We start from the raw sequence: 72,089 nt of genomic DNA on the forward strand, positions 1-72,089 counted from the left end.
ATCCATGCGAGGTTGACAGACCCAGAAGGAGACCAGGATGGCATGGAAGCAGGCATGGGGAAACAAAGGAGAGGGAGGCCAGGAGCTGCGGAGAGAACACTTCCAAGGAAGTCATCCTAGAGAGTGGCAACATGTCAGGAAAATCTTCCCAATATTATAAGACACAAGAACCACAACGTAGTATAGTTTTTAGCAACGACTCCCGGCGCCAAGAGGAGAGAGTGCCCTGAGAGGAATTCTCCCCTCTCCATTCTCTGAGCTCTCCAACGCAAAGAGGTTCTTTTATTAAGCAAAGCAGAGCACAAAGCAGAGCAAAACAAGTCAGCATGACCTTCGGTCGAAACCTCCCTAAATTCATCCTTTCGCTCATCCCCAGTTTCTTATCTTTGCAGGTGCATAGCTTTCCTGTGAGGCACCTCTATGTTTCTGTGAATAACAACTTTGAACACACATACAGTATATGAAACTGTGGATCATAACTTTGACGCACACAAGTGAAGTTAACCATGATATATAAACTTCTTTGTCACAACCTTAAGCCTTTCCTCCTTTGTACCATATATAATTACTTCAGTTTTTTTCTTTGTTCAGTTGAAGAAAATGTTGAGACATGTACTGTAGGTGTTGATTTGTTCTATACACTGACACAGAGAATCAAGGGGACCATAGTCGTTTGGCAACAGAGCTAAGTAGATTTGTGTGTCTTCTACATAGCTATGCTATGAAATCAAATTACTGTATTTTGGATGATTTGTCCAAGTGAAAGCATATAGAGGTTGAATAATAGTGGCCCCAAGATCGACCCCTGGGGAACACCACAGGTGAAGGACGTTGGTGTTGAGGTACCGATGGCAACAAAGAAGCTTCTTTCTTGTGGATATGATTTGAGCCAGTTGATAACTATGCCTGTAAATCCAACCCAGTGTTCTAGTCTGTGTAGTAAAATATTGTGATCAACAGTGTCAAATGCTGCACTAGGGTCCAGTAGCACTAGGACTGATGCTGACTGTGTCGAGACATTGAGACTTAATCAGGGCTGTTTCAGTGCTGTGATTTGCCCGAAAACCAGGCTGAAAGTCATCAAAAATACCCATTTGATGTTAGGAACTACTAAAGACTACTTTTTCAATCATTTTGCTAATAAAAGGTAGATTGGATATGGGCCTGTAATCGTTTAACATGGAGGCATCCAGGTTATTCTTCTTGAGCAGTGGCTTTACAACAGCTATTTTTAGTGACTTAAGAAAAGTGCCAGACAGCAGTGATGCATTTACAATGTGAAGGACATCTGCGGCTTTAAGGTGGAAAACAGTTTTGAATAAATTTGTTGAAAGAGTGTCTAAGCCACATGTGGAGGTGGTGAGATTCTGTACCGTTTTTTTCAAGTGTTTCGTAGTCTATGAACTCTGACATCAAGTTACAGTAAGTTTCTCTCTATTTGTAGATGGATGTTCCGGGTGTTGAATTAGTAATAGTAATAATTTAGCAGATATGTTGAGTCTGATTTTGTCGATTTTACCTTTAAGAAAAAGATGAAAACTCATTGCATTTATTAGTTGAGAGAAGTTCAGGCGCTAATTGTAAGGGAAGATTTGTTATCTTATCGACAGTGGAAAATAAAACACGAGTGTTATTTGATCTGCTACTGGTGATGATGTTAGAAAAGAAAGATTGTCTTGCTTTGCATATTTCAGAGTTATATGTGCGGAGAATCTCTTTATGTATTTCATAGGAGTTTGTATTTATGCAAGTTTGTATTGACGCCATTTTCTTTCAGTCTACCTACACTCTCTTTTTAGGAGTTTAACTGCTGGATTTTGCTTGCATGGTGCTTCCAAAGGGTTGTTGATATCACACAAAAGAAAACATACATACTGAAGGTTCTATTCTCCTCATGGCTGACAAGCAAAAACTGTGCCTGTCCCAATACCAGTCTATAGACCTCTGAGTTTTGCCTACAAATGGGACGGGGCGCCGCCAGGGGGGAAAGGTTAGGACGATTCTAAGGGCCCAGCACTGACAGGGGGCCCTTTGAGGGCTATCAATAATATATTAATAGTTTTGTCATGTGTAGGATTTTTGAATAAATGTTTCATTTGATCTTTAAATAAGCAAATTATATATGGTTTTACAAGTCAACTGCTATTTTCACTGTAGGAACATAATCTAAAGCGATTTCAAACACCCCTATTGTGGACCGTACCATTTTCAACCACCGTGGCGCTAGAACGGAGATAGAAAACGATTTCAGCAGTCAACATTGAGTGACAAAACGCTAGGTAAATTCCTCCAGTAGGCTAAATTCGTTTTGCTGCTGCTGGGTAAATATGTATCTTGCTAGCAGACGTCTAGCTCGTTGAAAATGTGTCATTACAACCGGCATTTATAAACGTGTTTACCCCCCACCCCCATGTATTTCGAACTATGAGCAGCAGGCTATCCTACCCCCAAATTCGCACTCTGCATAGGTGCGTGCATTTTAGAAGTTGCCAAGTAAACTATGAAGTCTGGATATCACAAACGCAAGCAGAAGCAGAGAGCTAAGAGGGAGAAAAAGGTCGACAATCCGTCACTGGGGTTTTCCAAAAGAAAGGTAATTCACTGACACTGGATGCCATGTGTTGACACAACACACTAGCTAGCTAGCTGATAAAAGAGATGATTTCGTTTAAACCTAATATCAAAACAACAATAGTCAGTTCAGTAGTTCAGTAGGCTAAGAAGTGCAGTGTTATTTTATTTAAACACTCCACGTTTATTGCCATGGGAGAACAGATGAATGTAATGTAAAAGGTCTGTAAGTGTAATTTACAGTAGTCTGTAACTGGTTGAACTTGAGCAATAAACTAGGCTATTGTACTAGGCTATGCAAGATAAAATATTAGCCTACACGACTGCTGGTGCTAAGAACTGGTTTCTTAACTAATGAGGTGCCCTCAACATACACACTACAGATTCATCCTCAGGAATAGAACCCCAGCCCTCATATCAACCCAAATCCCAATTGAAGGAGGAGGTGAGCAATACAATACAATAATTAACTATCCTAGTTATTCATCAAGGCAAACATTTGATCACATACAGTAAGTCAATAAAGACAACAATTGCAATGCATGATTGACACCCTGATGATGTTTGCTGGAGAGCTCTGAAGTATCCCCAATGTGCAAACAGAATGTTATAAATCCATATAAAGTGATGCATGCAAGTTCTCTCAACACATGAACATTTGGCTTGAAAGAACTGCATAGTGGCCTAACAATATTTGCTCATAAAAGAAAACCGATATATTCCATAATATGTAGCCTACCATGGCATTTTCATTTGAAGGCAACAGTCTATTCAGTGTGATTCAAACAGTTGTGCATTTATTTTATTAATAAAAATAATTATTATATATATAATATATACAATGGGGAGAACATGCATTTGATAGGCTACCATGCTAAAGTTGCCTAAAAAGAGGTATATAAAATCATCATTTGACAATTGATCTTAATGCATTAATTTAAAAAATGAGTACGGCATTAAGATCAATTGTCAAATGATGATTTTATATTCCTCTTTTTAGGCAACTTTAGCATGGTATCAAATACACGTAAAAAATAAAATAAATAAATACATAATAAATAAATAATTTTATTTTTTTGAGGGGGGGGGGGGGGGGGGGGGGCTGAATCAAAATCTTTCATGGGGCCCAGAATTTCTGGCGGCGCCCCTGCTGATGGGACCCAAAGTAGCCATTTGTTGCCCATATAAGGAGATAAGGTTCTAAGCAAAGTTCAGGGTGACGGGCTCTCTGCATGCCAGCTGAAGTGGGCTGCAGACGTTTTGCAGGGAGATGACTCTGCAAATCTATGACTGCACTAGACAGTAAAGTGGCAGTAAAGTGGGCGGACTGAAACAAACCTAACAGCCGTGCCCTCTGATGTTCCAAAGCACCATGCAGATTTGTGAGCAGAGCAATGTTGCAAACTGGTACATCTAATAAGATGAATTAGGTTTCAACTTCTTGAATCAGAATTGTTGATTGTCACCAACAAACTGCTGCGATTTATGTGACCTACATTTTCCAGAGCATCTTTTTTTAAAGTGTCAAGTCGCTTGACTTATTCACAAAGGAGACTTTCCTGGATTAGCAGGTTGCAGTATACATCTGCAACCAAGCATGGGAACATGTGTGGGAAATATAAGGGAGGAGAGTCACAGAGAACTAAGTTTTAGTTGCCACTACATTTTTGTTGTCCTGAGAAAAGATGCAAACGCAATCAATATTAATCATGCCAAAGGATTGTTGATATCAGACAAAAGCAAACATACCAAAGGTTCCATTCTCCTCATGGCTAACAAGTAAAAACTGTCCTTTATAGACTCCCAATACCTGTCTACTGACCTCTGAGTTTTGTTTGGGTCAACAAAGAGGACCCAAAGTAGCCATTTGTTGCCCATATAAGGAGATAAGGTTCTAAGCGAAGTTCAGGGTGACGGGCTCTCTGCATGCCAGCTGAAGTGGGCTGCAGAGGTTTGCAGGGAGATGACTCTGCAAATCTATGGCTGCACTAGACATCACTGGAGCAGTAAAGTGGGCGGACTGAAACAAGACTAACAGCCGTGCCCTCTGATGTTCCAAAGCACCATGCAGATTTGTGCATGAGCAGTTGAGCAGTGCAATGTTGCAAACTGGTACATCAACTAAGACAAGTTAGGTTTCAACTTCTTGAACCAGCATTGTTGATTGTCACCTACAAACTGCAAGTGGTTCATGTGACCTAAATTCTCCAGAGCATCTTTTTTTAAAATGTCAAGGCGCTTGGTTCAACAAAAGGGGACTTTCCTGGATTAGCAAGTTTAAATACATTACAGTATACATCTGTAACCAAGCATGGGGACGTGTGTCTGAAATATGAGGGAGGAGGAGAGTCACATTGAATAACATTTTAGTAGCCACAACATTTTTGTTGTCCTGAGAAAAAGATGCAAACTCAGTTTTGCGCTAGAAGTCACCGGACTCAATCAATGTTAATCATACCAAACGATTGTTGGTCTGCAAAACTCTCTTGAAGTTGGATGACAAAGTATGTAGGGCAAAATGTCTGCATTTCAGACTTCTTTCAAACGCGAGAGATTAGCAGGTGCAATTATAAAAAATAGTTGTGTGTGTGGTGGTGATACTGTATGTTTAGTCCATTCCACACAACCATGTAAAGTGGAATGTATAGTATAATCATATTATGTTTTGAGATTTGCAGAGTACGTGTAATTTTAGTGTCGTTGGTTGCTTGGCATGTGCTCACGTTGACATGTGTCAATGTCTGCAGAATGGAAAATTCCACACAACAGAAATGATGAGTGAGTGGAATGATGTTCGACTACTCTGATACAGATGACACTGATTCCAAGAACTTGGTAGGTTTTCAATCAATTCCGTATCTCACCACAGAGATCTCACCACATCAACATTTCTACAGTCTCATACGCATCATACACGTTATCATGCATCTCCCCTGCAGTAAAACCTGTTCCCATAACATAGCTATGCACCTGCTATTGCTTTCATCTCTGCTATGATCGTCAATCAAGAAGATGTCAACTGGTGGCAGGTGTGTGGTGGTGGGGGGAAACCATTTGTGATGTGATCTGGAAAAACCCATCACATGGTTCAATTTTACCAACTTTAAAGATTTGGGGAGGATGGTATCCCAATTTTGCTAGGGGACAGTGTCAAGAGGCCCATGTGATGGGTTTTCGTAGATCACATCACATATTGTTAGAAAAATAAGGGAGATATGGTGTTAAAGGGATAGTTAGGCTTTTAAGACACGAAGTTATATGGGTTCCCTGTCAGCAACGTTGTGCATCAGCACTGACTTACCCCCCGACAGCGTCCTGTGAGCCGAGATCCAGCCGGTTTTTGATCGTTTTTGATGCTGAAGAAAGTAGTCCGGCAAGTTTCTGGGGTCACGAAAGTAAAGTGTTTTTCTTCTCAAAACCATATGCGTTCAACAGAGTGATATATTTGCACCACAAAAACGTTGTCCAGCTGTCAGTAGCGCGCAGTGATAGGAATCGCGAAAAATAAGTAAGTGATAACGAGGTTTGAATTTTTCCTGGACAACGTTTTTGTGGTGCAAATATATCACTCTTTAATGTATTCCATCCTTGCAGGATTCATAAAGCCTGCAACCCTTTCCAGACTTCCAACCATGAGGAAGTCTACAGGTGTGTTACACTATTTGACTCCCCGTCCAAAACAATAGTAGGATCATTAATGGAATATAATATAACAGAGGGTTTTGGGCAAGTTTACAAAAAAACTGCATTCATACAAAATTATGATTTCTGCAGACTGCAGACTGGAACAGAATTGTGAGAGTGCAATGTGTTTGACTTTGTCTCTGTTTATAAAGATTACATATCTGTTTCAGGAGACGCACTGAAGGGATCTTGATTAGATCCTTACAATTGTTTCTCAGTTCTGTGTACCTGCAGCCAGTGGCAGATAGTAGATGTGACTGGTTCTCTCTGAAATGACTCTAGTGGACGAAACAGAATGGTGTCAGTGATGCTTGATTTCTTATGAGAACTCCTTGCAACAGTTTTTCTCTATATGGAAAGCTGTGGCTTGAGCTTGCCTGAGTGAGGACATTGTCCCCTCACTCCTTATGAACAGATTTCTGTTTCTGCTAAACCATGTGAGTCAATGTTCACCAACACTGGTACTTGATCATGCAAATCAGTTGTATTGCTGTGAAATTAACTATTCTGCACAGTTACAAACGTCTGTCTTGAATCTTTTCCACATGTAACAATAAAAAGCAGGATTGGTCAATATAGTTATTCTCTACTCTCTTCACTGCCTGCATGCCTAGGTCACGGTCAGTTCCTGACATCAGTCAAGGCATCAAGGAAGAGAAGTGAATATTCCAGACAAGATTCCGAGAAACCTATAATACACTAACAATGCTTTTCTCGAAAATCAGTCAGACTGGTTTGGTGATTATGCAGCACAACAGTAGCCTGTCAACACCAACCCATATATAAATGAGATGGACAAGAGCAGATTACATCGATCCAGGGGAAACTCAGGAGTGAAGAACAGGAGCATTGCAATTACATTATCCTGCACAGCACAACCTCAACCAGAATACTGGTAAGATGTACTGTACCATGTATTTGAGGAGGCCTATATATTGTTTTGATGATTTTTAATATATACAGTAATGTTACAGAGGTGAAATTGCTGAATCAATGCTAACACTATTTAGGGACAAATACCTTTGCAAGTAAGCTTTGAGTTCTTAAAACCAATTGTTTTAGGAAGCAATATATACAGAAAAGAGCAGAAATGCAGACAGGATAATCAATGCTCATTATTATAATAAATTCTTTAGTTGTCTGTGCCGTTTTATATTATGTCAGTATGTGCAATTATGTTATTATTTTACTTGAAGAGAGAATAATTTCATAGAATTGCATATCGGCTGCTGCATAAAATATTCAATAATTAATAAAAAAAATTGTGACAATGACATAAAAACAATTATAGCAATTATAGCGCCTCATGAGTAACCCATAGACTAATTAATGTGTATGTGGATATAACTGGTTAAACAGCTCCACGTGATAGCTTTCGGGCCTCCAAAAGAGTGGGTACTTATTAGTGCGCAAGGTGAACAGCTGCTCTAAGCATCATTTTGTGTTTGTTGGGTTGTTTAGATATCAGCGGCTGAGAAGAGCTGACCCTGTCCTGCTTGTGAGAGAGACCAGGTGTAGCAGTCAACATGGGCTTCACCGTCTGTGTGTGTGTGCTATCTGCAGTGATGCTGATGATGGGTAAGGCCTAAAGCTGGTTCAGACACATTTTCACATACCGGTACTTACACACACACGCAGGATGTAATATTTGATTTCACTGCTTTGTGGTGCTTATATCATATGCTCTTTTTCATAAACAGGTGAACTGTCAGCAGCACAAGGTAGGAATGAGTTCAGAATTATTCAGCACTGAATGGCATTAAGCCACATAAACCACATCTTTTCTATTGGACATCTGAATCCAGCTGTACATTTGTACATATATGAAGTACCGGTACAATACCTACATTCATTACATTGGATATTTCCACTTTTATTGCTTTTATAAATGCAATCACTTTTTTTTTTTTACAATATTTTACAAAAATCCCCTCTTCAATGACAGATTTCTACAAAGTGATGCCATTAATTATATATAATGTGAAATGAGTGACTGCATAAATATTCACCCTTTTCAAGTCAGCATTGAGTAGATGGTCTTTGGCCGCAACTGAAGCATAGATGGGCAAACAGTTGCAGTTTACTTTTGGCAATGTAACAAAAGTGGCGATTTGCAAATTTGCAGCAATGTCATATGTAAATTAGGTTCGTCACCCACCATAATTCTTCTTGAACCGCACCTGTGCATTTAGCATTTATTTAACTTTATTGCGTCAGAAAATATTACATTTCGGTTATAAAGTGTCAAGCTATCCATGCATGTATGAAACCACTCAGTTTTGGGTGCCCACAAGGGGCCCATAGCCCAGTGAAACAGAATCAGTTTGAGCTTTAATCCAAAACAAGAATGAAGAAAAGAATATGCATTCCCATGTATAGCCAGCCCCAGTGTATTCACCTCATAGCTGAAAATGTTTGTTAAATCAATGTGTAAACATAGATTTTGGTAATTCTACCAAGTTTTGTTGATTTGCAATTGTTGTCAGCCACCGTACTATAGCCCAGTGAAACGGAATCAATTTGAGCTTTAATCCAAAACTATGGGGAAGAAATTAATTTGCATTCCTATGCGCCTGCCCCAATGCCTTAACCTAATAGTTGAAAATGTGTGTTAAATCAATGTATAAATGTATATCAAAGTATATAAATCAATGTGTATCAAAGTCTAAAAGGGGAAGATAATCCTCACTTGTTTCATCTTAAACAGGACAGAGAACACAAACTGCTGGTCCTGTGCTCTGCTTTCACCATGAGTGCGCAAACTCTACTGGCATTCCACGGGTCATTTTCTTCGTAATAAAAAAAAAAACAAGAAAAGAGACCTAACCTAAACTATAATCCACTCACATAAGCAAAACATGAAAAATCCTTCCGGATTAACATGTATTGTGAAATTGACACTGTCCAAATAGTTACTGGCATAGAAAGGGTTAACTGGTGTTCATCTGATCCTTGATCTTGCCCTCCTTATCTTTTGTGTGCCTCCATTGTCCTCTGAGAACAAACACAAAGAGAAGGAATGCCAACCTGCTGGCGCAAATCCAGACTTCTCTCATTTCACCTCTCATCACCTTTTAGTAGTACTTTCGGTAATGTTGGCGACTCTAGAGCTCCTCCTAGAAATATTTGTATTATTTTATCTTGTCAAGTAAAATACTTCTCACAGCTTCAGTCCTTCTCCCTGTAAATGCTGTGTGTGCTTTTGTTATGGAGCCGAAGGAATAGGAACAGGCAAAGACTAGATATGGTAATGTTTCAAGATTCTCCAGACATGTATCCGGGTCTAGGAGATCTGAAGTTGCAAGGCTGGTTTTCCATCTGCGCCCCTAAGTTTCTTTAACCATCAAATTGGCTTTGAAGCTGTTATATCAAGGTAAACAACTTGTAGGCCTATATGGCTGCTTTAATTGAACACATTGCATCTTTGGACAAGTTCTGAAATTAAACAAAGAAATTGCCTGTGGCATTTAACTCAACAAGTAATAGTAAAAAAAGAATGGTCAACAAATAATAAAAAAAAAAAAACATTCAGGTTAATGGACCTCAGCAGGCTTACAGGGGTTCAAGGTTCTCTGAGCATGGTTGGATGACATCACTTTTGTTGACGTTCCAAACAAAACAGGGAACTAGCTCACGCCTCTCTCCCCCTTCCTCCCATGCAAATTAAACTGTCATGATCATGCATCTCAGTGATGATTGGCTGGAACAATTTGTTATATTTCATGGTCCAGGCTGGACCAGGCTATTTTCGGCGCCTGGGCTGTCCACAAGAAATGCATTTTTTAAAAGCATATTTAGAGGGTAGGTCGCGGATCATGAGGAGATGTTTGCTGTATGTGACATTAGCCATTAACCACAGCTCAGAAACCTTAGAGAACCTTTAAAGCTAAGAGTGAAGAGAAATAGAAAGTTTCGCTATCATTTAGGCCAACATTTTTTTGGTAGGGCACTAGTTTGAAGTTTAATATCATTGGAGTTACTGACTCATCCTGAAACTACATCCAAAGCCTCAGACCTTTCAAAAACAGTGTACACAATTGTTGTACACTTCTCTTTTTAAAACAACAGTATGCAACAATTTGCCATATGTACTTTTGTAGGTTTCTCAACAATTGCAACATCTCCATCGAGTACAACGGTAACTACGGCAGCATCTCCAGAGCCAACAACAACTGAAGAGGCTACAACTGCTTCTGTGTCAATTGCAGTAATGTCATCAACAACTACAACATCTCCATCAACAATTGCAACATCTCCATCAAGTAGCACGGCAACATTTCCATCAAGTAGCACGGCAACATCTCCAGAACCAACAACAACACCAACTGAAGAAACAACAGCTGCTTCTGTGTCAACTGCAGAAATATCATCAACGACTGCAACATCTCCATCAAGCAGCACAACAATATCTCCAGAACCAACAACAACAACAACAACAACAACTGAAGAAACAACAACTGCTTCTGTCTCAACTGTGGTAATGTCATCAACAACTTCATCTCCATCAACAACTGCGACATCTCCATCAAGCAGCACAACAACATCTCCAGAACCAACAACAACAACAACAACTGAAGAAACAACAACTGCTTCTGTATCAACTGCACTAATATCATCAACGACTGCAACATCTCCATCAACCACTGCAACATTTCCATCAACAACTGCAACATCTTCATCACGTACAACACTAACTTCGGCAGCTTCTCCAGAACAAACAACAACAGAGGCAATAACCACTTCAGCACCAACAGCAGTAAAATCAACAATGACTGCAACATCCCCACTGACTACCTCCACTGGCATGCCTGGTAACTATGATTCCAGAGCATATTTTCACATCTTGCTTATGATTTGTTTGCATATTATTTATTTGTACAATAAGTTATTTCAAGGGGAATTAATATTGCTAGTTATTTTTCATGCATAAAGTATGACACTAAGTGTATTGTCTTCAAGTTAAAGTCATTTCCGGGTACACATAACACATCTTTACTTTGCTACACAACTTATGTAATGATTATGTATGATTATTTCAAATACAGTTTCCCAGAGTGTGGCCCTGAGTCCTGCATTTGACCCTTGTCACGCCTACACTGTGCTGGATGATGAATGGAGAGCTGCTAACAACACAATCCATGATAACTACAACATCTTAAGGTGTGACACTCAAGTCAGCTGGCAAGGCTGGTATCGCATGTTTTACAGGGGAACTGATGCCCATATGCCAGAGTACTGTGTGAGAATGAACCGCTGTGGAGCCCATGCTCCTCTGTGGCTAAATGGAACACATCCTCGAGTGGGGGAAGGTGTTGTGACACGGCAGGTCTGTGGGCACTGGAAGTGGGGATCATCCAATCCTGATGACTGCTGCAATTTCGCAAACCCACCTGTTCGAATCAAAGCGTGCCCTGGAAATTACTATGTGTATGAATTCGTTAGACCATTCACCTGCTGGCTAGCCTACTGCACAGGTGAGTGAGAAACTAGTCTTTAACCCTTGAGAAAGCCTACAGTAAGTCTTTTTATTGCTTCTTCATACATGGTAAACTTTGTCCTTTCCCAGACGTTGGTGACATTGATTTAAACATGATAGCCCCAGATCCAACATTAGGACCAACCCCCCGACCCATCACTGGCACGACAGCAAGTCTCCCTGCAGGTAAGTCACATTAAGTAACCGACAGTAACAACAACCTGTCCATGAGCACAGTTTAATGCTCCATTCACAAAAGTTATTTAGATATGATACACAAATGCTACCATCTTATCTGACCCTGAGGTAAAGTGGGAAAATGTCCTGTGGTTAGACCAACTTGGACCCCTCTGCGCTAAAGAGGAGAGGGACTATTTAACTATCCAACGTATCCAACTTGTTATAGTGCTCAGTTCAAATCCTGGCATCCATGACAGTATGGACGTGCATTAGTGCTTATCCACGATATTCCTTAGCCAACAATGGGCTTCGTCATGACACCTCAGTATTTAGAAAACGGTTTTCTATTCAGGCGAAGCTGCGTTGTATCGATTTTAACGTGACGGAACCTTGACACCTTCCCGGAGGCACAAAACTTGCATGCGTGGTTTTTCCGCTCAGAGGCTCTAGGGGGAAGTGAGACATCAATCATTCAACCCGAAATAAGTCAAATAAACATTCCAATGACTCAGAAGCTGATTAGTTAATGCAAATTAAGCCAAAAAAAACCTTGCATAGGTCACCTTTAATTATACACAGGTTTTGAGCAACATATATGGTCATCATTCCAGACAATGTATTTTCATGGACGACCTTGAATATTTCAGGAAAATCAATGGCAAAATTAATTCTGTCCATATTCAAACAGTATTTCTCCATAGTCCAGGTGCTAAAGTGGCCTGTCTGCAGTTCAGACTTCGCAAATTGGGTGCATCATGGAATGAAAAACATGATTAAGAAGACCTCAGACTGTTGTCAGCTGAAATCCTATATCAGGCAGGAATGGGACCACATTTCATTTTCAAAACTCTAGCAACTGGTTTCTCCAGTTCCTGAATGTTGGCAAATGAAGAGGTAAAGCAACACAGTGGTGAAAATGCTTGTTGCAACTTTTTTGAGACATGTTGTCATTAAATTCAAAAGATTTTTTTCTTAAAACCAATCAAATTTCTCTGCTTCAACAATTGATATGTTGTTGTTGAACTATCCTCAACTAAATATAGGATTGACATGATTTGTAAATCATAGCATTTACAAATTTTCAGACTAGCGCCGTGATTTGTTTTATCTATTGTTTAATCTGTTCGCCTCATTCAGGTGAAGGCCATTGTGGAAAGCAAAACGAGGCTACAGGGTACACTGTATCTCATTAAAGAAATGTTGCCACCTACTGGCGAATTCATAGAACATACCAATCCGATGGTTTGTGTACCCTGTAGCCTTCTTTGGTTTACTACCACAACTGTCAGAAAAGGTGTTGCTCATATCTCCATACTGGCCCTGTTCACGTCTTCACATTAGCCTTATTCAACCCCTGTTGCCTATTTCCCTTGATACCTTGATACTTGATACCCTATAGACCTGAGGTTATTCTGACCGCCGCGCAGTGAAGTGGTCATAATAGGTTTAGTCGGATTTGGGGTTTTTTTTCTCTCTCTCTTCGCATGAGCAAATTACCGTCAAGGATTCCCGAAACACTGAAAGACTGAAAGTGCTAAACTGAAAGTGCACAAAACTTGGTGGGCATGTAAAAATGAGGTGTTGCTGTATAATTGCAGTTATTTCTGGCTGACATGGTCCAGAGCCATATAGATACAACCAGTGGCGTAACAAGGCAGGTGCGGGCCCCGGTGCTAAAATCATGCCCGGGCCCCTGCGTTGAAATGCCTAATAATAGAAGCCCAGGAAGTCTTCACTTTGATACATGCAATACACATTAAGGGTGACTATGCAAAGGACCTGAGGCACCGAAGTAGTTTAGTAGTTACAGATACAATTTCAAGTAAAAATCACACGACTACATGATCCATTCTGAAAACATAAAAAATGTATTTTATTAATAGTCTGCAGGCCAGTGTAATCTAATATTAGCCTACTGCATTAACATCAACTTGCATGGAATTATGGGAACACCCAATGCGCTGAAACTTTTTCAACCCTCTGATGAAACTATAAGCGTAGATTGATTGCTCGCACTGCGCAGAAACGAAACTTAATTTAGCCTTATTTAACCGTGCAGAAACCAAATAAAATCATTAATATGCATACAATCCCCAATATGCATGAATTAGGCCGTGAGACCTTTGGTTGTGCAAAATCGTCAACGATGTTCCCAATATTTAATGTATCTCTCGTATTTTCAATGGACAGGATAGCTAACCCACTGAGCCTCTAGTTCCCCATGCTGCTCCTCAGGTAAGTCTTAATAAGTTTGAGTTTGGAAAAAGATCGCTCAGCTGTTGTCACAGTCACACGCAATGTCAGAAACATGAGAGCAATTATACACACTTCCCCGAATGTGGATGTTACACTGTCGTAAATAATCTACCACCAGCATTTTGGCAAGTTGAAAAATAGATGTTAGTAGTAGTTTGGCCACCCTTCCCCTTGCTCTTTACGCTCCTGCCGCTTCTTGCAGCCGCTCGATGACTGAACGATGACTGAAATGTGCAGCCGCACTATCCATTCAAAAATCGCAACAAATCGCTAAGCCTATATGTAGCAACCAGATATCCTTGCTGTATCTCAGTAGAAAGAAAGATAAGCTGGCGAAACAGTATGACGACAAGGAAAGATGGTAAATTTGATTTAGCCGTTTCTATTTGATAGTTTGATTCTTAATGGTGAAGTTCTAAAAGAAAAAAAAAGGCAGGACGGGGGTAGCGACGGGCCCCGGGAGGTCACGGGCCCTGGTGCGACTGCACCGGCTGCACCTACTATAGTTACGCCACTGGATACAACTCTGTATCTATATGGCTCTAACATCAAAACTGCACAAAATTGGAAGTAGGATCATTATGACACCCTCTGAATGGAACATGGAACTCTGTTCATGGGGGGCCATACCATAGACATATAATATACTTTATCTCCCTCAACAATGGAATTCTCTTCTCTGATTGGCTGATGGGGTGGCCATTAACTTCGTATAACCTGCTACCTTTGAAGTAGTTCCCGTATCACACTTGAATATTAATTCGCCAAACTCGTTGCGAAGTTTAAATGAACTGTCACGTTGCATCCAAGCTGAAATACAGACGTGCAGAACCATAGTAACATTGTAGCATATGACGGAGGTGGATTGTAGCTAGTTTGATGCCATGTAGGCTATAAAAGTAGCGATCTTTCAAAGTTAAAGTTAATCAGAATCCTGGGATATGCCCGCTTGACAACGGGAGAGATAGAACTAACGACTGGCTTTTGGCCGTAGCAACCAGCCATTTAGAACTAACGACTGGCCTTTGGCCATAGCAACCATCCATTTTAGAACTAGTAACGGCAGTTTTGTCCTGCAAGTAGAAAGTTGATATATGGCGGAAAGTAGTCCCACAGTCAAGACAGTTTTAGCGATGTTAACGGACGCAACGGTGGAATAAAACTATGTTGTAAATATACAGGTTATGAATACAAACGGGAGATAAGCGGGATAACGGCCTTCGAGGTCGACCGGTTCGATGGAAATAATGGCACGGCGGAGGTAACTCCGTCTCCGTGCTTCGCACGTCGCCGGAGTTCTAGACCTCCACCTAGCCATTATTTCCATCGAACCGGTCACCTCGTCGGCCGTTATCCCTTACGTATATCTATGGGCCATACAATAAATGTGTACATTTAGTGACTACAACAACTGGCCAGTAGATTGCAAGACACAGTTTTCTGTGAATATCTCAAGAACCATAGGGCCTAGGGGCCATGTCAACCCATCCCATAACCACTCATTTAATGTATAACACCACCTATAGTCAATAATGAAAAAGTAAACATGAGGCATTGTAATCGCAGGTATCTTGGGTTGACAGGTTAAAAACTGCACAAAATGTTAAGTGTATGATCATTATGACACCCTCTGAATATATGCGACATTTTGAATAATTTGGATCATGGGGGACCATACAATAAATTAATATTTTTACATTTAGTGACTGTACAATACGCAAACGCATGTATCCCTAACTTTCCAACCCCTTCCAGGTGTATTTTACCCATTTGGACCAGGGGATTTCCACACCAGTCGTTCAGATGATGGCTCCACACATGTTAGCATAGCACAATCATTTCGCTATTTCAGACAGACATTAAACCGGATATTTGTAAGTAAATATATTCAGTGATTCATTATTTATCAAAACAGTTCTCAATTATCCATTTTCACTGTTATTTTTTTCCAAGGGATGTTATCATCAAGTAGCCTTATAGTTAAACTTAAAAATTGGTACTTTAAACTTAGCGAATTCTGGCAGAAGTAGAGCAAACATACTGTAATCTCATCAGCCATTTTTAAGTGAAAGATGTTGTTATTCTAAATGAAATGCATTTGTTTAATACTGATGCAAAAGTGCTTCAGTGTTGTTCCTCTGTCTGTCATTGGGCCTGTCCCATTTCTCATTTCTTCCCCTAGAATCTTTCCTTCTTTTTATACTGATGCAAAAGTGCTTCCTTCTGTCTGTCATTGTGTAAAGCCCATAACCCTAAATCACATATGACGGTTGTGATTGGTCTGGTCAAATTTCAGCTGGGTAGACATGGTTTTGAATGGGGGGGGGGGGGGGGGGCTGAAATGAACTGCCAGAGCAGACGAAATCAGTTCTCAGATCTGCCAGGTTGCCAGATTAGCTGGGAAACGTTAACCTATGATTCCGTAGGAGGATTTAGGTAGACCTATGAAAATCATTTGAAAGGAATCCAGAAAAGGCCAGCAGATATTACGATTTTGGTCTTGGACCTCATCAGAAATGTCCTGTACTGATGAATCAATTTTCACTTCAGGTTAATAACAACGGATTTCTCACTTTTGATTCTGGATGGAGAGGATGGAGTCCATACCAATTTCCTGCTTATGCACACCGCAACATCATTGCCCCGTTCTGGACAGACATAGACAACACCCGCAGAGGCTACATATACTACCGGCAGTATACCAGTGGTAGCGTTCTCCAGCAGGCCACTACAGACATCAACCAGTACTTCCCTGGGTTGAGTTTCTCGGCTTCCTGGGTCTTTGTTGCAACATGGGACAGAGTGGAATATTACGAGAAGTCAGGAACAGTTAGTATTTTTTTCTGCACTTTTTCAGCCTACATTCATTTTGGTCCTCAAGTGTCATCAGTTCATCATGGGATAAAATAGACATTAGGCCTACTTGTAAAAGAATTGGCTTTGAAATCATTTAAAAAATGAATTTAATTGATGATATCAATCACTACTTCATCATCTTACTGTTGTCTCATTATTCAAGGAAACCTCATTCCAAGTGGTCCTTATCTCAGGAGGCCAACGTTCATTTGCTGTCATGAATTATGGTGCCATTGCTTCAACACGCCATCATGTTCAGGTAAGCAGAGTAGACGACACAAACAAAGATGTCACAAAGATATAAAAACCTCTAGAAAGAATAAGACCTAGAACAAAACAGTTACAGGGTCCATGCTAACATCAAATTCCAGGACTTTTCCACTCCAGATCCAAATAAGTGCAACATGCCATACTTTGAAACATAGATTAAGGTTAATGCATGATCAATGAAACATACTGTATCGACCAAACTTAATGATTACTGTTAGATTTAATGGTATTTTTTTTTATAACTATCAGACAACCACTTAGAAAAGAGAGAAGCTTGAATATGTAAATGTGAGAACACTTCCTAGCATTTGTCAACTGTGCTGGGATGTGATTTTTTGCCTTTTCTAACACCAATATCTAAATTAAAGCACTGTTACATTCAAACATTTTCAAAACCTTTAAATGCCTCATTTACTATTGTCATTTTTACCCCTCAAATTCAAAAGGATCCGTGGGAATCCTGAGTGTCACACACGCTGGCTCAAGCATGGGTAACATAAAAGGGAGTTCCACGCAAAAGTAACAATAAATTATATTTATTAAGTAATAATAGAAAGTCAGTATGATGAAGCTATAAAAAGTAAGATGTAGTGCATAAGCGTCTAGGGGTATTATAAGTACAATGTATCACAGACTCATACTATAACATAATAGAATGACGGTCGAGAGGAGAGGGAGTCCGCCCGCATCATGGGAAGTGGCCATTTTATCCACTGGCCCACATCAGGCCCAAATCTCTCACACCTGTGTGCGCTGGCACGTCTACCGCCCCCTGCTGGAACAATGAAACAAATAGAGAAATAATAGAAGAATGGGCGGGGTGCAGGTCTGACCATGACAGGGTCGTGACACCCCCCCTCTTAAAACAGACGATCCACCTTGGTGGGAAGTCTGCACCAAGAGTAAACATTCAAACCATTTTAAGCTATAACATTTTTAAAAACCTTTGGGCATAGACAACAATAGTAATCCACCACCACCAACACCCATAACCCAACCAGACTTAAGACCCATTAACCACCAGTCTTTATCAGCCCACTGCCCTCTAGACTTCCCCCAGACCTCCCATCTCAGCACAACCAGCAATCTCCGGCGCCTAGAAAAAGCGAATCTAAGGATAGACTGGACAGGAGACAGGAGAAACACAAAGACAGATGGGACAGAACAAGACATGACAATCATTTAGGCCTAGTAGTCTTCAAGTCATGGGACAGGGCATCAGCCATGGCATTATCCGTACAGCCGATGTGACGAATACCTATATAACTCGAAAAACCCGTTGACAAATGGGCAGTGTACCACCAACCTCAATATCATGTTGAATTGAATCAGTAGAGGAAAACTTATCAGAAAGCAGGCCATTAAAAGACAGAATCAAAAGACCTATTCAGACGGGATTAGTTTTATGGGGGGACGTAGGTTTATCATATGACCTCTGTAATATAAATGTCCAATTCGGACGGGACTAGACATCTCTGTCATTTTACTTGACATGGGAGGAGTAACTACGTTTACGTTCTGCCGTCACATCTTCATCGCCGTGCACGTGATACTTTGCGTCAGGTACGTGCGGCATTTTCAGATTTGAAAGACTACACAAGTTGGTTAAACTAGCAAACGTTAGCTTTATGATATGCCATAAGTAGTTTGAAATGGCTAACAATATCAAGCTATTAGGCAAACTAGCTAACGTCATATTAGGAGCTGCACAGCATGTTATGTTTTCATTCAGACTATGGTGGAATTGTTTTCAAATCAGGATGTGACGAAATATTACAGACATCTTTACAGAGGGTCGCGTTCGCACGGGATTAATATTACCTAAGGTAATTTCTCCGGACCGTTTTACAGAAGGTGAAAGTGTCACGTAAATTTCACCGACATACTCCGTCATGTTTACTGACATGGCGCGTCCGGACGGGACTACATTACCTGGTAATTATTACTTTACCTGATGTCACCCCATAAAACTAATCCCGTCCGAATAGGCCTAAAGACTGCAACTCTTCATGTTGAAGGGACAAGAGGTTCAGAAGACAGTCCAAATTTTCAAGAGTCGCCGAACTTTTCAGCCGTGACTGTAACAATGTGTCGTCTGGACCAATCACATCGTCGTCTGCTGCCACCAGTTGAGACGTAACGGGCCCACACTCGACTACAGCCAAAGCAGCAGATCTTACTTTATCGCCACTGGAAACAGTTTCACTACTAGCTTGAGAACAGTCTGACTTAGGCAAATTTATGTGACGTAACTGCATTGCGCAGAAAGGCGACCCAGGCATCGGCAGCAAAGCCTGATTGGGTTCTCTCGCAATCTGACAAAGATGACATGTTTTCACAAACTTGGCCACATCACGTTTCACTTTCGGCCAATAAAAATGCTGTAACAACCGACAGTATGTTTTGCGGACACCAAAGTGCCCGGACTCACCACCATGTACAGTATGCATAGCTAAATCACGATGTTCCTTTGGCATAACCACCTGCAACACCGGTTTCTGGACATCAGAATCAGACGGCAGCCACTTGCGCACCAATAAACCATCCACAATAAAATAACCACTCCTCGCGCTTCTCACATCACCCGCAGACAATGCTGTATTGAGTAGCTCAGTTAACTCCTCATCCTTTCTTTGTGCTGCAATTAAATCAACACGAGACAGAGCGGTAACACAGATAACATTGGACAAGCACGAACATCAACAGACTGATCATCTTCTGCGCAACTCGTCGCCCCAGTCAGCGCACAATCTGTGAACTCATTCACACGTACATCAGATACAATTGGTAGAACAGGCTCGGTTTTCACGACAGGAGGTGGTGGCACACCAGGCCAAACACATCCACCAGCAATATTGTTCCCAATGATCACATCCACCTTTGGCACAGGCAGTGAGGGACGAACAGCCATGACAAACTCTACTTGCACCAAATCAGAATTTAACTCCACCCAATGGAGAGGAGCGGAGATCGTCTGCATCTCAAAGCCCCGAACCAGGGCGCAACTCCCAGTGTCAGATGTTTTATTAAATGGCAAGACCGACTGAACAATAAAGCTCTCGCTAGCTCCTGTGTCACGCAACACTCTTACGGGCACTTTTACAGAACTGCCGACTAAGGACACATAGCCTCTTGTAATGAACGGACCATAGCTCTCAGCACATTCATCAAAACCATTTCGTCCTTTCTGCGGCTCTTCCTTGGAAGGACAAGCGCTCTCACCACCCAACCCCTCCGTAGAGGTACCACAACTCTGAGTCCTCACCGTAGAGGAGACAGTCCGGCCAGACCAGGCCACCAAACTCACCCATACTTTTCCCGAAACAGACTTAGAAGAATCCCCATTTCGATGTCGATCATGCAATACGGGACACTCGTTTTTCCAATGACCCTCGCCCATGCAATAATGACAATTTCCCTCATCAGTTTTATTTCGTGCACCATAATCTGTTCTTGGGCCACTAATAAAACGTCTGGGCCGAAAATCATCACGGCTAAAACTGTGAGGTGCTTGATCTCTCAGTTTAGGTTTGTGAGTCAATACAAACTGATCTGCAAGCACTGCAGCTTGTGCAGCAGTTTTAACTTGATGTTCATTTATGTAAGTTGCGAGTCAATCTGGAATAATATTCCTAAACTGCTCTAACACTACCAAATCAACCAGACTCTCATATGTTTTAACCCCTTCGGCCGCGCACCAACGGAAAAACACCTGGTTTAATTCACGAGCAAGTTCAGTGTGTGTTTGCCTGTCCCCTTTCCTCCAATTCCTAAAACGCTGCCTGTATGCCTCCGGAATGAGCTCATAAGCCTTCAAAATTGCGTCTTTCACCGACTTATAACTTTTACGCTCCTCTGCGCTAAGGGCTACAAAAGCATCCTGGGCCCGACCCGTAATCACTGCCTGCAATAACAAAGTGCATTCCTCATCTCTCCAACCTCGATCATCCGCTATATTTTCGAACAATGAAAAGAAGACATCGGGGTCACGTTCATTAAATTTAGGCAAAAATCAGATCATATGCGACAGTTTTAACTCTGGATTTGGCTGAGGTGTAGGCCCAACTCTATCCGGAACACCACCCGGAATTATGCCCTGCTCAATGAGCCTAAGCTTCTCCCGCTCTAGCTCATTTTCTCTCTCAGTCTGTCGATCACGCACTTTCAGCCTTTCGTACTCAAGCAATCTCTCCTGCTCTCTCTCTGTCGCTGCCAATTTCAACTCTTTTTGTTTTGCTTCTGCTCTATTTGCTGCCAATGTATCACGTTGGATCTCTAACTCCAGTATAGCCTTTTGCTCCTCAAAAGTCATATGAACACCTCTAGGAGTAGATGCGTCTTTTGGAACCACCGGATCTGCTTCTACATTTAAAGAAAGAACCTCCAATTCTACTAATCGTGTTGAAACCACTTGTTTTATCTCTTCCTTGCCGATTTCGAAAGATTTAATTCAAATTGGTAATGCTGCGCGACTTGTCGCAGTTGATCCTTCTTAAGACTATTTAAACCCTCTTCCGATGGGGAAGCCAAAAAGTCACTGAGATTTTCCATTAAATAGGCCTACTAATCATTTAACAAAATTCCATGCTACAAAACAGGCACCAAATCAAAAACTACGTTGTCTATTTTAGAATGCCTCTCTCATTCCAAGCCCAATCATTCAAAACCAACTCATGCGCGTCTTTTATTCACAATGAAACCCAGCGTCAGAGAACATCGGAGAAATAAACTGGCCACTAACAGGAGCTGCCCCAGTATCTAACTATGAAAAAGACAACCCTGCATATTTCCATAGCCTATGTCTTCAGCGTGCCCTCCTGCGATTAGACTGCTAGCCAGTCTCCCCACGTTCGACACGCCAATTTAAACTAAACAATTTAACTCAAAACAGCAAACGTTTAGGCGGTCTCACCTAACACCAGGGGTTCATGTAGCTCAAACTTACCCTATTTGTCTTCTCCAGGTCTCAAACGCCAAGCACATGTGAAAACCGCCGCATGCAAAAAGGTAGACCTGCATCTAGGCACAGGACGCCGCGGAACTCCCTCTCACCGTCAAAGCCAACCGGAAACCGCAAATCAATTAACCAAACAATTACAATTAGGCAAACAATGAGTGGAACTCCCAGAAAAACACGTTCGTACCAAAATAGCTACCGAAACCGAATTTCTCCCGGACGAGCCCCCACATGTCACACACGCTGGCTCAAGCATGGGTGACATAAAAGGGAGTTCCACGCAAAAGTAACAATAAATTATATTTATTAAGTAATAATAGAAAGTCAGTATGATGAAGCTATAAAAAGTAAGATTTAGTGCATAAGTGTCTAGGGGTATTATAAGTACAATGTATCACAGACTCAAACTATAACATAATAGAACGACGGTCGAGAGGAGAGGGAGTCCGCCCGCATCATGGGAAGTGGCCATTTTATCCACTGGCCCACATCAGGCCCAAATCTCTCACACCTGTGTGCGCTGGCACGTCTACCGCCCCCTGCTGGAACAATGAAACAAATAGAGAAATAATAGAAGAATGGGCGGGGTGCAGGTCTGACCATGACAGGGTCGTGACATGAGTAATAAACTTTTACATTTAAATTGATGTACTGTTCTCCTCAATTCTTTTCTTCTTGATGAACAGGCTGGCTATGACACCAATAACTCAGAGCATCATTTCTCAATCCCTGGGTCCTTCATGAGCAACATCACCAATCTAAGGCACACTAGCAATGTCAACAGGCCAGGCCGCTGGGCCTTCCGGATTGATGATGGACCACAAGGCTGCCAATACAATGGTGATTCGAAAATCTATCATTGCAAAGTAGCGTTAATTTCACTGTGGATTTACCTATTCCAAACAGCAGCTTCACCTAACGTGTCATGTACAAATATTTTATTGTAGCTTCTGCAAGTTCAATATGATTATATGTAAAAAGTTGAATGAACTTAGTGAGTACTTATGTATTTTCGATTTCTTACAGGTTTACATTTACATTGTTGCCCATAACAGGCTAGCAATCTGCTAATGAATGACATCATTGACTCATTTGAAAAGCTTTTTAGAACAAATAAGTGACTTTATAAATAAGTGTATATTTTCTTTTTACATTTTTCAACATTCAAATGTCTGGGCAAAAAACGTGGAACCAGAACAGCGACTGCAACCGAGAGTAGAAGTTCTCCCCTTATTAGACATTCTCTGCCTCGGCACAAGTTAGGCTGATGTACACCGGCGTGTTCACAAGACTCTCCCGGTTAGATAAAGCCCACCCATGTGTCTGAGCGACCTATGGTTCTTGAGATGTACTGTTGCAACCAGGGGGTCAGGATTTGACTGATTAGCTTCGCTGATTAGCAAAGCACTTCCTCGTCGCCATTTTCCAGAAATACATCATGTCCGGTGCCGTTTTCCCTGCGTTTTCCTCATGCCGATTGGTGGCTGTTCCACTCTCAGCTCATGCACGAGCTTAGTGTGGGCACGAGCTCTCCTTCTGTACCTTACGTCAATCGGTAACCTGGCACTTAATTGGCTAAGTAAAACGGCACCGGAAACAAGCCCCTTGAAACGCCATATTGAAGCCTGAAAAAATCGTTCAATTTTGGCAATTTTCACTAGCCTAGCATTCCCATTGAAATGAATGGGGGCGGGACTTGTTCACTTTCTCCAGTTCTTATAATACCTCCATGGTTGCAACCACATGGAATTGGGCAAACAAGCTACCAATCAGGCACCCCAGGTTTGATTGACAATAACTTGAGCCTATAGCAAGCATTGAAGATGAGATCCGGATATTCTTGTGCCAAGGAGTAGGTTTCAGTGATATGCCATATATTTTACCATAGGAACCCTGCTAAACACCCCTCAAAAGTCATGCAAACAATGCAAGATTTTGATGGGAAATTCAATAGGACTTATTGATGCATACTGACAATAAATCTCTTACTACACAGGAGCCCCTTTTAATAGAAGCATAATCTTGGTGTCAAATGAAAGCCAACCCTTTGGAGCTTCTTGTTTGTATCAAGATTGCATCGCAGTGACTCATAGAAACAAAGACAAAGCATCACTTCACATGAATCTGCTACTGTGACTAAGTTTTCTAAAAAAAAAAAAGAAATCACACTGAGCTAAACGCATAGGTATTCTGATATGAATAAAATTAGTTAATCATATTGTACTCTAGAGTCATCTGTTTTGAGTTACAGCTTCACAAGTCCTGGTCCAGGCCTCAATTGTGCCACTTCAAGTGACCTAGAGGACCCAAATGGTGGCAGTTCCAGAGATGTATGAAAAAACATCATTCAAGCCTCGTTGCCAGTACATAACACAGATTATGACACAGTCTACGTCCGGTGATAATACTAATCCTGTGCGAATCTGCATCTCAGTGATTGTTATTGCAAGAATTGCCTATCTTTTCTACTTTCTGCGTTGTTTTCAGATGTTAGAATACGACATATCCGGGTGTAATGTCAGTGAAAATAGAGTAATTTACAGACTTTGCTTATCCCGTGGGGCGGAGGTGGGGCAGTAATTTGAAAATTACCAAAGGTCCCCAGGTAATACTAATCCCGTGCGAATAGGGCTTAAGCCATTGTGTACAGTATGTTCCTGATCCATAGAGCTTTGGAGCTGAGAACTGGAAAATCAAGCGGGCCAATCACAGTGTGTATAAAGTCGGTGGGCTGTGTTGCTTTCATCTACATTTGACGCCAAAGGATTTACATTGATGTCTATGACAGCCCTTCGCGTCGCAAATGAACGCGTGGGGGCACCTTCGGCTTCCGATATTGACGCCAGGGTGCTTGGCCATGCGTCCTCGTTCGACGAGTTGGGTGTGAGACCGTGTTGCAACACAACAGTGACTGACATACGACCAGAAGTTGCGACGATAACGCATCCTGCTATTTGAAAACAAGAAGATGATTCGTTTAGCGGTATCCTATTGCGTGGAGAGGGAAGGTTACGCATCCTGCTACTTGAAAACAAGAACATGATTCGTTTAGCGTTATCCTATTGCGGAGAGGGAATTTGAAAGACAACTGTTTATCCCACCCCTCCGATTGAGCCCTGACTACTGTGAGTTCCCAGACCCTACATCTTGATGTGGGACTGGCTCGTCAGGCTATGGTTAATGCATTCTTTAACAAAACTAATGCAGGGATGTCTCTTAGGTTTACCTGTGCAGGTGGGGGACTCTTTCTGGAGAGATGACACCTGTCAGCAGAGATGCACCTGCGTCAGTGGAGGCCTCCTCCAGTGCCAGCAGCAGCCCTGCAGCTTCTCCCAGGCGTGTCGTCCAGCATCCTTCCAGTACTCCTGCCAGAATATTCAGCGCCGCACCTGCACCATCTCTGGAGACCCCCACTACTACACCTTTGACAGGAAAGTCTTTCACTTCCAGGGAACCTGCACATACGTCCTCTCAGAGGTATTGTACTTCTACTGCTTTTAAAGATACTCGTTAAGTTAAGAGTTCAATAAGTTTTTTATTAATGTTTGTATTTGCTTGGGAGCTTAATACTTAATGTTTTTACTGAAATGTCCAATAGGCTTGTGGCGATGGACTACCGTACTATCGGATTGAAGGGAAGAATGAACATCGGGGCAGCACACGTGTGTCTTGGACTCGTCTTGTAAGAGTGTGGGTTTATGATGAGGAAATTGAACTTGTAAAAGGCCATCGTTACCAAGCAATGGTAAGTACCACAATAAATTATTAATTAATAATACAAAGTAAATGTTCCCTGGCATCAAATTCACAATTTTCAAACAAAGTTCAAACTGTTCTCCTCCAATTGGCCCAATGTTAATAGTTGCAACCTCCTTCAGGTGAATGGAAGCTTTGTGTCGACCCCATTTACCCTCCGACATGGGTCCATCCAAGTCTACCAATCAGGTTTCTCTGTGGCTGTGAGTACAGACTTTGGCCTGCTGATCACCTACGATGCCAATCACTATGTTAGAATCTCAGTGCCCTATGAGTACCAGAACGCAACCTGCGGCCTGTGTGGCAACTTCAACCACCACCCTCACGATGACTTCAGAACCCGCGGTGGGCAGCTTGTGAGCTCAGACGTGGAGTTTGCTAACAGCTGGAAGGTGGAAGGGGACACTGACCCTAGCTGCCAGGACGTGCGATGCGCAGGACTTGCATGTGCTGCCTGTACCCATAGTCAAAGGACTCTTTATGCAAACACGGCCCACTGTGGTATCTTAAGCAACAGTGTCGGCCCGTTTGCCTCCTGCCACTCAAGGGTGTCTCCACAGAATTTTGTAGAAAACTGTGTGTATGATCTGTGTGTGGGCGATGGCTACCAGCCCATTCTCTGCCAAGCACTCAATGTGTACGCTGCCCAGTGCCAACAAGAGGGCATCCAGTTGGGCCAGTGGAGAAGCCAGGGATTCTGTGGTGGGTGCTGCTTCTGTAACCAGTAAACACTTCATGTTGTAAAGGTGGTTTTGACAGGAATTTAATGCATTCTTCTTGCTGCTTTCTGCTTCCACAGAAATCCCCTGTCCAGCCAACAGTCACTTTGAGTCTCAAGGAACTGGGTGCCCTGCAACCTGCAGCAACCTCAACGCCCCCCAGAATTGCCCTCTGCCCAACCAGGAGAGCTGCATCTGCAATGCTGGCTATGTCCTAAGCGGTGGGGAATGTGTTCGGCAGAGTGACTGTGGCTGCACCTTCGAGGGGCGGTACTACACAGCTGGGGAGACAGTGGTGCTAGACCAGGACTGTGGGAGGCGTTGCCACTGTACTCAAGGGTCAATGACCTGCCAGGCACACAGCTGCAGTGAGCTTGAGGTGTGTGGGGTCCATGGTGGTGTGCGGGGCTGCAGACCTGTCAGCTACTCCACCTGCTGGGTGGAGGGCTTTGGGTCCTACCGCACTTTTGATGGACAGACCTTCAACTACCCAGGTGCCTGTAGTCTGACACTGGCTAGGGTCAGGGGACAATCACAATTACCTCACTTTCAAGTAACTGTTGAGAAAGTTCCCACAGGCCCAAGAGATTTTCTCAGACATCTGAAGTTTGAAGCAGAAGGAACACAAGTCTCGGTGGAGATGGGAGAGGGGGGCACAACTAAGGTACAGGATCTATGTTTACACACTTAAAGAAATAGAGATATAAAAATAGTGTGTCTGATACAAAAACGTTTCACACTTCCAATACCATGATACACATCTGTAGTATAAACTAGGGCTGGGATAAACGATTATTTTTTAAACGATTAATCTAGCGATTATTTTTTCGATGCATCGATTAATCTAACGATTCATTTTTTCAGTTCGATTCGATTTCGATTCGATTCGATTATCGATTATCTCCCCACTAATTGACTAATTGCAATATATACATGTTGATTTACATATCTGAATGAAATAAAACATTGCAATGTATGTTTATTGCTCTTAAAATTCTAAAATGAAAGACTAGACAAGTGCAAAGTAATGCATTCTAAGTCAGAGGTAGCATTCAATAAAACCTTGAAGCCTTGAAAACACTGGGAGTGTTGTCAAATTGAAGGGGACTAGATCCCAACTGTCACCAATAAAATGACAACTTAAGTAGGCTTATTGTAAGTCTTTGGGTCTTTGGGGCCATAGGGCCCACCTACACATACTGTATACCCCCATCAAATCATCATTATGATGATCATTATTATAATTATTATTATGCTGTATTAAGTGTACTTTCACTTCAAAGCAGTCAATGTTTTAAATGCTAACATTGTTCACAAAAAGTTTGTGAAAAAATCAGAGACCTGCTCTAGTAATGTAAGATACAGTATAATTACAATAGCTTTTGCATGGTTGCATGATAAATACAGTACTTCTGAAAACAACAGCAATAATATGGGTGCTATTGTTTTGGGATGTTTCCCTCATGCAAGCATCAAACTCTGGTAGGCAAATGGAGACAAAATTGACATGCTTTTTAATGAAATTCCATTTGAATCTCTGAATGTAAGGATTCAGGAAGCACGTACCAACTTTAGTCTATGTATTATGGCCGAGCAGATAGGCGTAAATCACTGATCTGGAGATTTTTAGATGAAAGACTAAAGCTGCAATCTTTTGACCATATTCAAATCTGACTGAACTATACTCTGCTCTGTATCAAGAATCCACGTTGTTCTATTAAATGTCGTTAAATAATTAAACAGTAGGTTGAACGGAACTTGCCACCAACGTTATCGATTAGTTTCAGTTTCTGTCGCGCAAACACGCACATGCATGCATTCAATGAACGCTCATACCAACACTTAATTGTGTTGCTGTATGTTTATTCACATCGAATTAGCAAGTATTTCCTCCTGATTGCTGAAACTTTTGTTTTCTTTTTCTGTCGGGCCGCGGTTGCTTCATCAATTGCGCAGCAAATTATCAGGTGAAGCACCGAGCCTACTGTAATTTCACTCCACGCCTCACAGACCAGCAGTCTCTCTACATTGCGGACCGGTGCAGCTCCGTCCGCGGCCCATAGTTAGAGAAACGCAGTAGAGGAACGAGTGCGTGCTGCAGTGCCTTGCACTTTTGAAATTCTGAGTTGTCACTCACGTTGCCGCCAACCTTGTTTTGATTTTGACGACGTGTCGATTCGCATATTTTGAACCGACGTATTTTTTGCGTCGAACTAATCGGTTAAGTCGATGCGTTGTCCCAGCCCTAGTATAAACCTAATGTTCTCCCATCAGGTGGATGGGCAAACAGTGGGCCTTCCGTTCAGCGTCAGCCCCGGTCATATTAGCATCTACCACAGCAGTGTAAAGGGTGTTGTCATAGAGACCAACTTCGGAGTGTTGGTAAGAGCTGACTGGCCACACGTCATCCGCATCACCGCTCCAGGCAACTACAACGGCACTCTAGGAGGCCTGTGTGGAAATCTGAATGGAGACCCTCATGACGACTTCTTCTCCCCAACTGGAATGCCCCTCAACGACTCTCAGCAGTTTGGAGACAGCTGGAGAGATGGCTCCCTGTCAACACACTGTGTAGAACCTCAGGTCTGGGAACCTGGACACTACCAGAACACCAGCCAGTTTAGGGACCTCTGCGACATCATGGGATGGGCACATGGGCCTTTTGGCCAGTGCCAAGCAAGTCTTGAGCCCTGGAGCCGAATTGAAGACTGTGTCCAGACTCTAGTGAGGACGCAAGGTGCTCGAGAGGGACTGTGCGAGGCACTGCGTGGCTACTCTCTACTTTGCCAACAGAGTGGCGTCACAGTTGGGGAATGGAGGAACATCACTAGCTGTGGTAAGGGAGTTAAATTCCTTTCAATCTCAACTTCTTAAAACATATTATAATAAATATAGCAGAAGAAATAAGTTTGAAATGAAACTGATCTGCCATTCCTTGTTATAGATGCAACCTGCCCAACTAACAGCCATTATGAGCTATGTGGTACGTCCTGCCCTGCTTCCTGCCCAAGCCTGTCTTTCCCCTTCCTGTGCACACAGCAGTGCCAGGAGGGGTGCCAGTGTAATGACGGGTTCCTCCTGAGTGGGGATCGCTGTGTGCCACCCACGGGTTGTGGCTGCCACCACGGCGGGCGTTACAGACAGAGTGGAGAGCGCTACTGGTACGGTGAGGAGTGCCAGTTCCTGTGCCAGTGTAATGGCATTACTGGGCAGTCACATTGCACCGCCTCTTCTTGTGGTGCTCAGGAGTCTTGTCGAGTCGTGGATGGACAGTATGGCTGCCATCCCAAACCTGAGGCCACCTGCTCGGCCTCTGGAGACCCACACTACACCTCCTTCGACAGACGCACCTTTGACTTCCAGGGCACTTGTCGTTACGTCCTGGCATCAGTTTGCAATGGAACACAAGATCTACCTCACTTTCAGGTAGAGGCCAGGAACGAGGCATGGAATGGTCTGCAAGTCTCCATCACTGTGGCTGTTTACGTCAATGTGTCTGGACATCTCGTGTACATCTCAAAATACAACCAGGGGACTGTGCAGGTGAGGGTCAAGTTATTTTTTGTCGGATTATTTTAAGGTAATCTTTAGTTGCAGGGTAGTGTTCTTCTGTCATCAGTGTAAAATCAGTTTCTGAATCTGTCATATGGATGAGGCCTCATTAGGCTTTAGTTTGCACAACAAATGCTGAACAGATTTGTTAACAAAAAATTAGGATAAGTAAGCCCAAAGCAAGCCTTTACAATCTATCACCTCTGTTTTGTATACACCCTTTTCAAACACAATTGTTAACAAGTTACATAAAATTATGTCTCACAAATGATAACTCTGACTTCAGGTGAATGGGGAGACAAGAAACTTGCCAATCGTTCTTGATCAGGGAAGAGTGTCAGTGTATGCCAATGGGCTCCACACATTTGTGAAAACAGACTTTGGTCTAACTGTCAGTTATGACGGCCGTTGGGTGTTGGACATCACAGTACCATCCAACTACAGTGGAGCTACATGCGGTTTGTGCGGTAACTTCAACGGTTTCCAGGGTGATGACTTTACAGTCCATAACGCCAGTTCAGGCTCTGTTGCCCTCTCTGTCTCTGAGTTCGGGGACTACTGGAAGATTGATGACGGCATTCCCTGTACTGGAGGATGTGGAAACTCCTGTCCAGTGTGTCAAGACGACTGGAGAGCCCGTGCCATGTGTGAGCTACTCAGAGCTAGCAATGGACCACTGAGCTTCTGCCATTCCCATGTGGACCCCCAGCAATTCTTCAACGACTGTGTGTTTGACGTGTGCTTGTCTGGCGACAGAAGTGAAGTCCTCTGCCGTGCAATGGAAGCATATGTCAGCGCATGCCAAGCAGAAAATGTCATCATCTACCCCTGGAGACAGAACTCCACCTGCCGTAAGTCTCCAGGCCTTGACTTGCCCTTATTATGTTTGTGGTTTGATTGGTGGATTAGAATATTTGAAAAGTGATAAAACCATACCTATATCAACAGAAATGGAGTGTCCAGAAAACAGCCACTACAATCTGTGTGGCACAGAGTGTGGGCACACCTGTGCCAGCAGCATTGATGCCAGCTGTGACAGGACGTGTGCTGAGGGCTGTTTCTGCGATGATGGATTTGTGAGGAGCGCGGGGCGCTGTGTGCCTGTGGAGCAGTGTGGCTGTCTTTATGACGGCTTCTACTTTGATGTAAGCAGAACCTGACCAAGAGGCTGACGTGTCTCACACAGTGATTTTATTAACTCACTTCTATTAGCAAGTAAATTAAATCTCAGTGTTATTTGTGTTTCTTAGATCGGAGAACAGTTCTGGACACAAGACTGTTCGCAGCGCTGTGAATGTTTTGCCCCCAATGACCTTCGCTGTATCCAGTCCTCTTGCCCTCCCAGTCAGGAATGCTCAGTCAAAGATGGCCACCGGGGTTGCTATGGTCACCTGTCAACCTGCACGGTCTGGGGAGACCCTCACTACTTCACCTTTGATGGGGCTGTGGCTCACTTTCAGGTAGAACAGACAGTACAGAATTCTAAATATGAATAGAAAGTGAGATCCTAAATATGAGAAAAATGTCTCTAGATGTTTCTGGAGGTTCTCGATTCTGACATTTCTAAACATGTTATAAATATCCAACTCCAGGGCACCTGTGCTTATGAGATTACCCACACCTGTGGCAACATGAGTGATGATGCCCTGGCCTTCCGTGTAGTAGCCGCTAACAGGCACCGTGGCAACTTAGTTGTGTCGTTTGTGTCCACTGTGGATGTGTGGCTCTCTCAGGGAGGAGTTCAAAGCCACATCAGCATTGGACAGAACAGGAGAGTCAAGGTACCTCTTACACTGCGGAACTTCTCTGATTGTGCACAAAAGGGTACAGCCAGTGAGAACATGTTTTTGAAGTTTAGTATGCAACCATGTCTGTCCCACCTCACCTGTAACTGTCTGTTTTTTTCTAGGTTGATGGTCAAGATAACAATGCAAACAGCATTCAGGTTGGCTCCCTGGCGCAGTTGACTCGTGAGTCAGGATTTGTGGTTGTGAATGCCTCAGGAGAGCTAGTGGTCCAGTTTGATGGTCGTAGTAGACTGCTAGTCAGACTGAGTCCAGATTATCACCAATCTGTATGTGGAATGTGTGGCAACCACAATGGCAACCCAGCAGATGACAAAGTTCTGCCCAATGGCACTCTGGCCCAGACTGACAATGAATTCGGTCAAAGTTGGAAATCAGATGCAAGCAGTCCTGGGTGAGTTAGAGTTATTGGAAAAATGATACATTTGTTTAGAATTCCAAACTATAGAATGAATTGACTGACAATAACTAGATAACCTTCGTGCTCAAAAATGTGTAATATGTTAACTGTTTGGCAGACTGGCCTAAAAATCTGAGCGGTTGTTCCTTTATCTTAAAGGCAATGCTGCCAGGTACACTTTAAACTTCACACAAGCAAAACTTCTTACTACTACAGTACTTATTTCTTTCTCGTCACCTTCCCTAGATGTGGAGCCAGTGACCGAATTGGAGACGACACGTGTGTATTTGAAGCAGAATACACAGATCTGTGCAGCATCATCACCAACAGCAGTGGCCCATTTCAGCAGTGCCACCTACATGTTGACCCACAGGCCTACTTCACTTCCTGTGTGTACGATCTCTGTGCCTACACACCAGCCAATAGCATGCTGTGCTCAGCAGTGGAGGCCTATGAGACAGCTTGCAATGTGCTGGGGCTCCACACACCAGAATGGCGTTCTGCACTGCATTGCTGTGAGTACATCAGGTTCACATTACTTTCACTGTCTGCCTCACTATTACAGTGATGTGTAGATGTAATACAACGTAGATATTGCATTAAAGATCAGGCATGTGAGCCTGTGATTATGTAAGCAGTAAGCACATAATTGCCCATGGCTTTGTGTAATTACTTGATTTTGCAATTAAGCAACATGTGTCATCATGCATTCTTGAACAGCTGCAGTTGACCCTTGTGAAGAGCTGGACTGCACTGAGGATGAGTGGTGTGGCCAGAAGGATGGAGTCTGTGGCTGCTTCTGCAATGAGGATCACCCGAGACCTCATCCTGAGTGCTATGGTAAGGGTTCATAAGATCTATTAATGCTGCTGATGTTGACATGGCATGTTGAACAGAAGTGTTTTAAATGTCATTATTTCCTCCACCCTCTCTCTCAGACTCTCAGGAGTTCTGTTCCAGCAGCACAGGCACCATGTCTTTGTCTCGCTGCCAGCTGTTTGAGGCAGGCTTCTTGGCTGACTCCCTCCGCCTCAATGACCCTAGCTGCAACGGCACACTCCAAGATGGCAGAGTGGAGTTCCTCTTCGACAATGACAACCACATTTGTGGGACCTCACTAAAGGTACAACAGCTTTGCCCTCATTTGAATGCAACATTCAATTGTTTTTATTTTAGTATTTTTATCCAGAAGAATAATTACTGATCTTGGTGATAGTCAGTACAGTAAGCAATTACATACAGAGCTCTTCTTTGGTGTAGAATTATCGTTAGGTATTGTTCTGTGAGCAAAGCCAAAAGATCTTACCTCTGGAAGTCCTCCAAAGAACAGTCTAAATATCATATTCGGCAGAACATCATAGTTGTCATGGACATTTACCCTGTGTGTGCTGTGTGTTGGTCAACAGAGTAACAGCACCCACTTCATCTATGAGAACTCCATCCATGGGGAGGCCAACACAGCCAGCGGTCCCATCAGCAGAGAGAGACAGATAAACCTGCTCTTCAGCTGTGTCTACCCCCTAACACAGACCCTCTCCATGAATATAGAAATCAACCCACTGGAGAGGTTTGTTCTTCCCTCTATCACTCCATGTTCATGCTTTACTTCATGTTAGTTTGCAGTGCCTTACCGCAGTGATCAAACACAATCATAAGACTTCGTATGAACTGAATTCTACTATTCATCCTCTATGTGTTTGTTTCTTCAGCCAAATTACTAAGAAGCTACCAGGAGGGGAAGGAAGCTACCATGTCCGTATGATTCCCTATGAAGATGCAGGATTCTCCCATGCGTTCTCTGGGAGGGTGAATGTGAGAGTGAATCAGCAAATCTACGTGGCTGTTCAAGTGGATGGAGTAGATAGCCGCCAGATCGCCATAGTGATCGACTCCTGCTGGGCCACTCCTGTCAATCAGCCAAACTACCACATCCGATGGGACCTCATCAGAAACGAGTAAGAAATGAAGACCTATAACACACCTACTGCTAGACTCACCTGCTCTTCACCCTATTACCAGAATATCACCTGTTCTTTACCCTAATACCAGACTACCACCTACTATAAAGTAACAGACTAGTAGTTGTAGGGGAGAATTGGCAAAAAAAGAGATGATTTGATACTATTGCGATATTTGGGCCACGATACGATATTATTGCGATTCTTGACATTGAGATACAACAAGTAATGTGATTCGATTCTCCGATATATTGCTATTCACGTCTCCCATATTATTCAAAGGCATTACAAAAAATGAGGAAAATAACATGGTGCATGTCAACGTCCTTACTATTCGGTTTTGTTGAAACCGAAATACACCCACACTTTCGTGAAAGTGAAAGAAGACGGAGCGCTTTTAAATGTGAGGCCATTTTTGTTTGAAATTGCAGTTGAATGCACAACGAAACGCTACAACAAGTTGCACCTTGTGGCCGTAATAAGCAATTTAATGTTATCAGAGTAAACCCTGAGTAAACTCGACTCGAATAAAAGTAAAATAGATAATCGAATTCTATAATTAAGTATTGCGATACTTTGAGCTTCTAGTATCAATATAAGTGCGTGCATTGTATATTGCGATACTGAACAGAATTGATTTTTCCCCCCACCACTAAAAAGTAGTCAGACTGAGGTTTGATCCCTGAACCCACGGTGTGATTATGTGGACAGGAGCATCTGCTAAATACCAGTCAACTACTACCTGTTATTTTCCGTACTACCAGACTATCACACCTGTAAATTAATAAGGTCCCTGCAAGCACATGTGCTTAAACCTCATCAAAAATTACTCTGCGGACGACGCTCTTGTAAATTATAGGCATTGATATTACAGAAAGGATTCCTATTTTGTCTTCCTCCCCTTTTCCAACCCAGAACACATAAGCCTTGCTGTTGTCATCACTTGGATGTGTGTCTGTCTCTGTAGGTGTGCTAACCCCAATGACAACACAGTGGAGCTGGTGGAGAATGGGGTCAGCACAACAGGCCGATTCTCCTTCAGGATGTTCACCTTCCATGCAAACTCCTCCAGGGTTTACCTGCACTGCAGCATCCACCTGTGCTTGATGGCAAACAATGACTGCACAGCTGTAAGTTCAACACATGCAAACCACAGCAGGGGGACATTGTAGTAGTGGCAGCATAGTGGCTAAGGAGCTAGCCTATCAAGTAGTAACCAGAAAAGAAAAATCCCTGGCTTCCGGGTCCATTATCATCGAATCAGCGGGAGTGTTCGATAAACATAAGCCATATTTGAATCGTACGATTTAGCCAGATCTGAGCAGCGATGCAAGATTGAATGCACTCACTGTTTTGACAATTCCGAATCAGGAAATCAGGGAATTTTCTTCCTGCAGATACAGGTCTTGTTATAACCTCTCTTTACACTTCTAATGGTTTACAGAACTTTGGTTTGTTTGTAGAGGCCTTCACCAGACTACCACAGAAGTGTATTAGCATTGTCTGGGGTATAAAATAGCTTTTTTACATGCTCCCTGCCCCCTTAGCATTTACTGTAAGTCCATTCAGTGATGTTTAAAGTTGTTAACTACAGTAAATAGACCTTAGGTTGTAAAAAGGACATCTATTCTGAGCTGGTCCAGCAACATTTCCTCTTTCTCTTCCTGTTCACAGCACTGTTACCCAGGTTACCATCAGAGGCATCGTCGTTCTGTTGACTTCCATGACAGCGCCTCCATCTCACTGGGGCCTCTGGTTTTGGTCAATGGCAATGAAGGTAAACAATGATGATTCAACATTGACTGTTGTCCTTCATTTACTGTAATCATTGTAGTCTGATTTTTTCCCCTTTGTTCCAAATGTAATTCAGCAATATACTGTATGATGGCATCCATACCTTTAACATCTGAGGAAACCATTGTGACACTAGTTTTGCTGGTGTTGTTGCAGTTTGTCAGTTTGTTCACCTGAAAACAATTGTCTTTGTTATCGATACCAGAAAACTACCCTCCTATTAGCAATATCGGACATTCCGCTATCTATAATCTCAATTGTTTTTTTTTTGTGTGTTTTTTTTCAGAGGGGAGAAACGTGTTTGTCCCGCCACCTGTGAGGGTGTCTAAGGCCTCGGGTCTGACGGCATCTCTGATGGTCCTGCTCCTGTCTGTTCTCCCTGTCAAGGCTCTGCTCATCTAACACACAACAAAACAGCGCAGCTACCCCACAGCTACACAACTTAACACAACACACAGCACAGCTACACAACTTAACACACAACACAGCTACACAACTTAACCCAACACACAGTACAGTTACATTACAGTTACACAACACAGCACAACACATACACTGTAGCACAGTTACACAACACCTACACACAATGCAACACAACATACAGCACAGTTGCACAACAGCTACACAACACAACACACAGCACAGCTACACAACTACCTGGCCTGACACACACACTGGTTCACATCATGTCCCTTTGTGTCTATTGAAAATATGTTGTTTCATTCAACAGTGATCTTAGGGAGACAAGTATGCACATTGCACAATTGCATTCGGTGTCTTTGCAACACTCAGTGAACAGTAGGCCTAACCATAGTAATAGGAATAGGCGAAGGGCATACTGTATGGACCAACAGAAAAGTCAGTCTGGTTATCTAATTAAACTACACACACTGTGTTGTAAAATTTCTACAGGGTTTTCCAACACATTTTTTTACAGGAAAGTTCCTTTCAACATTTTAAGATGTACAAATACTGTGATGTATGGGCTTATATGGAGTGTTCTAGAACCCTGGGTTTTTTTCAGGATAGCTTTGATTTGTTCTTGGTCATTATAAGGGCCATCTATATTGTATACTACATATCTATGCTATCCAAATATGACATGTATGTGTATCACTTATATGATGTAATAAAATGTACATATTAGGGCCGGGACTTTAGCGCGTTAATTACGATTAATTAATTACACAAACATTAATGCGTTAAAAAAAATTGACGCATTTTAATCGTATGCCTATTTATTTTTGCACCGCGGAACGTTTCTCACTGGATGAGTTTCAGACGGACCGATTATACTGGAGCACCAAGTAACGCGCATGAGTTCGGTTCAGACAAAACAAACCACAGTGGCACAGTGAACATGAACAAAGAAGCTGATGTGACCGCGTTGGTTTGCCCTGTGGATGGGAAATGTTGTTACAAAAAACGAACGGATGGAAGCGTAGATAAGAGCATGGTTGTGTGCAACCTATGCAACAAGGACGTATCACCGCAGGTATCACCTCAGTGCAAAACATAAAGCAGCTAGCTGCTAGCGTGGACAAAGTATTGTGATAGGCCTACTCCAGACACTTGAGGGAAACCTCTGAGCTTTATTTATTAAACAAATAGCAACCGAGTTGCTGTTACAGCCACAACTCACGCTTATAACAGTAATCCACCGCACCTAATTCCATGTCCAACTTTCATAGACCTAAAAGAAACTTCACACTCAGAACCGCATACAAGCACACACGCACACACTTAAACTCCGCCCCCCAGTTCCCCTTAAAGCGACACAACAATTTCATGAACTCAACTCAAGGTAACAGGTGACACAATTAACAGGATATCACAGTATTATAGTTTACAGAAGGTCTACCTATCTATAGGCTACATGAATTTCTGAAAATGTACTATTTCTAAATATGGTATTGCTACACTTTATGGCAAAAATTGCACTGGTCTGTTGGACTTATTAATAAACAATATTTTTGTTGCTTAAGCTTAGGCCTATGTATTCAGTCATTATCCAATGGTAGGCTATACTAAAAATCCATGTGAAAAAAAATACTTCTCACTGTTCTCAGGTCATATATTTATATACAATTAAAATGCGATTAATTTCGATTAATTAATTACAAAGCCTCTAATTAATTAGATTAATTTTTTTAATCGAGTCCCAGCCCTAGTACATATGTCTTATATTAACCTATAAATAAAGGGAAAAATGTGTAAATGTATGGTCCTACTCCTGTTCCATATCCATATTTACGTGTCTTATCACTGTCAGAGCACACAGTCTCGGTACAGGGAGGTAAAGTTTAAAATAAGACAGACAAATGGGATATTACACCCAGATAAAAGATCCAAGGTTACAGTGGCGGCGCTAGAGATTTGTTTCTGCCGGTGCTATGCGGGAGCTTGGCTCGCTGAGGGTGCTATGATTCGACGGGCAACTGAAAAGAGTCACAGGCACAGAAGATTAGAAAACTTAACTGAACAGGAGCGGGAAGGGGACTCAGGAGGAGACCAGGAAGGCATAGGAGCAGGCATGGGGAAATGAAGGAGAGGGAGGCCAGGAGTCAGGCTGAGCAGAGAACACTTCAAGGAAGTCATCACAGATGAGGCCAGACAAAGACAGAGGAGACAGGGGTTTACATAGGGAGTGAGTCAGAGGTGCAGGTCATCAGTCTATTGGGGGATGTAAATGGAAGATAGGAGCAGGAGAGGTAGGAGAGAGGTAGGAGTTTTGTGGCTGGGGGAGAAGTTGGAGTGACTGTGAAAACCACAATGTGTTCACCACAGAAAGCATGTCAGGAGAAATATTTCTTGTCATACTATTTAGAGGAGATTGCCTGGAATCTGGTAATATCAATAGACCCCAGAAATTTGAGATGGCTAATTGTATAATTCTTTTGGAATTATGGGATTGTGTTCAGTGTGTAAAGACCTTCACTGAAACCAACACATTCACATTAAGGTCCCAAGGTTTTACTCAGATTAAAATACACTGATATCCCCAAAAAGCCTTACTTAAACCAACAGACACTGCTCTCCCCACAACACCTTACTCAGTCAAAAACACACTGATGTCCCCACAAAACCTTACTCAGTCAAAAACACACTGATGTCCCCACAAAGGCTTATTCAGTGAAAAACACACTGATGTCCCCACAAACCTTATTCAGTCAGAAACACACTGATGTCCCCACAAAGGCTTATTCAGTCTAATACACACTGATGTCCCCAACAAAACCTTATTCAGATGAAAATACACTGATGTCCCCACAAAGCCTTATTCAGATGAAAATACACAGATGTCCCCACAAAACCTTATTCAGTCTAACACACACTGAAGTCTCCATTGATTCACACTGGAAAGTTGGTGTGTTACCTTGGAGACAGGAGGCTGCTTCCTCAAGTTAGGGAAATAGTCATATTTTGTTTTGGTCTTAGCCTACTCCATCTTATCAACTCAGTGATCAGTGGTGTGATCGGTGGTGCTTCTCTGAGCCCAGTCTGTGTGAGAAAGGGAAGTTCAGGGCAGTTTTGATACGTCATAGAGGTCAGAACAGAAAACAGAAATTGTCTGCTCAGTGTACCTCCACTGAATATATGGGTGATTGCTTCGCCAGTAGTGTGTGTAATAAAATTTTTCTACCTTTGCATTTGACTGTCACATCGCTGGCCTTACATTCAATTTTAGCATGGTTGGTTGCTTGAGATGCATCACATGTGTGAATGGTGGAAAATCCCAGACACCTATAAAACTTTCTTACGCACAGATTTGATCTAAGACCGTGCGTACGCTCAAATCCATGGCAACGCTCAGATTTATAAAGACCGTCTTTGACGTGGAAAAGTGCTTATCTCCACGTCAGGTTCCAACCTGACGTACGACCATTTCCTTGTGGTAGTGCCAGGGTACTGCAAGTAATCTGAGGTCCAAATGCGATGAATTCTCAAAATTCCAAGAAGACCAACGATCTCATGTAGTTCTCTACCATATGCATGATCAATATCAGCAGAAGTTGTAAGTAGTAAGTAAAGAAGTTAAAGTTTTAACTAATTCTAAAAGGTTGGAAAAGGAAAGTGAAAAAATCCTATAATATTGTAGTGGAGGCTAAAAGTGGAGGCTAAAAGTAAGTAAACGCAGTTTATTCACCCCAGGCATTTCAAAAATAGAGTTTATCAACCTCTCCAAAGACGTATTCACCTATTTCAACTTTTAACATTGAAAAAGCACACTGTATTATCTGCATTCACAATATGAACACTCATCAACACGAACCATTTAATCCACCAATCTTGAATCTATCTATCTATCTATCTATCTATCTATCTATCTATCTATCTATCTATCTATCTATCTACCTACCTATCTAGCCTATCTATCTAGCCTATCTATCTATCTATCTATTTTATAAACACTTGATAATATCCTCTACCATAATCAAACATTCTGAATCTGAATGCGTTATGAAACGGCGCATTACCGTGATCACAGAATTCATGGGTTACCCACTTCTTATTTTACTACTACACCCGTGCCATGCATAGGCTATATCTTATCTATTTCATAGCATTCAAAAAAGCAGGCAGGCCATAGAGTCATCTATATATTTAATGTTCCCATCGATATTGACCATAAAGTGTCCATTTACGCTTGTTTAGAAGAGGGAAATATGACTTGCGTTCATGATATTCCAAGCTCCACAACAGAAGGATAATATTATAATGTAGGCTATATATGGACAGGTATTTTTCAGCATCTATACATCGCAAATAGACATAATCTATAGATAGATAGATAGATAGATAGATAGATATTTTATTGATCCCCAAGGGGAAATTCAAGAATTTGGTGTTAATATTCCATTCTCACGGTAATTGCATTGTTGCCTTTATCAAACGCACGCACAGGCGCATTACCGTGATCACAGAATTCATGGGTTACCCACTTTATATAAAAATATATAAAGGTAAATAGACATAATCTATCCTCTGAAAAGCAGAGTTTTGCATCTTCATAATTGCGGCCGAGTTGCAATGAGTTATAGCACGCGTCTGATTGCATAGCCTGTGTCTGATGGCAGTGCCCAAGACCAGATGGCAATACGTGGATAATAACAATTAGGATAATGCAGGCTAAAATATAAAAATATATAAAGATAGGCCTAAAGGTCACTGGACATTCTTGAAAGTAAACAGTCGCTGACATCGATATTGCTTGAATCCCGACGCGCAGAATGAATGAAGAATGACCGGTGAACTACTTATACTATTCGCTATACAGTAAAAACATAGCCTATCCATAAACGTTCGGTCTACATGACATACAGTATCTCGCTTATAATGTAGTCCGCCGTAGGCTACATGGGCAGTATCTAACCCTGGGTCATATTGGAAACGCCATACTGTACCATAATGTACAGTATAGGCCTAAATTAGTATGATGTACTGTAGGTATTTCCGTCATAAGGTAGCCTACTATGTTCTATTACCAAAGTAAACCTACATTTGCCACACATTGCCTACTACATTACTGCAAGCAGAAGGAATAAAAGCAAGCAGAGGACAATGGACATGGATGCATATTTCTTTCCAGAAAGCGCTGCTTGGAAAATTATAATTAATTATTCGAACTAACAGCGCATAAACATAGGTTAACATCAGATGGCATAGGCTAGGCCTTTACAGTTTTCAATATATGTATTTTAGGTACAACTCAGCCATTGATTGCATTAAAGCCTATGCTAATGATATTGATGAGGGGGCGTGTACAAGGCGGAGACCTAAAATTACCCGGCTGCGCACAAATTCAAGTTCATTTGCGATTTATAATGGCCACATCTGCAAGAGTGCATGGCGTACGCACGTTTTTTTGTGCGTACGTTCGTTTTCTCTGAATCACACGTACGATCATATCAGAAATGATCTAAGATCAAATGAACGATGGTTTCTACGCAACACTTTTATAAACTAGATGTACCGCAAAGCGATACACAATATGACCGCCGCTCAGTCCTGCACATTCTCTCCGCAAATATCAATCACGCTTGTGTTTCCATCGCCTACTCCATCCCTACTGCAACTTTTATGTATGTAAATGAGTGTGTGCATGTGTGCGCTTGCTTTTGTGTATGAGTGCTTCTCTGTCTAGTGTGAGTGTGTGTCTGCTTGTGTGTGTGTTTAATGTGTCTCTGAGTATATGTTCACTGTGTTCTCTGCCGTCACTGTCACTCCAATATCAGATAACACACACACACACACACACACACACACACACTCACATGCGCGCGTGTGCACACACACACACACACACACACACAAACACACATACACAGGCACACACTCACACACACACACTCGCACACACACACACACACACACACACACACACACACACACACACACACACACACACACACACACACACAGGCACCCCCAGAGAGAGAGAGAGAGAAAGAGAGAACACACACAGAATACACACAGATAACACAGACACAGAGAGAGAGAGAGAGAGAGAAAGAAAGAGAACACACACAGAACATGCACATACACACATATACACACATGCAAACACACAGATGGGCACACAGAAACGCACCCACACACTATAGTACATCACACACACACTCACTTCTCAGCTCCGGTGGTCTCACAAAATGTACTCAAAGATGTGTGTGTGCATGTGTGTGTGTGTGTGTGTGTAGGTGTGTGTGTGTGTGTGTGTGTGTGTAAGGGTGTATGTGTGCATGCGTGTGGGCGTGTTTGTGCATGTGTTTGTATAATGTTTTATGTACATGTGTGTATGTAGTGGTGCGTGTGTGTGTAGGTATGCGTGTGTGTGTGTGTATTTATGTGTGTGTGTGTGTGTGTGTGTGTGTGTGTGTGTGTGTGTGTGTGTGTGTGTGTGTTCCTGCATGTTTGTTGCACCCAGAGCAACCATTCTCTTTTAAAACATATTTGGAAACTAGTTGATTAAAGGTTTCTAATGGTGTCACTTATATGTTTCTAGGACAGGCTAGCAGAGATTGAGATGTTTGGAACAGTTTTTGAAATCCCCAGGGGGGGATTTAGACTCCAGATAATACCACCATCTACTGGCCGATGGGTATACAGTCCTGAATGTACACATAAATCCATTTATTTTATAGCCCCCCATGGATGAAATTCCACAAAACTTGGCATACTCCCAGAGGGTGTCAGGTTAATCATACACATGAAATCTGGTGCAGTTCATAACATCTCATCTGAAGATAGGGGCAATTAAAGCAATATTACATTGCATTTTCAATTTTTACGATGGGGGGGCAAATCACAAATGACTGGTTATAAGCTAAGTTGATGCAAGCTCTAGAGAACAACATACCATAAACATTTTGTCATCCTCGGTGCCACGGTTCAGGTAGTTATGTAGGAAAAAATGTCATTTTTGGGCTTCGGGCGGGGGCAGCGCAGGGGTGGAGTGACCCCCGGGGACGAAACGAAAATTTTCCATAGAACTCTACTGGGGCTACATGCCCACCAAGTTTCATGCGCTCCGGTGTTACGGTGTCCCGGGAATCGTTGACGAAAAATGACGGGAAAAAAGAATAAAAAAAAAAAAAAAAAAAAAAACTTTGACAACAACTATATGACCGCTTCGCTAGCTATGCTAGCGGCGGTCATAATGAGGCCCCAGATATGTGAGCATGGAATGACGTTTGACTGACTAGGCTACTCTGTCTACACAAATTACACCGTTTCCCAGAACTTCACACTTTAATGGATTTCAATAGTCCTTATCTCACCACACAGATCAACATTCCTACATGTTCATAAGCATCTGTTATCACTACCATGCACCTTCATCTCCCCTGCAGTAGAGCACTGTTCCCACCAAATAGCTATGCACATGCTATTTCTATCATCACTGCTATGATGTCGCACCCAGAGGGCTACTACCCCTACATCATCGCTGTAAAGCTGCCCACTCAGACCGGGCTACAACATGAAGTATCTGCAGATTGGCATGCATTTGTTTTTTGTCTGCTGATTCCATTGAACTGCAACACATCTGCATCCTCACTGCCACAATGCCAAGCTTTCCCAGCAGTAGACGAGAGGGAGAGGTCGTGAAAGAGCATAGACAGAGCAGCACTATGAGAATCTTGAAAATGGTCAAACCTCTTGACTCACCAAAACACAGGGAACAAAGTTTTAGTGCCACTATGCAGTTTTGCACTATAAGTCACCTTGCAATGACTCAATCGACATTGTGTATCTATCTGTGCTTCTGCACTTGTTTGCTTGTTTGTTTGTGAGACAATGCAGTGGGTCTGTGCTTGTGTTTTGATGTGATTAAGTTTGCAGTTGTGTGTGTGGTAGTGATGATATGGTTGGTAACTGGTAGGCTGCTTGCTCATATTTGTGGTTATGGAGTGATTGCGTGAGATTGGCTAAACTGTGTTCAGACCTCCTATTAAGTTGATCTGCAGTGTGGAAAATGTCATTCCAGACAACAATAATGTGACAGTGGAATGATGTTTGACTATTCTGTAGATTACATAATAATATAAAAAAAATAAAAACATAAAAACGTCACTCCATAGGTTTTCATTCAATATCTGACTACACAGTCCTATTTTCCTACATTCATCTATTACTTCTACCATGCACTACCATCTATCATGCATCTCCCCTGCAGTAAAACCTGTTCCCACCACATAGCTATGCACCGGCTACATGCAACTGATATGATGCTATCCCCAACGACCTACCGTGCCTCATCTCTGCACGTGGATTTTGTCTGCTGACCCCATTGGACTGCAACAGACTGTATCCATATTGACACGCATCTGCTTTTTATCTGATACTACTGGACTGAAACAGACTGTATCTGTAGATTCACCTGCATCTGTTTTTGTCTGCTGATTCCACAGGCCACATACAGTATCTGCAGCATCATCACTGCCGCAATGTCAAGATTTTTGAGCAGAACGATTGTTGTCTAGAGGAAGTAAAGTAAGTAAATAAATATTATTTATACAGACATGATCACAGAGTGCATGGAAATAAAAGCATAGCAGTAAAACTGAATCTAAGAATAAATAAATAAAATGGATACAATTAAAGCAACACTAAAGAGTTTTTTTGTACCTTAAAATAATGTTCCCAAAATCATTTCAGTGGTTCGTAACTCGTAACCTCTGCATTCGCTTCGCGGCCCTCTATCGGCTATAACTGCGCTATGTAAATTTACCAGATCGGGTAGCGGTTCTGTAATACAATGGAATGAGACATAAGAAACTACAAATTTGACTTGCTTCAATGTCACAAAACATCATACTTTCATAGTCATACAACAAACTCTATCTTAATTGCCCATATATTTACACTAGTACTGTTATATTACTATGCTTAAATTTTTGTACTGTACATAATTATTGCTGGTCACTAGAATTTAATCTTGCACTGTTGCACTGTTGGACTTATTTGCACTACCAACTTGACACACACCTCATACTGGATCACAGTACCAATCCCCAGTACATTCATGCACATCTTTATCTCTAGTATTTTACTGCTCCTTTAGTCATGCTGATTGTTGATTTGATGATTTGCTTTGTATTTTCCTGTTAACATTGTAGTGTATGTTGTGTGTGGTGTCTTAAGCTGCTGGGACCTTGAATTTCCCCTTGGGGATCAATAAAGTATCTATCAGTCAATTTATCTATCTATCTATCTATCTATCTTGTCTGTGGGCATCATTATTTGCTGGATAAACAAATAGCATTAGTGCGACCGAGGAAAATTGCTTTAGTGTTGCTTTAAAAGGAATAATATATCAACAGGTTGGTATAAACAGACATTACTCAATAGCTAACCTAAATAAATGACTTCATCAGTTGCCCCTTAAAACACTCAACACTTTCAGCAAACTTAATGCTAATTGGAAGAGCATTCCAATTAGCCAAAAGAGTCTGAGGGAAGGAGAGGCAAAGATTTTGTCTCCACACATCTGTAGGTGAGTGCATTGGCTAAATGATATATGTCATCTATATGTTATGGTGAGAATTTTGAATTACAGGGAAGTTACAGGGAGCCGGTGTAGGGAGCAGAGCAGAGGGGTGATATGGGTGTGTTTGTTTGATCTTGTGACTGCAGGTGGTGTAGGACAGATTTATTGAGCGAAGAGAAGAGTACAATAGTCAAAATAGGATAAAACAAAGGCATGGATGAGCATCTCCAGTCATCTCCTGGCAATCAACCACACAACAAGCTGTTGCACAGTGGATAGAAATTTCTCCACACTCCATGTGCTGGTTTGCAACAACACCACAGACAGGTACACACACAATCACAACAAAGACAGACTGTTCGTATATAAACGCAGACAAATACAAGAGACACACCGGACAAGGTGTTGCACAAGTTAGTAGATATAACGTGTGTACAGTGTCTCAGAGATATAAATAACCCCTAGGGTTCGTAGACTTGGGCAAACAGCAGATGACAAGGGCACGATGCTGTTTATCACAGGAACAGCATCTGGAGCTTGATTAAAACATCCGTCTTATCAGCGTTTAAAGCGTAACTCGGGCAAAAAATTGACCCCATCTCTTCTGCACTACAACACATGAAATAAGCCACGGAGACTTTTCTTTGATCAACCACTCACTACAGAGCTTTCCTCTCTATATGCTATAGGCCCAAATCGCAAACATGGATAAGCAAAGGGCGGCGAACTAAACGCTTCCCAAATAGCATTTTTTAACCAGTAATATTGCTCACAACAGCACCAAACCTCGTCAGCTTGCTCAGGGTCTCTACACATAAAACGAAGCATCAACAACGTACATACCCAGAGTTCATTACAGAAGACTGTTAAGAACACTTTAACCAACTGGACTGGAAGGAAAGTCGAGACTTTACGTCACAATCTCCTTATATGGACTTTCCTCCGAGTGGAACTGGTAGAAGGAGAGCGAAAACAGAAATGTCAAAGTGGAATGATGTTTGACTTCTCTCTGTCTATACAGATTACACCATCCGTTTCAGGACACGCTTTAGTGAGATCATGATTAAATCCCTACAATTGTTTTTCAACTGCTGCCAATTGGCAGATAACTGGTTTCAGTGATGCTTGATATCCTTTAAATCTTCTATTTCATGAAAAGCTGTGGCTTGTGCTTACATCAATGAGGCCTGCGTCCCCTCATGTCACTCTTAATGAGCAGATTTCTGTTCATACATTTTCTGTTCTACATGTAACTTTAAAAGCTGGATTTGCCAATAGTTCTCGTCGCTGCCTCCAGGTCACATCTAGGTTACTCAGAGATTCATCTGACACCGGTCAAGGCATCAAGGAAGAGAAGTGAATATTTGAGAGAGGGTTATGGGAGACCTATAAAAATCAGTAGAACTGGTTTGAAGATTGCGTGCGAAATAGTAGCCAGTAAACAGCATCAGCCCATATATAAATGAGATAGATGGGAGCAGATGTCATTGATCCAGCAGAGACCCAGGAGAGAAGAACAAGAGCGTTGACATCATATTATTCTGCACAACCTCAACCACATTACGTAAGATGTACAATGTATTTGAGTATATTTTTGATGCAATTTTTGGGATAGTTGAGTTGATTTTAATCGTATATAATGTTTGCAGAGGTGAAATTGATGGTGACGATATCTGACCATTTTGTTGCATTTTTGATTCAATGCTAATAGAGAGAAGCTTATCTTTGCAAGTAGGCTTTGAGTACTTAAAACAATGGCTTTAACAGTCAGTAGTACAGCCTTTGGTGAGTAAACCATAGACTAATCAATGGGTACTTATTACTGCTGACGTAGGTTGAGATGGCGTCTGCGCCTTTTGTCTAATAATCTTGGTTGTGCCCGGTGCGTTACTCCAAGAAAAGTTCAAGTTAATTTGAGACACTGATGATGGGCTAGGCCCGAAGCGTTTGTGACCATTCAAAGCAAAATCAGTCGCTTTGCGCACAACGTTATTTTGAGAAAATCCACAATAAACAAACTTCCGGGTTAAAATGCTCAATTTCACGTTTTTGCATAATTCGACAGTATACAGTCTACAGTTTCATATCGTGCACTAATTTCACGGAAAAACATCTTGACTGTTAAACCCGGCGAAGATTCAACACATTTGCAATCATTCCAGTTGTCCACTCACTGCTTAAAAAGGTGATTTCTCCTCTTCTGGCATCATGGCAGGGTCAACTTTGGATGCGGTTAGCTTAGCGATAATTTGTGTAATACCCTCGATATATATATCGTTGGAAAGCTTAGTTTATGGCCGTTCACGTGAGCAGAATAACTTAATTTTGTAAATTTTACCGAAACGACTGGTTTCGCTTTGCAGGGTCACATTTGTCCTTGTTTGTCAGAGCCTGCGTTCTCTACTTTTTTACTACCTTATTACTGCTGAGACTGTTTCACATGATTGCATTTGTGCCTCCAAGAAAAGTGTTGAGAATTGTTAATGCTAAGGTATTGAATGGCAATTAAGCATTATTTTGTCTTTGTGGATGTGATGTTGCTGTGCAGATATCAGCTGCTGAGAAGAGTGTTCCCTGTCTTACTTGTGAGAGAGACCAGGTGCAGCAGTCACCATGGGCTTCACTGTCTATGTGTGTGTCCTATCTGCAGTAATGCTGATGATGGGTAAGGCAGATTCCTCCACTCACAACAGATGTAACATTAAATTTCACTGATTTGTGCCATTCCACTGGTGCTATAACATTATATGGTTATGTTAATGTTCTGGTGCTAACATTTTATGCTCTTTTTCATAAACAGGTGTCAGCCTTTCAGCAGCACAAGGTAGGCAACACATTCAGAATTCAATTAGACTTAAGCTTTTTTTTTATTTTTCCATAAAGTGTATACATACATGCATAAAGTATGAACAGCTACTTATACAATCATCTTACGACTAATATAATAAATACAATGTGTCAGTTGACACATGATCAGTCTTTTGATGAGTCTACACAAATAATGTTTTTCTTAAAGGAGAACTATGCAATTTTGTTTAGCTTAATTTACTTTAATTAAACAGCTTCCGAAGTCATTGGAATGGTTAAATGCCTTTTTTCGGGTTGAATGGTGGCCGTTTCACTTCCACTAGCGTCTGTGAGCGGAAAAACCACCCTTGCAACTTTGGTCTGGCAGGTCAGTGCACTGTCACACAGAAAGTCTCGCAGCCTCGTGATCATGCTCATGAAAAGGCAGACTAACCAATTGAGGAGTCTTGTCAAATATACCCACTAAAGCTGTAGGGAAAGCTCTGCAGAGAAACCTGCAAGCGTAAAACGAGAAAACAGCGAAGAAATCGCCAACCTTGCATAGTTCCTCATTAAAACTAGAAAGTCCAGTAATAACATGAAAGTATAAGACGCAATAATAGTTTTCTATGCAACAATACAATCAGGTATTGACCGCATCTCTGTATGTACCGCAGTTTATTAAACACAAAAAACTTTTGTCTGAAAATATTACATTTCAGGTAGTTACTGGCATCAAGCTATCCATGGCATGTATGAAACCACTCAATTTTGGGTTGAGTGCTCACAAGGGACCCAGTGGCCCAATGAAACAGAATCAGTTAGAGCTTTAATCCAAAACAAGAATGAAGAAAAGAAATGATGTGTAGCCCGCCCAAATGTATTAACATCATGGCTGAACATTTGTTAGATCAATGTATAAACCTTAGTTGAAAGACGGTAAATTATGGTAATTCTAATATTCTGATTCTAATTTTAAGAGATAATAGTCTAAATGGGGAAGATAAGCCTCACTTGTTTCAGCTTAAACAGGAGAGAGAACACAAACTGCTGCTCCATTGCTCTGCTTTCCCCTATGAGTGCGCAAACTCTGGCATTCCAGGGGTCATTTTCTTCTGGAAGACGAGAAAATAATACTAACCCCTCCCTGTTAATCCACTCACATTCACTCAGTGAATCGTTTCTAGATAAACATGACTGTTATTGTTAACACAGTCCAAATGGTTACTGGCATGGAAGGATTAACTTACTTATCCCTCTAATCTTTGTTTGTGTGTTGCCTGCTTTGTTCTCTGAGAACAAACACAAAGAGAAGGAATGTCAACCTGCTGGCACAAATCCAGACTTTACTCTCATATCTCCTTTCACCAAGCATGACTAGATTTGGGACTCACTGAAGCATGACTGATAACATGGCTGAAGCAATGCAGACTAAACCAGGAAGGATGGCCATTGTTAAGATTTACAGTTTTTTCCAATTGCTTACACACAATTTTTCAAACCGAGTTCTTTTTAACAAAATTTAAGCACAGGTATCCAAACGCCACACTCATTTTGCATAATTCCTAGATTCTTTGCAAAATGAAACACTTTAGTCAAAACAAACACACTTCAGTCAAAACAAACACACTTCAGTCAAAACATACACACTTCAGTCAAAACATATACACATATTTGTAAAAATGCTATTAGTTGTCATTTAACAAACACAGTCCTCAATGATCAGACACTATTGCAGCCAGTTTCACACTGCAGTGATAAATGCAAAACGCATTTGTAAAAAGAAAAATTAGGAAATAGCATGTGCTAGATTTTTGCCCAGACATTGTTATGTAAGGGATCATTTAGATGTCCAAAAAATAGTGACAAACCCACAACATTCTTCATGATTAGTTCGACATAGGGAAAGTGTACATAGGTCTATAAACTTGCACTTGCACTGTACAACACTGAAGACTGCTGTAGACTGAATATTTCAAGTATCTCTTTCAATACTTACAATATTTCTAACCATAATCAGTTACAGTAATCAACCAACAATGAAATCAATTGAACAAATAAAATCTGTAGACAAACAAAAACTACTGCATAAAGTACATACACTTTGACTCTGAAGAGCAACTACTGCAAAAGCAACAAGACTGTATAGCACACCTGAGTGCTGCGTTTTCAATTTTGCACATGTGTGCTTACACACCTGGTGGATGTGATTATCCAATTCGTTCATTAGTGCAGTCATTGGCAATCCGGGGCTTTGTATTGACAAGGAAGTAACCTCACAATCCTTATCTGTGTCTAAGGTGTGGAAATGTGTGTAGAGTTTTACAAATCACTGTGTGTAATGTTTTGAAAAAAGGGTGAAGCAGACATTGTGTGTAATGTTGTGCAAATCTGTGGAGGTGTTTTGCTCCTTGGAGTAAAATTTTGCGAATTGTGTGAAAAGAAATATTTTAGTGTGTAAACAATCGTAAAAAACTGTAATTTAGCAATAACAATTCTTTGCTTTTGGCCCAGGCACTCCATAGCGCCCCCTTATGTCACTGCTATGTTGTTGGCATATACATGTACGTTCAACTATACCCACCAAACTTGGTAGGTGTATGTACCTCCATAAGACAAACAACTTTTGTATACATACCATTATCCACACCCACAAGAAGTGAGGTAATTGAGATTCTGTACTTTTTTGTTTTTCAGTAGTAGTATTCGTTCATGTCTCGAGAACCATCAAACACTACCTCATTATCAGTGTCAATAATTGGAAAGAGTCCATGTTCATATGACATTTTTAGTGTCTGTTTATTCTAGACTAAGAGGTGATGCGCTGCATCACCAGTAATTGACGTCTCTTAAACATGATGTGTGAGTGAGCAGGACATATTGGCCGTGTCCAAAAGTCAAGCGTGCACGCTGGATAGTACCTTCTTTCCAGTAGCGTCTCAGTTAGCTTACTCCTCAGTATGTGTCCCTACCTACATTTGGACAACGCAAACTAGTTGGCGTCACCTGACTCGGGGAGGGGGGTGTGTTGACGTTTTGCATGACGTGTGGAGCTTGACCTGCGCTGCGCAATGGATTATGGGATATCTGAGGCCAAAAAAGATGCATCTATGCACTCTTGGAAATCACGCCAAACGAAGTACCAATCTAGTGAGAGCGCTTGACTTTCGGACAGTCTATTCTGACGTAACTTCCGGAAAATGCACACTGCCCAGTGTGTGTACTTATGTTTCAGACACAGCCCTTGTCTCTCGTTGGTCTCTCCTTCATTCCTCCATCATTCTGTCCCTGTTTCCTTCACAAAATTAATTAGAAGGAGGGGCTATGACCGGAAGAAAGAAGGGGGGATGGATAAAAAGACAAATGAAAAGGACTTACCTGTCCTATACATCTCCTTCGCTTACGAGGAGAAGTCAAATCTTGGCAGAGGTAATTTTACACCAATGAGGACACATTTATGAATGAAGAAATTGATTTTAGCTAATGAAATACTACACAATGCTCCTTAAACAACGTAAATGAATTTCCCCTGGGGGATCAATAAAGTATCTATCTATCTATCTATCTATCTAAAGCAGCTATGCAAAACTTTCAACGTTAGTAGGCCTATAGGCTACTGTATATAGCCCATTTCTTGACCACCCCAAGTTAGCATGAGCTATCAGGCTGCACTCTCCCAAATTAAAGTATAACTCTCACCAACTCTCTTCTTGCATGTTCTAATGTTAGATTAGGCATCTTCCCATAAATTCTCTGAGTAGTTTGGTTTGGTCGCCTCGATTGGCAGTGATAATAACAAACTTAGCAGAGAATACTAGTAACAATATCAGCATGGTTCTTGATGCTACTGACTGCACGAGCACACACACATGCAAAAAAAGTGGCCTGTGTACTGAGAGGGCGTGTCGAGTAATGTGGCAAAATAAAAAATTAAATCTCGATTGTACTATTTTTGTGATTGTTTGGTGCCAGAATCGAGATAAAAAAAATTGAAATTCAATTAATTGTACAGCCTTACATGTACTGCAATTATACTGCAACATTGCCTCTCCTGCACACACAGATAACATCAAAAGCCTTCAAACCTTTCGATAAAAAGTGTACACATTTGTTTTACACTTCTCAATTTAAAACACCAGTATGTAACATTTTGCCATGTGTACTTTTGTAGGTTTCTCAACGATTGCAACATCTCCAGCAACACTGACTACTGCAGCCTCTCCAGAGCCAACAACAACAACAACAACAACAACAACTGAAAAGACAACAGCTACTTCTGTGTCAACTGCAGTAACATCATCAACAACTTCAACATCTCCATCGAGTACAACAGTAACTACAGCAGCATCTCCAGAGCCAACAACAACAACAACTGAAGAGACAACAGCTACTTCTGTGTCAACTGCAGTACAGTGGTGGCTGGTGACTGTAGAAGAAGCAGAAGAAGGTGTGCTGCAGGGTTGTTGGGGGTGTACAGAGAATGAGGGTTGAAGGAGAAATCTGGCGAATTCTGTCAGTACAGATACAAACATGGAAACTCTTTCTACTTTAAGCCCACCCTAGCGCTGCCATTAAAGGGATATTCCGCCATTTTTGGAAATACGCTCATTTTCCACCTTCCCTCGAGCAAAACAATCGATATTTACCTTGTTCCCGTTCATCCAGCCATTCTGTGAGTCTGGCGATACAACTTTTAGCTTCAGCCTAGCATAGATCATTGAATCGGATTAGACCATTAGCTTCTCGCCTGCTAGCTTCATGTTTAAAAGTGACTAAGATTTCTGGTAATTTTCCCATTTAAAACGTGTCTCCTCTCAAGTTAGAAAGTGCAATAAGACCAACTGAAAATGAAACCTGCCGTTTTTCTAGGCTGATTTGACATGGAACTACACTCTCATCTGGCGTAATAATCAAGGCAACTTGCAGCTACTGGCACTACTACTGCTTGTTGTCTATGGGGACTATTTTCAGATGCTGCGTAAGATATCACTGCGCCTATGGTACGTTTGCAAGTTGCCTTGATTATTACGCCAGATGAGAGTGTAGTTCCATGTCAAATCAGCCTAGAAAAACGGCAGGTTTCATTTTCAGTTGGTCTTATTGCACTTTCTAACTTGAGAGGAGACACGTTTTAAATGGGAAAATTACCAGAAATCTTAGTCACTTTTAAACATGAAGCTAGCAGGCGAGAAGCTAATGGTCTAATCCGATTCAATGATCTATGCTAGGCTGAAGCTAAAAGTTGTATCGCCAGACTCACAGAATGGCTGGATGAACGGGAACAAGGTAAATATCGATTGTTTTGCTCGAGGGGAGGTGGAAAATGAGCGTATTTCCAAAAATGGCGGAATATCCCTTTAAAGTTTTATACACTTTTTTTTAATACACCGTTCTGACCCTGCATGTCAATGAGTTATACAACGTTGGTTGCTCAGTAAAAAGTTTGCTTTATTAACATCCAAGCAACTGAAATGAATAGGCCTAGTTGATTTTTTCGATCCCCATAAACTCGTCTTTCCTGTAGTATCACAACTTCTGACACGGTACAGTCCCTCTGATTCTGATTGGATATTGGCAGCACAGTCAGCTCAACTGATTGGTTCATTGATGAAGGCGCTTAATCTAGAACTTCTGGCTAGACGGAGGAGCTTCCTTCCTTATGCCATTCATGCCCATGTCATCTTACAAACCACTGGGATTTGGAAGGTTTACAATAGGCGATCTTATATCAAATAGGAGATCTTGAGGAGGAAGACCCTCCGTCCGGTAATTTTCCAATTTGACAGATTTCAGGGACAGTGTGTTAAAAAGTAATTTGTTGTTGTTTTAATAAGTGTGTTGGTTAAATGTATGTAGATTATTACTTTAATTTCTCTGAAAATTCCTGAAGTTTAGGGTGGCTTTTCCTCAATGGAGGAGCCTCTTTTGTTAAACAACTGTAACATCTCCATCAGGTAGTGCGGAAACATCTCCAGAGCCAACAACAACAAGAACCGAAGAGACCACAGCTTCTGGGTCAACTTCAGCACAGTGGCAGTTTTTAGAAGAAGAGGAAGGTATGCTGCTGGGTGGGGTGATTGTGCAGAGAGTGAGGGTGTTAAGCCCACATTTATGCTTATTGCTATGATTTAATGGCAAATTAAACTAGATGTAGGCCTACCATAGAGTGGTACAAAATGTGATTGCTGCCCAGTCCTGCGCTTCCTCTCTGCAAAAATAAATCGCTTGTCAATTTGTTTCCATCTCCTACTCCATCCTCACCATAGTGACAGCAATTTATTCAGGAAATACAGGAAATATTGAATTAGTTCATCATCCAGCAAGTAAATCAAAAATTAAATGTGTAACTGTTTCAGACATAAACATCTGGTACTTAGGAATAAGACAAGTGTTATGAAATTATTAAATAATAGCACAAAAAAACAACGCTAATTGTTGTAATAGACCAATATTTCAAAAATAAAATTTCAATAACTGTAGCCATAGTCTGAGAGCCCATTTCATACTCTTTCTGGAGATGCGTTCATTTAGTTAGCATAGCTTGTCATACCTCTGTCATCCAAATGTATTATTTTTTAATTTTGTGTTACAATGATTCCATCAAAAATGCAATATAGACACCTCTTAATTACTTTTTGAAAGACAGCGTAAACACATCTGTAGATAGATGTAGTCATTTGCCAAACATTTTGTTTATAAATTGTGTAATGGGGAACCCAATGTGGGCATCTGAAAATAGTCTGCAATTTTTCTTCTGATTTCACAAGATTGTTACACAGTCAGTATCAACACATACAGCATACAAATGTACATGTGAAATCTATGGGTAGAAATCTTTATTCACATAAAAAGTCTTTAGCTTGAACACTTTTTCAGATAATGACATGATCTGAACTTTGCTGCAAATTTAGATGAGGGTTGCAAATGTGCCAAAATGTGGCGAAAATGTTTTTCTCTGGATGTATTAGGTATACTGTATCAAGCTAATATTGTGGCTAAGTTAGTTTAAATGGTTACTCTTTAGCTGGTACAATTTTGAAGCAAATCTGAGATGGTCAAGCATAAGGCATTTGTTGAACTGAGGTGGAATGACCCCCATAATTCATTAGCCTTATCACCAGACTTTGAGAGTGAACATTAGTCAGGGGTGTCTGCGCTCTATTTCTACTGCAAAAGAGGTGTGATCAATGAGTATAATTCAAATGACTGGGTCTAGTGAAGTCATCCAAAGTACTCTCGCTGACGCCTGGTAGCCTCCTATATACCGGGCTTTACATTATGGTAGAGGTCATTTTCAGGAACTTGATAGATTTCAGTGAGGTTGTGTTTAAAAAGTAATTTGTTGTTGTTCTAACATGTGTGTTGGTCAAATGTATATAGATGTTATTACTTTAATTTCCCTGAGAAGTTTAGGGAGGATTGTCCTCCTTTTCCTCAATGGAGGAGCCTCTTTTCTTAAACAACTGTAACATCTCCATCAGGTAGTGCGGAAACATCTCCAGAGCCAACAACAACAAGAACCGAAGAGACCACAGCTTCTGGGTCAACTTCAGCACAGTGGCAGTTTTTAGAAGAAGAGGAAGGTATGCTGCTGGGTGGGGTGATTGTGCAGAGAGTGAGGGTGTTAAGCCCACATTTAAGCTTATTGCTATGATTTAATGGCATATTAAACTAGATGTAGGCCTAGAGTGGTACAAAATATGATTGCTGCCCAGTCCTGCGCTTCCTCTCTGCAAAAATAAATCGCTTGTCAATTTGTTTCCATCTCCTACTCCATCCTCACCATAGTGACAGCAATTTATTCAGGAAATACAGGAAATATTGAATTAGTTCATCATCCAGCAAGTAAATCAAAAATGAAATGTGTAACTGTTTCAGACATAAACATCTGGTACTTAGGAATAAGACAAGTGTTATGAAATTATGAAATAATAGCACAAAAAAAACAACGCTAATTGTTGTAATAGACCAATATTTCAAAAATAAAATTTCAATAACTGTAGCCATAGTCTGAGAGCCCATTTCATACTCTTTCTGGAGATGCGTTCATTTAGTTAGCATAGCTTGTCATACCTCTGTCATCCAAATGTATTATTTTTTAATTTTGTGTTACAATGATTCCATCAAAAATGCAATATAGACACCTCTTAATTACTTTTTGAAAGACAGCTTAAACACATCTGTAGATAGATGTAGTCATTTGCCAAACATTTTGTTTATAAATTGTGTGATGGGGAGCCCAATGTGGGCGTCTGAAAATAGTCTGCAATTTTTCTTCTGATTTCACAAGATTGTTACACAGTCAGTATCAACACATACAGCATACAAATGTACATGTGGAATACTGTAGGTAGAAATTTTCATTCACATAAAATGTGAAGTCTTTTGCCTGAAAACTTTTTCAGATAATGACATGATCTGAACTTTGCTGCAAATTTAGATGAGGGTGCTCGCTGACGCCTGGTAGCCTCCTATACCGGGCTTTACATTATGGTAGAGGTCATTTTCAGGAACTCAAAGGGATAATCCGGAGTGAAATGCACTTTAGATCAATTTTTCGGACTATTGGGGGTACATACGTTGAGTTGACACCAAAATCATGTCATTCGGATGTATTTTGAGAAAGTTCGAGCTCACCGTTTTTAGCCAAAACTCGTAGGCTGGAAGTGACCGGGGCGTGTCCTTTCGCCGCTACAAAACGCTATTTTTATACCTCTTCTACTGTTCCAAACAACACTACACTTACGTGGTAGTGAGTAGAGGGTCCCTAAAGCCAAACCGAAGTATCCCCACGTCTTTATGTGGTCGGATAGAGAGTCCAGAATGAATTTAATCAAGTCAGTACCTTTCCGGAAATGTCGCTGCTGCAGCTAGCAACGTTTTAACAACACTTTACTAACATTTCTAAAGTGCATTTCACTCCGGATTATCCCTTTAATAGATTTCAGTGATGTTGTGTTTAAAAAGTAATTTGTTGTTCTAACATGTGTGTTGGTTAAATGTATATAGATGTTATTACTTTAATTTCCCTGAAAAGTTTAGGGAGGATTGTCCTCCTTTTCCTCAGTGGATGAGCCCCTTATCATAAACAACTGTAACATCTCCATCAGGTAGTGCGGAAACATCTCCAGAGCCAACAACAACAAGAACCGAAGAGACCACAACTGCTTTTGTGTCAACTTCAGCAGAAATAAAAGGACCTGGTGAGCATTCTTGTCATATGTTTTTCTCCTAAAGTTTATTAATCAAACTATTTCCAGATACCCTGATGCATAGGTAGCTACTAGTCTGCCAAGTTTTTCTGCGAGAGCGATTGTTGAAAAAACAAAAACAAATGTCAAACTGATCATTGCATTATTCCATTTGCCAGCAACAACAGGGTGATTGTTAATATACATTTTTTTATTAGCTCAGGGGAGGCTATTCCTATATTGACTCATATCTTGTAAAGACGCATCCCATCACCCCCTGTCTCTGTTGCAGATAGTAGTAGGCGATGTACCTTTTTGTCCACAGTGCTACATTTAGTAGTATTTGAGTAGTGGTATTTTCCACAACAGTGGGTATAGTGAAGTCTTCCAATGTATGTATTTTCCAGACTATGTGTTGTTCTGGAGTATAAGTCGCATCAGTCCAAAAAAGGGCCATGAAGAGGAAAAAAACATATAAAAATTGCACCAGACTATAAGTCACATATTTAGACATTTATTTCACAAAATCCAAGACCAAGAACAAACAGAGGCTGTAACTGGACATACAGTAGAGAATGTTAATGAAGAGTGAATGGTGGCAAGCTGAGGTAACAGGAGGGCCAGAGGATAATTTACAAAAGAGTGCATCTGAGGAGGGGCTGTAAAGGCTCGAAACGTTACTGAGTAAATAAAAACAAACTTTATTGGGAGCTCTCCGGTGCGCAGATCTTCTCTTTTTCTTAGAAATGTTGAGAATGCAATGCCATCAAGAATTGAGCGATGTTAAGGCACCAGCCTGCAGAGCAAATGTTCAAAGGACTTTATACTAAGGAAAGCACTCTTGTCAGCACAGATACATCTCCAAGAAGCCTGGAAAAGATCTGAACAGCTTAATTTAAGTGCGTTCCATTTTACGTTCCATTACAATTTCCAGCAGATGTAGAACTTGAATGTGTCTAAACAGTGAAATAAGGTTTCACTGTCAAGTTACAAACAACGTTTGTAAGATCAGAATAAGACATTCTAAATTGATCGTGATGCAAAGCTGCTCAGATCTTTCCAGGCGCCTTCGAGACATCCACAAAACTGTTCCCACAAAGTTGGTAGCATGGACTTGTCCAAAATTGGTTAATGCTGAAGCATTCAGAGTTCCTTTCACTGAAACGAAGAAGCCAAGCCCAGCTTGTGGATGGCCCCTTCCTCTTCCAATATGTAAGGTCCATAAAGACATGGATGAGTTTGGTGTGGATGAACTTGACTGGCCTGTACAGAGTCCTGACTTCAACCCAATAGAACACCTTTGGGATGAATTAGAGCAGAGACTGAAAGCCAGTCTCTTTATCCAACATTGGTGTGTAACCTCCCAAATGCGCTTCTAGAAGATTGGTAAAAAAAAATCCCATAAACACACAACTAAACCTTGTGAGAAGCCTTCCCAGAAGAGTTGAAACTGTTATAGCTGCAAAGGGTGGACCAACATGATAAACCCTATGGATTAAGAATGGGATGTCACTTAAGTTCATATGTGAGTCAAGACAGGTGACCCAATACCTTTGGCAATATAGTGTAGTTTAATGGATGTTGATATGCTAACATTGCCAACTAGCTAACTTGCCAGTGAGGACTTTTATTTCAAAACAGTTGTAGGATGGCTGAATAGTTAAATAGTTGAGTAGTTTTAATGGTTACATTACAGTATTTCATAGTGAATTATTGTAGTGAGGAATTTTATCTTGAAACAGTTTCAGCTTAAAACCTGAGACAGACAGTTGCTGCAGGTGGCCTGAACAACTGGCCTGGCCTTCTAATTGCTTGATGTAGTGTAATCACCCCAATGTTAAGTCTGTGGGGACATTTTTAATAGTTTTTCATTTAAAAAGTATAAAAGTTACAAAGAGGAAAAATACAGTACAAAGCCCACATCTAAGTAAGACCTACGCAACAGTTTTCATAAAGGGTTAAGGCTGCATTAACTGCTTTAGAAGAAGTCAAATAAGACGACTCTGGAAGAACAGTACAATGCATATTCATGCACAGTAATAAGAAGTCTAGGAAGAACAGTAAAGCGCATTTTCCTGCACTGTAATAATAACAAGCTTAGGGAAAACAGTACAGTGAATTTTCATGCACTGTAACTAGAAAATACAATTCCAGGGAATTACCAGTACATGAAAATGCAAAAATGGCTGTTGAGAAAAATATTGTTGAATATTCTTTAAAATATAATCGTAGTACAATAATGGAGGTCAGAAAAAAGTTGGTCGGAGTCATAGTCAGTGAGTAGTGACAACTGACAGTTGGAATGGCTGAACAGTTAAATAGTTGGATAGTTTAAAAGAACAAAAAACTGCACTCATAAACTGCTTTGACAAGAAAGGTAATTTGATTGACAGGATTTGGTGAAAGTTTAATCAATCAATTTGAATTCAAGTTTTTATTTTATCCACTGGTGACCCTGTAAATTGAAAATTAATTGATTTAAATTCACAACAAAGTAGGCTATTGGTCTGACTTGACTTTGTCAGACATTATTACTTACTTTCTGATGATTAACTGTTATGACAAAAACAGATTAAGAGCTGTGACAAGACAGATAACTTAATTTACAAGGTCTCTTCCTTACAGCTATATTCTATCCCTATGGACTTGGAGACTACGTGAACAACCGTGAACTTGATGGGAGTTCCCCTCCTATCAAACTGCTTCAACCATTTACATTTTTTGGAGTGACATACAAACAGACATTTGTGGGTAGACACAAAGGATTTTTATCATGTATGGCCTATTTTTAATCATATACAGTGCTGTGGAAAAGTATTGGGCAAGGCTATGCAAACCTCTTGTACAATTAGTAGTGTCTGCTATTCATCTAAAACAAATGCCATGATCATTAGACTTTAATGAAGGTGTTCAGTTAATGATCTATATGGTGGTATTGATAATATGTCAGTTACTGCTGTTTGCCTTTGCACAACTCCTTATTACCTCCGCCAACGAGGTTATGTTTTCATCGGGGACCGTATGTCTGTCTGTCTGTCTGTCTGTCTGTCTCTCTGTCTGTCTGTCTCTGTTTGTTTGTCTGTTTGTTAGCAGGATAACTCAAAAAGTAATGGATGGTTTTCGATGCTCAGCGGTGTGGCCTAGGCTATTCATACTGGGGGTGCTAACAGTTTGTGACACAATGCTATCCTAAACTTTCACCTCTATGTCCTAATAGAGTTCTGAAGCTTTGAGTACTGGACCTTTTTTTCGATACAATTGGATTGAAAGCTTCACTGGTTCAGAAAGCTTCAGTTCGCCATCACTACAAAGCTGATGGTCTACCAATAAAACCTCAAAATGCAGAGTCAAAGAACAATTGAGGGAGATGCAAGGCCTTTTCTTGAAACAAAGAACCAAAGTGTCAGGAATAAACATTCAAGATGTTGGATGATCTGAAACATTTAAGTGTGACAAAATGCAAAAATAGAACAAATCGGGAAGGGGCAAATACTTTTTCACAGTACTGCTATATGTGTTATGTCATAGTTTTGATGTCTTTAGAACTGTGTAATGTAGAAAATAAAGAATAGCCCTATTCGCACGGGATTAGTATTACCTGTGGACCTCTGGTCATTTTCAAATTATCGCCCCACCTCTGTGTTACTTGCAGCGCATTCGCACGGGATAAGCAAAGTCTGTAAATTACTCTATTTTCACTGACATTACACCCGGATATGTCGTATGCTAACGTCCGAAAACAACGCACAAAGTAGAAAAGATATGCAATTGCAATAGCAATCACTGAGATGCAGATTCGCACGGGATTAGTATTATCACCGGACGTCTGTGTTTGGCGAAATACAGTAGGTAATTTGCGGCGGAATTTTTACTTTACAAATTACAGACATGGCACATTCGCACGGGACTAAGATCTCAGACATTCTCCGCAATTATCACAAATCACCAAAGGTCCACAGGTAATACTAATCCCGTGCGAATAGGGCTAAAGCCCTATGAATGAGTATAAAACCACATCATTTTCTTGCAGGTAAATAACAATGGTGACCTCACCTTTGACAGTCCATGGTACAGATGGTATCCTTACCAATTCCCGGGATATGGGCACCGAGATATCATTGCCCCGTTCTGGACAGATATGGACAACCGAGCCAATGGCATCATATCCTACCGACAGTACACCAACGGCAGTGTTCTCCAGCAAGCCACTACAGACATTAACCAGTACTTCCCTGGAATAATCTTCTCAGCCTCCTGGGTCTTTGTTGCAACATGGGACAAAGTGCCGTACTGGCTCAATGATACAGTAGGTCATTCAATTATACACATACACCAAATGTAATTGTGTGTGTGCATGTAATTTACAAACATGTTATAAAATAGTAAGTGAGCGAGCAAAATGTATTTATAAAATACATTTAAACACGGCTTTCACTGACTAATGTGCTGTACAAAGTAAAACGAATAAAATAAAGAATAAGTAGACAAATAATACAGTAAGAGACCACAACAGCAGACACATAGATCAACAGGAAGGACAGCAGGAGACATGGACAGAGTTACAGATGTGGCAATGGACAGAGAGTTAGGAAGCCGGGAAAGCCCAGATAAAAAAGTTTTGAGCCTAGCCTTAAAAGCAAAAATGGAGGGAGCGCTTTTAATGTCCAGGGGAAATCGGTTCCATAGTTGTGGCACTGTAACTGCAAAGGCTCTGTCACTATTTTGTTTCAGCAATGACCGGGAGACATGGAGAAGAGCTTTATCCATGGCTTTGAGAGACCTGGGGATTTGGTGTAGATGGATGAGGTCATTGATGTAACTAGGGCTGCGTTCAGACTGCAGACGAATCTTGATTCCTTCTCATATCCAGGCTGACTGTCCACACTGCTTTTAGCAAGTTTTCAAATCGGATATGGCTCTGTTCAGACTGGGCCACATTATCAACCGATCTGACAGGTTGCTGTAGCAACGAAAACAAACATGTCTGCCATCAGGAGGAAATACTTGCTTATTCGATGTAATAAAACAGAGCCACAGAACTAAGTGTTGATATAAGCGTTCATTGCATGCATGCATGCGTTTGCGCGACAGACACAATCAGTGGCAAGCTTCGCTTCAAACTGTTGGAAGGCTATTTAATTATTTAACGACATTTAATAGAACAACGTGGATTCTTGCAACTTCCATAGAAACAGAGCAGAAACTGTACTGCACTGTTTAGCACTGAGTATTGTTTAGTCAAATTTTAATATAACATGGTCAAAAGACATAGCCGTAACATAGGCCTATTGTAGCTCCATAACTTGAAATAGATGGGCGATCAGGCGCGTGAAGTCACGTAAGGTCACGTCATGGACATCTGAGTGTTCGGAGCTGTTCAGACGTTTCTGTCCATATCTGATATGAATGTGAATGTGTGAATGAATGTACCTACTGGATGTGGTTTGAATCCGTTTTGCAAAAATTAGATTTCGTGTGATCTGTCACTGTTCAGACTTCAAAAAAAGCACCATGCGATTCCAATCTGGATGGGCTAAAAATCGGATTTTGGATGGCAGTCTGAATGCAGCCTAGGGGACTGCCCATTAAGAGCTTTAAAAACAATCCTAAGGACCTTGAACTGGACTCAGTCAGCAGTATAGCAGTTTTGGACCACCTGAATAAGATTGCGTAGGGACAGGGGGATACCTATAGAGCAACTGTAATAATTCAGCTGTGAATTAAATAAAGTGGATGTTTGTCAGAAATAGAGGTAGACCAATTAATTGGTATATTTATATCCAACTAACATATTAAACCGATTAACAGGCAGGTGCATCTGCAGGCAGCTCTGTGTTATCGTTGCTGTGGAGCATGTGTGATACACAATGCTCCTGTGTCAATTAAATTACCAATACCAGCAGACCTCTAGTCAGAAATCAAAGTAATGAAAGACTGGGAAACAAAGATCTGGAAGTGTGTTTAGTCCATGGTGGTATGTAGTGCAGGTGTCAAACAAATGTATTTTAAAATTAAAAAGATACTTTCTAAAGTGGTCTGCACAGCTGATATACATGAATACATTGTAGATAAATCTAGAATGTACTGTACTTACAGTAGATGAATCTAGAATGTGTGTAAGTTTCACTTTTGAAATACATTATGAAACTTTTCCATAAAAATGCAATATCATGTTTTAGGAGACATCATTCCAAGTGGTTCTGATCTCAGGGAGTCAATACACATTTGTTATGATGAACTATGGAGTCATCGCCCCAACTCAATGGAATGTCCAGGTAAGCCTACAAAATTACATTCATTGCGGGATTAAATGCTTTGGAAAAGAAATAAGGTGGTTGTCTTCCTCACATTCACTTCATTCTGCTTTCAGGCTGGCTATGACACAGTTAGTTCCATTCATCATTTTTCAATTCCTGGATCATTCATGAGCAACATTACAAATATAAGGCTCACAAGCAATGTTAACACACCAGGTCGTTGGGTGTTCAGAACTGACCATGGTCTAAGGGGCTGTCATTTCAAAAGTGAGTGTTTATCTTAACCCTAACCTGTCCAATACATTGCAAATGTATCAGTGGTATTTCAATAGTTCGGTTGGTAATTTTGTTAATCGACATGAGCATGACATCCATAACCATAAAGAAGTATTTACACTTAAATTTAATGACCTACTCTTTTGTTACAGCTGATTCTAAACCATCACATAAGGGTAGAAGCAGACAACATGATTAAAGAAAACTATATTTTTGTAACCTTAAGGAAGCAGACAACATGATTAAAGATAACTCTATTTTTGTAACCTTAAAGCAATCACAAAACATAAATACAGCGTATACTATATCCAATCAAACGTCTAGGTAAGAGATGGTGTAAGAGAATATGCTTCAATGGCCAAAATGAAAAGTTAGTGCCCAACAGAGAGAGTGTACACATCCATAAATACCCAGCCATATCCCATCGACAGGTGTGTACAATGACTAATTGATATCGCCAGGCCTGCACTGCCTGTGCACTGACTGCACAGAGCCTGATGTGGGGGTTGTAACACTTTACATAACCTCATGCCACTGGTACCAACATAGCATAATATTTGGTGAAAAACACTTGTTTTTAATTGTGCTGGATCTCCTTCAGACTCTTCTGTGCAGGTGGGGGACTCTTTCTGGAGTGATGGCACCTGTCAGCAGAGATGCACCTGCGTCAGTGGAGGCCTCCTCCAGTGCCAGCAGCAGCCCTGCAGCTTCTCCCAGGCGTGTCGTCCAGCATCCTTCCAGTACTCCTGCCAGAATATTCAGCGCCGCACCTGCACCATCTCTGGAGACCCCCACTACTACACCTTTGATGGGAAACTCTTTCACTTCCAGGGAACCTGCACATACATCCTCTCAGAGGTATTATAAAGTTAAAGATACCTTTAAAGATATGAGTTCATTACGTTTCTTTATTAATATTTTTGTATTTGTTTAGAGCTCAAGGCTTAATGTTCTTGAATGTCTGCTAGGCTTGTGGCAATGGACTGCCGTACTACCGGATTGAAGGGAAGAATGAACATCGGGGCAGCACACATGTGTCTTGGACTCGTCTTGTTAGAGTGTGGGTTTATGATGAGGAAATTGAACTTGTCAAAGGCAACCAGTACCAAGCAATGGTAAGCACAACATGAATGCATACCAAATACCCCCAGACATGAAATATATATTTTAAGTTCAAACTGCTCAAGTCATATTAATGGTAGTAATCTCCTTCAGGTGAATGGTAGCTTTGTGACGACCCCATTTACCCTCCGACAAGGGTCCATCCGAGTCTACCAATCAGGTTTCTCTGTGGCTGTGAGTACAGACTTTGGCCTGCTGGTCACCTACGATGCCAATCACCATGTTAGAATCTCAGTACCCTATGAGTACCAGAACGCAACCTGCGGCCTGTGTGGCAACTTCAACTTCCACCCTCATGATGACTTCAGAACCCGCGCTGGGCAGCTTGTGAGCTCAGACGTGGAGTTTGCTAACAGCTGGAAGGCGGAAGGGGACACTGATCCTAGCTGCCAGGACGTGCGATGTGCAGGACTTGCTTGTGCTGCCTGTACCGATAGTCAAAGGACTCTTTATGGAAACACGGCCCACTGTGGTATCTTAAGCAACAGTGTCGGTCCGTTTGCCTCCTGTCACTCTGGGCTGTCTCCACAGACCTTTGTAGAAAACTGTGTGTATGATCTGTGTGTGGGTGATGGCTACCAGCCCATCCTCTGCCAAGCACTCAATGTGTACGCTGCCCAGTGCCAACAAGAGGGCATCCAGTTGGGCCAGTGGAGAAGCCCGGGATTCTGTGGTGGGTGCTGCTTCTGTAACCAGTAAACACTTCATGTTGGAAAGGTGGTTTTGACAGGAATTTAATGCATTCTGCTTGCTGCTTTCTGCTTCCACAGAAATCCCCTGTCCAGCCAACAGTCACTTTGAATCTCAAGGAACTGGATGCCCTGCAACCTGCAGCAACCCCAACTCCCCCCAGAATTGCCCTCTGCCCAACCAGGAGAGCTGCATCTGCAATGCTGGCTATGTCCTAAGCGGTGGGGAATGTGTTCGGCAGAATGACTGTGGCTGCACCTTCGAGGGGCGGTACTACACAGCTGGGGAGACAGTGGTGCTAGACCAGGACTGTGGTAGGCGTTGCCACTGTACTCAAGGGTCAATGACCTGCCAGGCACACAGCTGCAATGAGCTTGAGGTGTGTGGGGTCCATGGTGGTGTGCGGGGCTGCAGACCTGTCAGCTACTCCACCTGCTGGGTGGAGGGCTTGGGGTCCTACCGCACATTTGATGGACAGACCTTCAACTACCCAGGTGCCTGTAGTCTGACACTGGCTAGGGTCAGGGGACAATCACAATTACCTCACTTTCAAGTAACTGTTGAGAAAGTTCCCACAGGCCCAAGAGAATTTGTCAGACATCTGCAGTTTGAAGCAGAAGGAACACAAGTCTCGGTGGAGATGGGAGAGGGGGGCACAACTAAGGTACAGGATCTATGTTTACACCCTTAAAAAAATAGAGATATAAAAATAGTGTGTCTGATACAACAACGTTTTACACTTCCAATACCATGATACACATCTGCAAGTATAAACCTAATGTTCTCCCATCAGGTGGATGGGCAAACAGTGGGCCTTCCGTTCAGCGTCGGCCCCGGTCATATTCGCATCTACCACAGCAGTGTAATGGGTGTTGTCATAGAGACCAACTTTGGAGTGTTGGTAAGAGCTGACTGGCCACACGTCATCCGCATCACCGCTCCAGGCAACTACAACGGCACTCTAGGAGGCCTGTGTGGAAATCTGAATGGAGACCCTCATGACGACTTCTTCTCCCCTACTGGAATTCCCCTCAACGACTCTCAGCAGTTTGGGGACAGCTGGAGAGATGGCTCCCTGTCAACACACTGTGTAGAACCTCAGGTCTGGGAACCCGGACACTACCAGAACACCAGCCAGTTTAGGGACCTCTGCGGCATCATGGGATGGGCACATGGGCCTTTTGGCCAGTGCCAAGCAAGTCTTGATCCCTGGAGCCAAATTGAAGACTGTGTCCAGACTCTAGTGAGGTCGCAAGGTGCTCGAGAGGGACTGTGCGAGGCACTGCGTGGCTTCTCCCTGCTTTGCCAACAGAGTGGCATCATAGTTGGGGAATGGAGGAACATCACTAACTGTGGTAAGGGAGTGAAATTCATTTTAATCCCAACTTCTTAAAACATATTATAATAAATATAGCAGAAGAAATAAGTTTGAAATGGACTGATCTGTCATTCCTTGTTATAGATGCAACCTGCCCAACTTACAGCCATTATGACCTATGTGGTACGTCCTGCCCAGCTTCCTGCCCAAGCCTGTCTTTCCCCTTCCTGTGCACCCAGCAGTGCCAGGAGGGGTGCCAGTGTAATGACGGGTTCCTCCTGAGTGGGGATCGCTGTGTGCCACCCACGGGTTGTGGCTGCCACCACGGCGGGCGTTACAGACAGAGTGGAGAGCGCTACTGGTACGGCGAGGAGTGCCAGTTCCAGTGCCAATGTAATGGCATTACTGGGCAGTCACAATGCACCGCCTCTTCTTGTGCTGCTCAGGAGTCTTGTCGAGTCGTGGATGGACAGTATGGCTGCCATCCCAAACCTGAGGCCACCTGCTCGGCCTCTGGAGACCCACACTACACCTCCTTCGACAGACGCACCTTTGACTTCCAGGGCTCTTGTCATTACGTCCTGGCATCAGTTTGCAATGGAACACAAGATCTACCTCACTTTCAGGTAGAGGCCAGGAACGAGGCATGGAATGGTCTGCAGGTCTCCATCACTGTGGCTGTTTACGTCAATGTGTCTGGACATCTCGTGTACATCTCAAAATACAACCAGGGGACTGTGCAGGTAAGGATCAAATTCAGGTCTTTTTTTCAGATCATCTTTAGCTACTGGACAATGTTCTTCGTCCACCATGGTAGAACAAGTTTCTGAAACAGCTTGAAGTTTGCATATTGTGCTTGAAGTATACTGAGCCAATTTGTTTTAGAAAAAACAATAAGTCAGAACAGTGGAACAAGAGATACTGTGCTTGCTTTGTAATTTACCACCTGCATCTACCTGTAATGTACCACCTGTTTGGTATTTAACCCTCTTCAAGTGAAGTTTAAAGAGAGTTTATGAAAACAAGTTACATAACATCCTATATACCTCTGACTTAGGTGAATGGGGAGACAAGAAACTTGCCGATTCTTCTTGATCAGGGAAGAGTGTCGGTATACGCCAATGGGCTTCACACATTTGTGAAAACAGACTTTGGTCTAACTGTCAGTTATGACGGCCGGTGGGTGTTGGACATCACAGTACCATCCAACTACAGTGGAGCTACATGCGGTTTGTGTGGTAACTTCAACGGCTTCCAGGGTGATGACTTCACGGTCCATAATGGCAGTTCAGGCTCTGTTGCCCTCCCTGTCTCTGAGTTTGGGGACTACTGGAAGGTTGATGATGGCATTCCCTGTACTGGAGGATGTGGAAACTCCTGCCCAGTGTGCCAAGATGACTCGACAGCCCGTGCCTTGTGTGAGCTACTCAGAGCTAGCAATGGACCACTGAGCTTCTGCCATTCCCATGTGGATCCCCAGCAATTCTTCAACGACTGTGTGTTTGACGTGTGCTTGTCTGGGGACAGAAACGAAGTCCTCTGCCGTGCAATGGAAGCATACGTCAGTGCATGCCAAGAGAAAAATGTCATTGTTTACCCCTGGAGACAAAACTCCACCTGCCGTAAGTCTCTAGGACCCGACTTACACTGATTAAATTTGTGGTTTGATTGGTGGATTAGAATATTTGAAAAGTGATAAAACCATACCCATGTCAACAGAAATGGAGTGTCCAGAAAACAGCCACTACGATCTGTGTGGTACAGAGTGTGGGCACACCTGTGCCAGCAGCATTGATGCCAGCTGTGACAGGACGTGTGCTGAGGGCTGTTTCTGCAATGATGGATTTGTGAGGAGCGGGGGGCGCTGTGTGCCTGTGGAGCAGTGTGGCTGTCTTTATGACGGCTTCTACTTTGAAGTAAGTAGAACCTGACCAAGAGGATGGCATGTGTCTCACACAGTGATTTTATTAACTCATGACTATTAGCAAGTAAATTAAATCTCAGTGTTATTTGTGTCTGATAGATCGGAGAACAGTTCTGGACACAAGACTGTTCGCAGCGCTGTGAGTGTTTTGCCCCCAATGACCTTCGCTGTATCCAGTCCTCTTGCCCTCCAAGTCAGGAATGCTCAGTCAAAGATGGCCGACGGGGTTGCTATGGTCAAAAGTCAACCTGCACAGTCTGGGGAGACCCTCACTACTTCACCTTTGATGGGGCTGTGGCTCACTTTCAGGTAGAACAAACAGTACAGAAATCTAAAAAGGAAACCAAAAGCGTGATCCTAAATCCTGAAAGAGATGTTTTCACCATCTTAACACAAGTTTTAAACATGTTCTAAATATCCAACTCCAGGGCACCTGTGCTTATGAGATTACCCACACCTGTGGCAACATGAGTGATGATGCCTTGGCCTTCCGCATAGTAGCAGCTAACAGGCACCGTGGCAACTTAGTTGTGTCGTTTGTGTCCACTGTGGATGTGTGGCTCTCTCAGGGAGGAGTTCAAAGCCACATCAGCATTGGACAGAACAGGAGAGTCAAGGTACCTCTTAAACTGCAGAACTTCTCTGATTGTGCACAAAAGGGTACAGTCAATAAGTACATGTTCTTGGAGTTCAGTTTATAAACATGTTTGCTTACCTCTTCTGTTTTTTGTAGGTTGATGGTCAAGATAACAATGCAAACAGCATACAGGTTGGCTCCCTGGCACAGCTGACTCGAGAGTCAGGATTTGTGGTTGTGAATGCCTCAGGAGAGCTGGTGGTCCAGTTTGATGGTCGTAGTAGACTGCTAGTCAGACTGAGTCCAGATTATCACCAAACTGTGTGTGGAATGTGTGGCAATCGCAATGGCAACCCAGCAGATGACAAAGTTCTGCCCAATGGCACTCTGGCCCAGACGGACAATGAATTCGGTCAAAGTTGGAAATCAGATGCAAGCAGTCCTGGGTGAGTGAGAGTTATTGGAAAAATTTTACATTTGTTTAGAATTTCAAACTATAGAATAAATTGATTGACAATAACTTGATAACCTTTATGCTCAAAAATGTGTAATATGTCAACTGTTTGGCAGACTGGCCTAAAAATCTGAGCGGTTGTTCCTTTATCTTGAAGGCAATGCTGCCAGGTACACTTTAAACCTCACACACAAAACACGTCTTACTACTACAGTACTTGTTTCTTTCTCGTCACCTTCCCTAGATGTGGAGCCAGTGACCGAATTGGAGACGACACGTGTGTATTTGAAGCAGAATACACAGATCTGTGCAGCATCATCACCAACAGCAGTGGCCCATTTCAGCAGTGCCACCTACATGTTGACCCACAGGCCTACTTCACTTCCTGTGTGTACGATCTCTGTGCCTACACACCAGCCAATGGCATGCTGTGCTCAGCAGTGGAGGCCTATGAGACAGCTTGCAATGTGCTGGGGCTCCACACACCAGAATGGCGTTCTGCACTGCATTGCTGTGAGTACATCAAGTTCACATTACTTTCACTTCCTGCCGCACTGATACAGTGATGTGTAGATAATACAATGTAGATATTGCATTAAAGATCAGGCATTTCTTTCTACAGCCGAGAACCCTTTCGCAATTATGTAAGCATATAATTGCCTATGGCTTTGTGTAATTACTCAATTGTGCAATTAAGCAACATGTGTCGTCATATGTTCTTGAACAGCTGCAGTCGACCCTTGTGAAGAGCTGGACTGCACTGAGGATGAGTGGTGTGGCCAGAAGGATGGAGTCTACGGCTGCTTCTGCAATGAGGATCACCCGAGATCTCATCCTGAGTGCTATGGTAAGGTTTCATTAGATCTACTGTATTACTGTAAAGCTGCTGATGTTGACATGGCATGTTGAACAGAAGTGTTTTAAATGTCATTATTTCCTCCACCCTCTCTCTCAGACTCTCAGGAGTTCTGTTCCAGCAGTACAGGCACCATGTCTTTGTCTCGCTGCCAGCTGTTTGAGGCAGGCTTCTTGGCTGACTCCCTCCGCCTCAATGACCCCAGCTGCAACGGCACACTCCAAGATGGCAGAGTGGAGTTCCTCTTCGACAATGACAACCACATTTGTGGGACCTCACTAAGGGTACAACAGCTTTGCCCTCATTTTAATGCAACCCGGTCATTATTTTTATCCAGAAGAATAATTACTGATCTTGGTGATAGTCAGTACAATAAGCAATTACATACAGAGCTCTTCTTTGGTGGAGTATTATC

General features: G+C 41.9%; 2 protein-coding genes across 7 annotated transcripts in view; both read left to right on the forward strand.

The window, feature by feature from the left end:
- The first annotated feature begins 7,036 nt into the window (after positions 1–7,036).
- Positions 7,037–39,882, forward strand: LOC134077002 (alpha-tectorin-like). Of its 2 annotated transcripts, XM_062532336.1 has the most exons (29): positions 7,037–7,150; positions 7,717–7,833; positions 7,956–7,976; positions 10,356–11,066; positions 11,301–11,729; positions 11,822–11,917; positions 15,923–16,041; positions 16,718–16,996; positions 17,187–17,282; positions 22,937–23,090; positions 25,471–25,727; positions 25,849–25,995; positions 26,129–26,708; positions 26,806–27,389; positions 29,000–29,561; positions 29,670–30,268; positions 30,564–31,128; positions 31,226–31,422; positions 31,528–31,737; positions 31,870–32,058; positions 32,187–32,476; positions 32,729–32,997; positions 33,203–33,322; positions 33,421–33,605; positions 33,889–34,049; positions 34,192–34,437; positions 35,408–35,570; positions 36,115–36,217; positions 36,521–39,882. In XM_062532336.1, exons 2-29 carry the CDS (start codon positions 7,782–7,784, stop codon positions 36,634–36,636), a joined length of 7,500 nt encoding a protein of 2,499 aa, XP_062388320.1. In that variant the 5' UTR covers positions 7,037–7,150; positions 7,717–7,781; the 3' UTR covers positions 36,637–39,882. The 2 variants fall into 2 exon arrangements, with proteins under 2 accessions (XP_062388320.1, XP_062388321.1); XM_062532337.1 differs by lacking the exon at positions 7,956–7,976.
- A 7,768-nt stretch (positions 39,883–47,650) lies between these two features.
- Positions 47,651–72,089, forward strand: part of LOC134077005 (alpha-tectorin-like) — a 28,893-nt gene continuing 4,454 nt past the window's right edge. Inside the window, exons 1-26 of one of the 5 annotated variants that reach the window (XM_062532345.1) lie at positions 47,651–47,786; positions 48,771–48,887; positions 49,023–49,046; positions 51,524–51,601; positions 53,181–53,456; positions 54,964–55,065; positions 56,491–56,592; positions 58,120–58,212; positions 60,826–60,947; positions 62,231–62,506; positions 64,380–64,475; positions 64,571–64,724; positions 65,335–65,591; positions 65,702–65,848; positions 65,949–66,528; positions 66,626–67,209; positions 67,339–67,900; positions 68,008–68,606; positions 68,921–69,485; positions 69,583–69,779; positions 69,887–70,096; positions 70,216–70,404; positions 70,521–70,810; positions 71,063–71,331; positions 71,546–71,665; positions 71,774–71,958. In XM_062532345.1, the coding sequence (XP_062388329.1) occupies positions 51,544–51,601; positions 53,181–53,456; positions 54,964–55,065; positions 56,491–56,592; positions 58,120–58,212; positions 60,826–60,947; positions 62,231–62,506; positions 64,380–64,475; positions 64,571–64,724; positions 65,335–65,591; positions 65,702–65,848; positions 65,949–66,528; positions 66,626–67,209; positions 67,339–67,900; positions 68,008–68,606; positions 68,921–69,485; positions 69,583–69,779; positions 69,887–70,096; positions 70,216–70,404; positions 70,521–70,810; positions 71,063–71,331; positions 71,546–71,665; positions 71,774–71,958 (6,033 nt within the window). In that variant the 5' untranslated portion in view covers positions 47,651–47,786; positions 48,771–48,887; positions 49,023–49,046; positions 51,524–51,543. Of the gene's footprint in view, positions 47,794–48,770; positions 48,888–49,022; positions 49,047–51,523; positions 51,602–52,326; positions 52,439–53,180; positions 53,457–54,963; positions 55,066–56,490; positions 56,593–58,119; positions 58,213–60,825; positions 60,952–62,230; positions 62,507–64,379; positions 64,476–64,570; positions 64,725–65,334; positions 65,592–65,701; positions 65,849–65,948; positions 66,529–66,625; positions 67,210–67,338; positions 67,901–68,007; positions 68,607–68,920; positions 69,486–69,582; positions 69,780–69,886; positions 70,097–70,215; positions 70,405–70,520; positions 70,811–71,062; positions 71,332–71,545; positions 71,666–71,773; positions 71,959–72,089 lie in introns of those variants that run through there. The other 4 variants (XM_062532343.1, XM_062532344.1, XM_062532342.1 and 1 more) reach the window with 4 other exon arrangements.

The sequence above is a fragment of the Sardina pilchardus genome, chromosome 3 (genome assembly GCF_963854185.1).
Source record: "Sardina pilchardus chromosome 3, fSarPil1.1, whole genome shotgun sequence".
In the NCBI taxonomy this organism is placed as follows: Eukaryota; Metazoa; Chordata; class Actinopteri; order Clupeiformes; family Clupeidae; genus Sardina; species Sardina pilchardus.

What these genes read in the sequence shown, in the direction of transcription:
- LOC134077002 (XM_062532336.1), top strand. Translation starts at nt 7,782, where the DNA reads ATGGGCTTCACCGTCTGTGTGTGTGTGCTATCTGCAGTGATGCTGATG. An exon ending in GCGTTCTGCACTGCATTGCT is followed by an intron (nt 32,998 to 33,202) that starts GTGAGTACATCA and finishes ATTCTTGAACAG; the next exon opens with CTGCAGTTGACCCTTGTGAA. An exon ending in CAAACAATGACTGCACAGCT is followed by an intron (nt 35,571 to 36,114) that starts GTAAGTTCAACA and finishes TCCTGTTCACAG; the next exon opens with CACTGTTACCCAGGTTACCA.